The sequence below is a fragment of the Callithrix jacchus genome, chromosome 2 (assembly GCF_049354715.1).
Source record: "Callithrix jacchus isolate 240 chromosome 2, calJac240_pri, whole genome shotgun sequence".
In the NCBI taxonomy this organism is placed as follows: Eukaryota; Metazoa; Chordata; class Mammalia; order Primates; family Cebidae; genus Callithrix; species Callithrix jacchus.
In genome coordinates this window covers 169,743,569-169,809,370 of record NC_133503.1, presented here as the reverse complement: position 1 = coordinate 169,809,370, position 65,802 = coordinate 169,743,569, and the positions used below count along the sequence as shown (strand labels likewise).

General features: G+C 39.7%; 1 protein-coding gene across 2 annotated transcripts; it reads left to right on the top strand.

The window, feature by feature from the left end:
- The first annotated feature begins 18,714 nt into the window (after positions 1-18,714).
- Positions 18,715-38,617, top strand: IL7R (interleukin 7 receptor). Of its 2 annotated transcripts, XM_002745062.6 has the most exons (8): positions 18,715-18,878; positions 22,245-22,383; positions 28,847-29,004; positions 32,508-32,665; positions 35,110-35,278; positions 36,074-36,167; positions 37,144-37,219; positions 37,616-38,617. In XM_002745062.6, the coding sequence occupies exons 1-8, from the start codon at positions 18,797-18,799 to the stop codon at positions 38,117-38,119; spliced, it is 1,380 nt and encodes a 459-aa protein (XP_002745108.1). In that variant the 5' UTR covers positions 18,715-18,796; the 3' UTR covers positions 38,120-38,617. The 2 variants fall into 2 exon arrangements, with proteins under 2 accessions (XP_002745108.1, XP_054108278.1); XM_054252303.2 differs by lacking the exons at positions 36,074-36,167; positions 37,616-38,617 and having other exon boundaries at positions 37,144-37,223.
- Positions 38,618-65,802: the final 27,185 nt, after the last annotated feature.

Genomic DNA, 65,802 nt, shown 5'->3' with positions numbered 1-65,802 from the left:
AGGAGCTGTTCTTAAAATTGTTATAAATAGAAATACATGCACATCAAAAAGTTCAACATTATATAAATGTTTAGTGAAAAACAATTTTCATCCAAGTCTGTCTCTCTGTTCCCATTCTCCTTCCAAAAGTCAACCACTGTTAGTAATTTCATTATCCTTCCAGAGAAGACAGTTGGTAAATATATTCCCAATTTAACAGATTACAGGTGATTGAAAACAGTAATTTTTAAAGGGTAAAGTGCACATGGCTCACCCAAGGGTCTTATTAAAATGCAGATTGTGATTCAGTAGGTCTGGAATGGGGCTGCGGGTATGCATCTCTAACAAGCTCCCAGCTGAGGCTGTTACTTTTGGTCCATGAACCATCCTTTGAATAATAAGTATTTCAAACATTATGTTTACTCTAATACATGCTGGTAGAAATGTGTATTAATACAGGCGTTTGGGATGCAAACTTATAAAATCCCATTAAAATTAAAAAAGTTTGAAGTCTTCAACCCAAAAATCTCATTCTTGAGGATCTAGTCTATAGGAAAACAACAGATAGATAGATAAATAGATAATAGATAGAAGTATATCAGTAAATGTATAGGTAATATATGTTTATCAATGCTTTGTTTCCCAGTAAGTAGAAAACAAAGCCCTACTTAAAGGAAGCAGTTGAATTAATTGTAATATAACAGTACCATGGAACACTGTGCTGCCATTTAAAGGGAGTAAGATGTCAGAGATAACTAGTTTGTTTAGAGATTTCCGCAGTGTATTGTTGTTGTTGTGTATGCAAAGCTAGACTCTGGCAAGTATGTATTATATAATCCTCTTTTTACAAAATAAAAGACAAAAAATCAAATGCATTTGTTTGTGTTTCCATATATGAATGTGTGGAGCGTCTGCTATATGTGATTCCGTGAACATAGAGAAAAATATGTAAGACATACTCTAAGTTAATAGCCTGGATTCGGAGGATAAAAAATAATTTTTCATGAAAGGGCAAACAAAAAAAGAAAATGAGGGGAAAATTGCATTCAAATAGCACGTTAAATGTCATATTCATGTAAAGTTATTAGTGTATGTGTATTTTATACATAAAGAAACTGAGGGCCCAAAGCAGTCGCTCGTGCCTGTAATCCTGACATTTTGGGGGGCTGAAGTAGGCCAATCACTTGATGTCAGGAGTTCAAGATCAGCCTGCCCAACATGGTAAAACCCTGTCTCTACTAAAAATACAAAAATTAGCTAGGTGTGATGGTGTACACCTGTAGTCCCAGCTACTTGGGAGGCTGAGAGGAGAATTGCTTGAGAGCCCAGGAGGCAGAGGCTGTAGTGAGCTGATATCGGGCCACTGCACGCCAGCCTGGGCAACAGAATGAGACTTCACCTCAAAAAAAAAAAAAAAGAGAGAGAAAGAAATTGGAATTGGAAAACTTTTCTTTCTTTTTTTTTTTGAGATGCAGTCTTGCTCTGTTGCCCACTGCAACCTCCGCTTCCTGGGTTCAAGCAATTCTCCTATCTCAGCCTTCCGAGCAGCTGGGATTACAAGTGCATGCAACCACATCTGGCTAATTTTTGTATTTTTAGTAGAGACAGGGTTTCACCATATTGGTCAGGCTGGTGTTGAACTCCTAACCTCAGGATTATAGGTGTGAGCCACCATACCAGGCCACCTTATTTTTTTATTTTTAAAAAAACCTATATATGGCATCAAGCACAATATATATATGTAAATACATTTTAAGGTAAAACATGAGACTTCAATGTCCTCAGAACGTGTCCTCCTTTCTTGACTTATTTCAAATGACTTGGAGATGACGGTTTGAGAATCCCTGCTTAGATCATTGCTGCCTATGTGGTACCTCTCAGTTTGGTTGCTCTGAGTAGAAAAAAGAAATGACAGTGAAGATTAATATTGTAATAATGCCAGGAAGGTGATCATCTGGGATCAGCCCATATCAGTTACTCTTAATAGTAGGCACCATAATAATGATTAAAGCTGCTTGATTTCTGCTTTGAGAGTTAGCACTTGACTGCTCTTCATTGAGCTCGGAAACTGCTGCCTATCTGTGACACCTTCCTCTTTAATGCTTGTTCCCCTCACTTTATTCCCCAACCCCCGCTCCAAAGAAATAAACACCAAATTAGCAGTATCTATATCCCACATCACAGTGCAGAATGTGGGGCAGATTACCAAAGGATGTGAGAGGCACACAATTTGAAGTCTTTTTATCCTCAGAGTTAAGAAACATTATTTTTTCCTCCCTACCACTACCCACATCTGAGCATAATCAGACAGACAGCCAAAATACACACATGGCAGATCAGCTAGAAAAAAGATACCGCCATACTTGCATTTTGTTTTGAAGATTTTCAGATAACATCAAGGTTGTTTCCAACCGACAGTCCCAGTTTTACAGTCCAGGACAATGCTTTAACCATTTCAGAAATGAAAAAGAGTATAGGTTTCCAACTCTTTCTCCTTGGAAGCTCTAGAACAGATCTTAGTTCACTTCAATGACAAAGCTATTAGGCCTAAACAAATATGTAATCTGATACAGTCAGGTGCTGTCACCTTAAAATGTTTATTTTTATGGGAAATTGAAAAGTAGTAAGATAGCTAGACATCCAAAACATCTTCTATGTGCTTCCTTCTCTTCTAAGAAGATTCCTTCCTAAAGAAAGGTTCTAACCATGGATTAGCACAAAGACAATCTTCCTTGTCTCATTTTTCTTGTACCTACATCAATTTTTCTTACAATAATGTTGGTGGATAGTATAATGTTGACCTATAGCTAGCTAAGGAGAGTCTGCTTCAGTTAGCATTCTAAGAGTTTCAGGTGCCAAGGAAATGTACACATTTGTTCTTCCTTGGCAAATAACTTTATGTCATCCTCACCCCATCTTTAGGAATCGAATGTTATCCACCAAGTAGACAGGGAGTCCTCAAGCCATTGCCCCTGAGCCCTAGTAACTTCTCTTTTCAGCAAAATATTGACCTAGAATGAGGCAGTAAGTGTCCAGGCTCACCCTTCCCTTATGAGGCATTAGCTGCTTTGAGCTAAGAAGAGACCAAGGAGATAAAATGTCACTCTGTCTCCTCCACAGCTTCTCAAGAATTTAAGGGTCCACTGGAAACACAGGTTCTAGTCCTGTTGCTGGCTTCTGGAAATGCAGCCAAATAGTACTGGGGACATAGTGTGAGCCACAGATGGGGAGGGACACTCTGTGATAAAAAATCAAATTTGTCACACACAAGACATATGCTTTGCAACATGTATGTCCCTCTGTTATAACTTTACAGCAATGGCATAAACAATATAATAGTCTCTAAGAAGTACAATTCTATTATTATCAAATATTAAACATATATGATAACAAGAACTAGGGTGACAAATGTGATTTCTGATCAAAGGACATTTTTCAGAAGATGATTTTATTCTTTTTACAAGTTAACATCTCTGTGATTGAAATGAACCTTACAATTAATGTCATCATAGGTTAGTGAATTGCAGTAAATAAGAACAAGATTAAATTCACACATCAGTGTTGTTGGCTCTAAAGCAATTACAAATACTTGTGAAATAAATTGCCCTGTTAATCATGTTCTATTAGATTTTTTGTTTATTGGTTGGTTTAACTATTTTTTAACCTTGGAATTGTTTTCTTTATTGCTAGTAGCTAATTAAACTTTCCTCTAAGTTACCTGATTTACTAAACTTCTGAATTATTTGATGTCACAGTAATGATATTTTGCTTTAAAGGTGATTTTTACTATTATTGTAATCATCTATCTGTTTCTATTCTGATTTGAAGCCCAACTGTCTGGTCTTCTCATTGTACCTGATTCCTTTTGAATGGATTGTAACTTATACTTCATCAATATAAAGGGAGGACTACATAGTTCTTTTTTCTCCTTGTTTTCATTCAAATGTTACATAAATTTCTACTGTTGGAGCTGAACACCTTCTTAAACAAATAGACTGTGCTTAGCAGGACACTGATCTGACCTACTTCGATGAGAATGTGTTGAACAATTGCAAATCACTTACCAACAGCGGCTGACCTATTTTCAATCATATAAATTTTCTCTGAAACACTTGTCAAGATGGAACATGAATTAAAATCATTATGGAATTGCCTCTTCAATCAAACAAGAGCAAAATGACAGAAAATGCTACTACGAAATCCTATCCTCTGTTTTTCAGATAGTGTCATCTTTTTCCATGATCCTCTTTTTTGTTCCCTGAATGTTAATGATTCATTATCATCAAGACTCAAATTGCTACCTTGGTCAACTCATCTTTTCTCAAATAACCAATTGAATCCTTTTTACTACAATGATGACTCATATCTAAATGAAATTTTAAACAAATCTTTGAATTAAAAAGCTGTTTGTGGGCCGGGCGCGGTGGCTCACGCCTATAATCCCAGCACTTTGGGAGGCCGAGGCGGGTGGATCACGAGGTCAAGAGATCAAGATCATCCTGGTCAACAAGGTGAAACCCCATCTCTACTAAAAATACAAAAACTAGCTGGGCATGGTGGTGCGCACCTGTAGTCCCAGCTACTCGGGTGGCTGAGGCAGGAGAATTGCTTGAACCCAGGAGGTGGAGGTTGCGGTGAGCTGAGATCGTGCCATTGCACTCCAGTCTGGGTAACAACAGCAAAACTCCATCTCAAATAAAAACAAAAAAAGCTGTTTGTAGGATTTGATCAAATTATCTGGTGTTTTTATGAAGTATCATTGCAGTATTACCTGGATATCATGTTTTTGATACTCAACACTGCGGCACATAAAATGTTCTTTACTTAGGACATAAGGAAATGCAACTCAAAAAGACACTTGGTTAAGCTTTTGAAGGATTTAGTTATTTATAATATCTAACATTATCCAGCTAAACCATAAATCCTTTCATTTTTATTGTACAATTGCCAATGTGCTGATTACATGTATTTTGGGTGTTCCCTTATTGGGAAAATGTTTTTAACACCTGTAAACCACAAGCAGAGTGTCAGATTAAACAAAGCTGTTTGTTCCCGTAATTTGTTCAAGACCAACTTGTATCCATAAGCAACAGTTGCTATCAGCATGGTTCTGGCCCAAACTGCTGACTTAGCACATATGTGGGATCACAGCTCAGAAGGTAGCAGATCTACAGAAACAAAAGGCTGAGGTTGAACTAGACTTCAGAAACCAAGCAGAAGAGGGGTGTAAGAAATCCTTTTGGTTTCAGCGCAAAATTGGCTCAAGACTTTATTGTGTTTTTATTACCTTGGAAAACAAGACTAACTTCAACTTACCCAAAAACTCAGTCTCACAGAGCACCACTACCGCAAAGTGCCTAAAACAAAGTGAACTTCTGGTGCATCACAAAAATAAAAGCTGACATGTCAAGACAGAACTGTTGTCTAAACTATGTAAACAGGAAAACTTAATTTCTCTTAAGCTTCCTACCTGAACATATTTTTGTTGTTATTCAAACAAGCACGTTGATATATTATCAGGAAACATCAAGATGCTGCCTGCAATGGTTAAAATACTGATTCTTTGACAAAGTAACTCACCACAAGATAACCAAGAAAGGAATAGATGTAGCCAACCAGAACTGAGCCAGTTGTGTGTTATCTGCAACGAAAAGGGGAAAGGGGCCAAGGAGGAAGAAAGATGGACAAAAACATGTTTAAGATTATGGCTTCCTTTCATTGATAACTGAAATTAAAAATGTGAGGGTAAATTGAACCAGGATGATTAATTAACACAATCTTTTAAAACTTGAAGTCAACCCATCTTCATATTTGAAAATTTTAAATCAGAAACTACCTTGTTTCTGAAAACCTGAAAGATTACACTTTTCTGATTTGTTCTGCTGAAGTAGCATCAGCATATACATTTGCTCTCCTGGAAGGTACAGGAGTATTTTTCAGATTATAGAAAACATGGCAGGGCTCTGAGAGAGTCAATGCTGAAAAACACATGCTGGCATCCCAAATCCATGATCTTAAACTAAGCCAGGACAGAAAAACAGAGACATGTTAGAGGAGAACCACTCAGAGAGCTAAAAGACTGAGAGATGACACACTAATAAAAACATAGAGGATTTGAGATTATTCTACCTGAAAGAAAGGTGTGTGTCTAATTTAGTAATGTTTTTCACATACGTGAAGATGCCTCTGATAAGCCACGAGTAGCAATTTTGGTATTTACTGACTTCAACAAAAGAACATGAACTTAAACTACGCATAAAGGAATTAGCTCTTCACTTCCAAACTAGCTAGCTAGCTTTCTTTTTCTTTCTTTCTTTCTTTCCCTTCCTTCCTTCCCTCCCTCCCTCCTTTGTTTCTTTCTTTCCGTCCTTCTTTCCTTCCTTCTTTCTTTCTCTCTCTTTCTCTTTCTTTCTTTCTTCTTTTTCTTTCTCTCTCTCTCTCTCTTTCTTTCTTTCTTCCAAGTATACTCTGTCCCACAGGCTAGAGTGAAGTGACACAATCTCAGTTCACTGAAACTCCTGCCTCTCTGATCTTCCTGCCTCAGCCTCCTGAGTAGTTGGGACTACAGATGTATGCCACCACATCCAGCTAATTTTTGTATTTTTAGTAGAGATGAGGTTTCACCGAGTTGGACAGGCTGGTCTCGAACTCCTGACTTCAAGTGATCCACTCGCCTCAGCCTCCCAAAGGGCTAGGATTACAGGCATGAACCACTGTGCCCAATTCAAACTTTATTTAGTAAACTTTTATGAGAGATTGAACTAGAAGACCTTAAATAAAGCTCCAGGCAGTTTTGGACATCAAGCCTCCCTTCAGTGAACTCCCTACTTACTGAAGGACACAGACTAGAATAGGTCATTGCCCACCCATCCCATTGTAGTGAGTCCACAGGAGGCTATGAGAATGCAGCAGAGGGGCAACTAGAACGTGCACCAAAGTGGACTGTGTGGCATTAGAGTAGAATGGCAGGGAGCTGATGGATTCTCTTCCTTGGACACAGGATTGTGGAGATTTCTTTTACTGAGATGGTTTTGGAAGAGTCTTTTCAAGGCTCAGACTAACTTTTAGGGTTTGGCTCCTTCCTACATATCTAAATTCGAAGTTGTATTCTCAGAGACATATCCATGTAGGCATGAAGAGAATGGGTCTAAAATTATATGAACTTACATGTTTCTTAAAATGGCAGTGTGACTCCAGGATGTTATCTAAATCTCAAAACCTCAGTTTTCTTTCCTAGGAAATAAGGTTGTTGTAATAACTAAATGAAATAGAATGAGGATCCCAGCATGTGTTAGCAATGATGATGACAAGGATGACAAGGATGCCAGTGATAGTAAGCCCATGTCCATGCATTTATTCATTCGACTCCTTTAGGGGTTGTTGCCAATTTTAAGCCTATTAAAGAGTCACCTTTCTCTCACTGTAACATAGCCCTTTGGCAATTATTTTTTCACTGATAGCTTTTCTGCCATGAGCTGTTACTTCTCTCTCCTGCCTGGAGTCCTTTCCACTACCATTTAGAACTTTTGATAAACATTCTTACAATTCTTCCTCAATTCCAGCCATAGCAATTCTAAATGATTTGCTGGCATTCACAATTAAAATTCTTATTTAGCATCATAGTTGCTCCTTCAAATGCCTCATAAACAAACATTTCTTGTAATTGCAAAACATCTACCTAGAAAGTTGAGGGAAAGGAGTGATGGCTCCGGTTTCTTTTCTTAGTGTTAATCAGAGAAGACTGAAAGTGATGATACATGACTAAACTTTTAAAGAAATGAAACTATTCAAATTGATGAAGTCTTTGTCTGGAACCTGTGGTTAGCATTAAGCAGATGTTTCCAACATTCTTTTTCATTATCCTGACTAAATTTTTAACATTTAAATATACCAAGTGATGAAATTTGAAATTTCCAAATAATTTTAACTTTAAATATTATAAAATACACACTTGGATCTCATATCCTAGTTCATCTGTGAATGTGAAACACAGAAATGAGTTATGATCTTGATTACCAAAAAGGAGAAAAAGTTCTGAGCAACAGTGAATCAAGATCGATGTGAACACAAAGGGGAGAAAAAAACTACAGCAAAGTACAAGGAAACTGACAATGAAAATCATTTTTTTTTTTTGGCCAAATGAGAGGCACCTAAAAATAAAAAAAGAAAGATCAATGTAATGCAGACCATAGTGAAGACTGCTTACTTTACATACTCCATATGTGAATAAGATGAGTTTTTATAATGAGTCCAGAGAGTGAGCAGCCTTGCTCTCTTCCCTGGCTGCCCCCTCCTCCAGCCTCTGAGGACCATGTTAATTTGGGACACAGTGAAGGTGCTCTATCCATATAACACGAAAACGGGAGGCTTAGAGTGGACAAGTTCAGTGCATTGTACCTCTGACCTCCAACGAAAGAGTGGTTTGACAGTTAGTATTTTGAATTGACTGACTTTGGTGATTGAATAGAAGAGCCCAGATTTGCATGAAATCAAATAAAGGGAGCAAAGTAGAAAAATCAGCCTTTGATGCCAAGGACGACAAACAAAGCAGATATCATGGCCCAGCCAGCAGTAAGAGCCAGCATTTGCTCAATACCTGACACACGCCAAGTTCCTGCTAAATGCTGTAAGGCTCATAACTGTCCTTTATAAAGGCATTATTATCCACATTTTTTTAAATGGGAAAACTGAGACAGAGTGGAGTGGCTTGCACAGCCAGGTTCTTTCTACCACACTGTAAATTTGATCAATAGCTCTCTAATGGTAATTAGCCTTTTCTATGTTGTATTGTGGTTATCTGTTTTAATTGCTTCACCCTCTCATATCAAGAGCAGAAAATCGTTCTACTATAAGGACATATGCACACGAATGTTCATTGCAGCACTGTTTACAATAGTAAAGACCTGGAACCAACCCAAATGCCCATCGATGATAGACTGGGCAGGGAAAATGTGGCACGTATACACCATGGAATATTATGCAGCCATCAAAAACGATGAGTTTGTGTCCTTTGTAGGGACAAGGATGAACCTGGAGACCATCATTCTCAGCAAACTGACACAAGAACAGAAAATGAAATACCGCATGTTCTCACTCGGAGGTGGGTGTTGAACAATGAGAACACATGGACACAGGGAGGGGAGCACTACACACTGGGGTCTGTTGGGGGGAATAGGGGAGGGACAGCAGGGGGTGGGGAGTTGGGAGAGATAGCATGGGGAGAAATGCCAGATAGGTGAAGGGGAGGAAGGCAGCAAATCATACTGTCACGTGTATACCTATGCAACTATCTTGCATGTTCTTCACATGTATCCCAAACCCTAAAATGCAATTTAAAAAAAGAGCAGATGTATTTTTAATATGTTTGCATATCTTTGAAATCTAGTCCCTGTTGCACAGTAATTTTTTTTAAAAATTGTATACTACAGTTTAAGAGTCTTGTCTAGAATTTTTTAAATTTTATTTATTTTTAAAATTTATTTATTTTTATTTAATTGCATACTATATCTGGCATTTCTCCCCATGTTATCCCTCCCCACCCTTCCCTCCCTCCCCACCCACCAATGTCTCTCCCCTACCCCCCGCAACTGCCCCCAGTGTGTGATGCTTCTCTCCCTGATGTTGCATTTTTTTTTTTTTTGAGATGGAGTTTTGCTCTTGTTACCGAGGCTGGAGTGTAATGGCATGATCTCGGCTCACCACAACCTCCACCTCCTGGGTTCAAGCAATTCTCCTGCCTCAGCCTCCCGAGTAGCTGGGATTACAGGCACACGCCACCATGCCCAGCTAATTTTTTGTATTTTTAGTAGAGAGGGGGTTTCACCATGTTGACCAGGATGGTCTCGATCTGTTGACCTCGTGATCCACCCGCCTTGGCCTCCCAAAGTGCTGGGATTACAGGCTTGAGCCACCGCACCCGGCCTGTTGCATTTTTTTAAATGGAATTTTGCTCTTGTCCTCCAGGCTAGAATGCAATGGTATGATCTGGGCTCATTGAAACCTCTGCCTCCTGGGTTCAAGCTATTCTCCTGCCTCAGTCTCCTGACTGTCTGGGATTACAGGCACCCACTACCATGCCCAGCTAGTTCCTATATTTTTAGTAGAGACGGGCTTTCACCATGTTGTCCAGGCTGGTCTCAAACTCCTGACCTCACGTAATCCACCCTCCTCAGCTTCCCAAAGTGCTGGGATTGCAGCCTCCATTTTACTTTTCAAATAATTCAAACCTGTCTTATAGAAATGATAATGTTTATTTTATATTGATAGTTCACCAGTTTATCTAGAACTTAACTTACCTTTATAATTATAATAACAATCACGTGGAAAAAACAAGTTTGCAAACAAACACAATTTGTCTTTGGTAAATAAACAACTCCACTGGTCAGAAGTGTGGCTTGGGTGGTCAGCAGGCCTGAAGTTATGGGAAGATCAGATAAGATAGTTTCTATTATAAATGGTTGTTATTATTGTCTGTTCTCTCTCAACATGCAGCACTAATATAGCTTTTACTGTAGGTTTTTTGAGAATTTGAAGCAAGACTATTATGTGGTACAATACACACAGTAAGATAGCCTAGGACTCTGTGCAAAGATCTATGGCATATCTATGAGTATTGCACAATGTATGTAAAGTAAGAGGTTTTCAATCAATCTCGGGAGTCCCATGAACAACATATAATTCTTCAAATCAAATTATCTGCTCTATGATTTACCTCTTCCTGTATCTATGCTATGATTCTAGTTGACCAGCCTGGACAACATGGTGAAAGCCCATTCTAAAGTATGATTTCTTTATTATTAATGCTTTCTCCAATCAGATATCAGAATGGGCCTGAACCTGAACAGATGCTTTCACCAAGACATTGCCCTCCTTTCTTCTCTCTCTCCTCTTCATAATTATATATGCATATATACACATACACACAGACATACAGTAGGTTAGAAAGACATGCCATTGAAAAGATCAACAAAACTGACACCAACCATTAACTAGACCACCCATGTAAAAAGACGGAAGATTCAAATTGCTAAAATCAGGGGTAAAAGAGGAGACATAACTACATCCTTGTTTTAGAAATTAGTAAATTAATCCTAAAAATTATATGAAAATACAAGAGACCTGTAAAATAATCTTGAAAAAAAAAAGGAAAAAGGAAAAATAAAATGGGAGAACTTAATTTCCTGATTCCCAAAAGTACTACAAAGTTATATTAATAAAGACAGCATGGTGCTGGAACAAGAATAGATATATAGATGAATGGAATAGAATTGAGAATCTAAAATAAATAGGCATGTATAGTTTCATTAATTGATTTCAGACAAGAGTGGCAAGACAGATGAAAGGAGAAAGAACAGTCAACAAGTAGCTTTTTCATCAACTAGATATACATATCTAAAAGAATTAAGTTCTTATGTAATTTTTTTAGATGAAGTCTCACTCTGTAGCCCATGCTGGATTGCAGCGGCATGATCTCAGCTCACTGAAACCTCCACCTCCCTGGTTCAAGCAATTCTCCTGTCTCAGCCTCCTGAGTAGCTGGGACTACAGGTGCCCACCACCACACCTGGCTAATTATTGTATTTTTAGTAGAAAAAGGGTTTCATCTTGTTGGCCAGGCTGGTCTAGAACTCCTGAGCTAAAGTGATCTGCCTGCCTTGGCCTCCCAAACTGCTGGGATTACAGCCGTGAGCCACTATACCCAGCCCAATTCCTATATAATTTGTACATGAGTTATTCTTTCTAGAGAAGTCATGAGGAGAACCTTGGGACTACTTGTGTCCTTTGTGCCTCCAGCAATAAGATTTTTCAGTAAGAAAGCCAAAGGCTGCCACCTGCCAGTCCTTGAGGGAAGGTGTGGCTGGTGAGGAGGTAATAGAAGGGGATGGAGCAGCTGCACAGCCAGAGAGTCGTTCTTAACATCTTTGAGGTCACAGACACATGGAAATTAGGAAAAGCTACAAATCTCTCTAGAAAAACAGAGAGCAAGTTTTGCACACTATTATGAGGGGTTTCCTGCCCCTCCCACCCAATCTATGTTTGGGACCCAAGTTAGAGCACAGATGGATGTGCCAGTAAGAACGATGCTCTGATCTGGTCTGGCTTCCCCAGCAACAGAGCTTCAGGTAATTGCCAAGTCCTGGAGAAGAAATGTATACCTTTGGCTATTCATATGGGGCTGGAAATTTTTTTAAAAAAGAAAGAAAATCTCTTCTCTTATCCTCACACAAATTTGTGCCTGAGGGGCTGAAGGAACCAACATGAGAGTACTGAGTCAGGAGAACAGTAACCTCTCTCTGCTTAAATCTGTTTTATGTTGTGGTTCTCTGCATAGAATTTTGTTTGGAAAGTAAATGAATTCTACTGCTTAAAACTTAAAAAGCTCTGAATTCTAATGAATAGGGCATGAACTTAGAATCGCCCTTGGGTTCCAATTCTGTCCCTGCAAGTGCTTCTCACCCACACTGTCCTAATCTGCAAAATGGGATCGTAACATTTACTTCAGAGAGTTACTCTGTGACTGAAGTACATTGTTCAGCACCTGTCACACAGGTATTTTGTGCATGTGAGTTTTCTTCACAGTCTGCTTTAATCAAGAAGATAGTAAATACGGCAAGTGATGTTAGAAAATATTTTAACCATGTTCCTCCTTCTCCCATTAAATTCATCCCCTGGCTGTGTCCCACCAGTTACCCATTGCTCTGAGCAAAATTTGTCATACTAGCATACAGACTTCAATTCCTGCTCATGGTCTTTGAGATGCATGGGTTTGCAGAACCACTAAACATACAAGTCTTGCAGAGGCTGCTGCTTCTCTCAACATCCATTCTCTCCTTCTTCCTTTAACTAATAGTACCTCCAATTTTAGTTGGGCACATAGCAACCCCCTCTTCGGACTTCATTACCCTTTGTCCCTTACAGCAAAAGTGCCCATGGTGACTACTTTCTGGCCAGCATGTTACAAGCAGAAGTAACTTTCAGATCATGTTCTTAAAAATGAAGCCCATCACTTTTTATCTACTCTCCCAGAGATGAAATGAGATCATGATGCTGGTAAGCTAACCTCAAATATAATACGTAGACAAGGGCGGCCACCTAGGAAATGAAAGATACACCGGGTTCCTAATTGGAGCTGCCTGCCTGCAGTGGAAAATCCACTAATTGAGAGAGCAATGAATTTGCATCCTTGCTAGAGCCACTGTGTTTTTGGGTCTCCTTGTTTTGGCAGCATAGCTCAACTAACAGATATAACAAAAAAATCCTTTATTAAATTCCAAAGTTTCCTAAGACCGATGATAAACTGAAAGCAGAAGTTGGCATTATGTGGCCATTTTCTTGGAAAGTGTCTGGAAAGAACGATTGCATCTTAATGACTTACCCCAGGGGTGTGCAGTGTAGCCTGCTGATTCTCTGTGGCAATTCCATGAGCAGTATCACTCAGGGGAGTCACCTTTCAGGTTGACTTTTTTTTTACTTGAAACAGGGTCTGACTCTGTTACCCAGGCTGGAGTGCAGTGGTGCCATCTCAGCTCATTGTAGCCTCAACCTCCCAGGCTCAGATGATCCTCTCACCTCAGCCTCCTGAGTAACTCATGGGTGCACACCACCACACCTGGTTAATTTTTTTGTATTTTTGGTAGAGGCGGGGTTTCACCATACTGCCCAGGCTGGGACACTGCATATTAAGCTTGGAAAATTATAGGATAGCAGAGCTGTTCTTGGGGACTCAATTTACACAGAGGATTGGGTTCTAAGATTGCAGAGGAAGCTTTGGAATAGAATTAAGGGCTCTTGCTAGTTCTCCCAGTCATCCGGGTTTGGAAACAACCTGCAGGGTATGGCCACTAACTGTGGTCCCTCAAACAGTTCTGCAAGAGAGGAGCTCACCCTGAGGCAAGTACTGTGTGTGGGGACAAAGGCCAGTACCCAGAATGGGGTCGCTTAATCCAGAATTTTCTCAGAAACACACCGGGGTGCTGTGTTGTGTCTGCTGTGTCTGGCACTGCAGTGGGCAGCAGGAGCTGTGTGAACTGTCTGTCTACTGGGAAGGCCTGAGAGGGAGACTCTGAGCTGCAGGGACGCCATGCCAGCTCCCGCTACCCAAAGGGGTGCCGTGACTCAGCCTCTGCCACAAGGCATACCACTCTTCCCAGGGCCAGCCCTCTTGTTCACCGCTTGATCAAAATGTGGGCATGTCCTGAAATTGAAATACCATTCACTTTCTGGCAGAAATGTCTTCAGCAAAGAGTGAAAGGTTGGTACTCCAAGTTTCCATTTTTATTGCATCCAGAGACAGAGGCTAAAATCTCATTAGGTGAAAAAAAGTATGACATTTCAAACTCTGCCCAGAAAGAACACAAATGGCAGCAAGACGTAAAGACATGTAGAGCTGAAGACGTGGGGGAAGGAGGAAAGGGAAATGAAACAAGAGCCACAACAAGGAAAATGTCATGCTCCTGGAAATGAAATTTCAAGATGCTGGGACTCCCCCTCAGAACCCTAGGGACTGACTCAGCACATGTTGATCAAATACTAGAGACTATTCGTTTAGGATTAGAGTGGCATTAGCTTTCCCTACAGCCATCCTCACCTGCTTGACACCCCTGAATGTTTTTATTATTTTGTCCACAGTTCTTGGGGTCCCCAGCCTCTCTCCTGAGCAGGACTGGATTTTTTTTTTTTTTTTTTTTCAGAAGAAATCTGGTGCCCAAGATTTCTGTTTCCCACCTTAAGGATAAAACCTGTTAAGAAAGGTAAGTTTACAGTAGATGGGGCAGTTGATACAGATTTAATAAAATGTGTCATAGAATGTGTTTGGAATATTTTTCAAACATCAGATTTTACCCAGAATATTCCTGTTGCAACATTTACTGCCTGTTATTACTGCTGTTTCACTTTATTGTCCTTCAATATACAGCCCCAAGGTGAGTGACTTTTAGATCATCCTCATTTAGGACAAATCATTCAAGGCTTAAGGACTATTTTATGAGCTTCATCTGAAAACTGAGTCAGAGGACTTTTGTCCTTAAAACAGTTTGTTTCTGAGAGTTCTCATGATACGCTGGTATCTGTCTGGCCAACTAAATTTATAATTTCTGTAGAGAATAGAGACAAAGTTTCTGTTCCTAATAGATGGATCCAGATAGTAAACATTAGCAATAAGACAAGATGCTTAGCCTGAATTTTCCCAGGGAAACCTTTGTCCTTACTAATCAGAAAAAGAAAAACGGACATGAGACTTCCTGGGCTAGGAAGTCCTTCCTTAACTGGCTTTTATCCTGTTAACAAATAACAAACAACCAAATAATTCATACACCCCTCGAACATTTTAGGATTTTGATCTCACTGAAAGATTGGTTCTCTGAACTTGCTAGGGCTCTACCGGTTATATAGGAACACCACATAACTTACTGCAATATGAAGATAAAATAAGTCTTTTTCTTGTGTTTCGCCTGTTGGACAAATGGCCTGAATAATCACCAAAACAAAGAAGAAAGGGAGACTTGCCAACTGGTCTTGGGAGTGTTAACAAGGTCAATGTGTTCTGCTCGTGTAGGCGTTCCCCGCTTCTTTTTTTTCTTGAGGCAGAGTGTTGCTCTGTCACCCAGCCTCGAGTGCAGTGGCGCAATCTCAGTTCACCACAGCCCTTAGTAGCCAGGACTACAGACAGGCACCACCACACCTGGCTAAATTTTCTATTTTCTGTAGAGACAGAGTTGCACTGTGTTTGCCAGGGCTGGTCTTTTAGCTCCTAATATCGGGTGATCTGCCCACCTCAGCTTCCCAAGGCGTTGGGATTACAGGCATGAGCCACTGGGCCCAGCTGGCTTTCCTTTTTAATGATACGCTACATCACAGGAACTCATCAAACTAAAGGACGACAATGTACAAAAGAGAGACGAGAAAATGAAGCAATGAAAGGAAACAAGGATGAAGAGGAGGAGTAGCAATATAATCCAAGCCAGTTGCCACGCCAGACTGCCTGCTTCTACTGCAGTCTAATGCTTGCAACTTGATTTCACATTTGGAGGCTTGAGTGCCGCCAAATAGTCTTCCTCATTCTCTTTTCTTTTTTCTGTGCTTGTCTCTCAAAAGTAATGACAAAGTAATAGAGTAAATGTTTGTTACCTGGGGGATAGAGTGAGCTAGATCGTTCTTCCTTAGCTTTTCTGAGTCTTCAAAGGACTAACAAGACCTGAGTGAGGAAAGCGAGAAGATGCTGCTCTTCCCCCACAATCTCTAGAAGGACTGGTCATGCATCTCATTTTTCTTTGAGCTCCCCACACTTTAGGCTTCTCTCCGAGAGGTCTTTTCAGCATCTCCTGCCCCACCCAGAAAGTAAGCAACCCAGTGGAAATCCCCTGAAGGAACCAGCACATGCTGTACCAAAATATTGTGTCTTGCCTTTGTTCTTTTACATCTTCACAACTAAAGGAAAGAGATACAATCAAAATGATAGTCCACTTAAATGATAAACAAGAGAATTTAAAGAGACATGACCCAGTTACTCACCCATGAAGTGACAATCTGTTAGCAGTTTAGGAGAAGCGTGTTGGTAGATAGATATAATTTGGAATTTCTCCTTGAATACTTGCTTAATTCATGGGAATTTATAATTATAGCTTTCTTGAAAGGATATTTAGCTAATTGCACAAAACATACCAATTTTTGTGAATCAGGCTTACAATTTTCTAACCAAGCTTTCAAAACAAGATTATAAATGAGGACATAAATTATTATATGATGCACAAAATTGTCACTCTGTATTTGGTTTGGAAGATGTTTTGAAATACCCAGAGAAGGCCCCGACGAAATGGAGAAGATGGAATATGTCCCCTGCAGTTGGATTCTTGCTCTGAAGTATTCCTTGAGCCTATAGTCCAAAGTGTGGCATTATAACTGGTGCAGACCGAGTCTGTCTTAAAACTGAAAAGGAGGATCCAGAGACTGGTAGGTATGTGTCACCTCCTTCTTTTCTTCATTATTGTCAAGTAATTCTAATGATGGGACAAGCTAATTCATCATGCGTCTCTTGAAGTCCCTCCAATTTGCTTTACATCTTGGGAGATGTTGTTCATCTCTGCTAATTTTAGCCATTTCCCAGGTACACAGGAGCAATTCTACCCAATGACAGTGAATCCAACAGAAGTTCATAACTCACTGATCACTCAGTTTCTCTGCACTCCTCACCTTGTAATTGCAGTCTTGCAGCATCTTTCCAAAAAAGAGTCACTGCGAATCAGGAGTGGAGTTTTATCGCCTGAATCCAGGTTAGATTATTTATTTCAAGAAAAAGAAAAAAATATCTAGCAGCTAGCAAGAAGCAGTCAGCCTTTACAAACACCACCACTTTAACCATGAGGCCACATTGGGAAGGATTCTGACTGTCCATAGGTTCAGGGGCGTCTGAATTGCCTATCCCACGGTCTCAGACTTCTGCCTTGTATACTTAGGTACTAGTGTAGTTCATATGTACTATATATACCTGAAAAGTTGTGTGGCAATCACATTTTCACAAATAGAGTCCTGTTTTAAATACACCAAGTAAGTACCTTCTGTATCCTTTGAACAAGAGGTCAGCAGACTTCTTCTGCAAAGGGTCAGATAGCAAAGATTTTATACCATTTGTACCGTACAATTTCTATCTCATCTACTGAGCTCTGCCACTGTAGCATAAAAGCAATTGTAGATGATACACAAATGGGTGAGGCTGTATTCCAATGAAATGCTATTTGCAATAATAGGTGATGGACCAAATTTGGTCCCAAGGCTTACTTGGGGGAAATAAAGACCTTTTGAAAAACAACAAATAAATAAATAAATTTTTAAAAATTGGTCCCTAGGTCATAGTTTGCCATCCCCTGCATTAAACAAATCTTGAACCCCTGCTATGATGGGTCAGATCTGAGTAAATACTAGGAATACACAGAGAACAAAAGAGAAACACTGCTATTCTTGTGAAACTTGGAAGTTGGAGGTAAGCTATTTAAAACAGACCTACACATAAGTACTTCACATAATGCAGACTGTTTCTTTAAAGTAAAACTCACTCCAAACAACCAGTTGCTTCACTCTGCAAGTTTGAATTTTTGTCTTCAGAGTCTTTTGAAGTGGGCCCTTAGCCAAGGCAGTGGCTCACACCTGTAATTTCAGCACTTTGGGAGGTCGAGGCAGGCAGATCACTTGAGGTCAGGAGTTTGAGACCAGCCTGGCCAACATGGCGAAACTCTGCCTCCAAAAATTAACCTGGGCATGGTGGCATGCACCTGTTGTCCCAGCTACTCAGGAGGCTGAAGTTGGAGAATCGCTTGAACCTGGGAGGCGAAGGTTGCAGTGAGCCGAGATCACGCCACTGCACTACAGCCTGGGTGACAGAGCAAGACTCTCTCCTGAAAAAATAAAATTAAAAAAAAATTAATTAATTAATTAATTAATTAAGTGAGCCCTAGCCTAAGATAGCTTGAGCCTAGGGGTGAATCTACTGCCTTCCCAGAAGTAAGCACAGTAAGTGTGAGGGCTGCAGGAAATATCCAGGAGATACAGTAATTCCAAAGGCTCTGCCTCATCATGTCATTTACCTCAGCTTATAGCAGTAATACTTTTACTCAGACTTCCTGTTTCTGGAACTTGCCTTCTTTATTGCTGTGTTTATACTTCCTTCTGTCTGTGATTAGATAAGCATAAAGCCCTAGATCTAAGCTTCTCTGTCTTCTCCCTCCCTCCCTTTCTCTTCCTCTCATTCATTTCATACACACTGGCTCACACGTCTGCTCTCTCTCTCTCTCTCTCTCTCTCTCTCTCTCTTTCTCTCTCTCTCAGAATGACAATTCTAGGTACAACTTTTGGTGTGTTTTTTTCTTTACTTCAAGTCGTTTCTGGAGAAAGTGGCTATGCACAGAATGGTGAGTCATTTCTAACTTTTCTTAAGGATTTTTGATTATCTGTAGCACAGTTTCAGGTTACTCAGTTTCCTGAGACCTGAGTTGGGCACTGGGTTGGAATGGAGTTTGAGAATTTACCACATATTCAGTCAGTTTTTTAAATGAGAGATTTATGTGAGATTTTTAGTAAATAACAGACTAGAGAAAGATCTAAATGAGTTTACTAATTGAAATACACTGAATTGCCTTCACACCAACAAAATGACCATATGTAATAATTCTCTTTGGGGTCTAAAAAACTTAGTACTTAGAATCCAATTCTGCCCATACATAAACGCATTGTGATTATAACAAAACTAGGCAGAAGCTCCTAGCAGCAGAAGGCGGCATGCAGGGATTTAGATCATCGACTTGCTCCTGCAAATCAAGCCCTTTCACTTTAAGAGTCAAAAAGTATTTGTCTATAGACAATATCAAATACATCAGCCTAATGACTCAGCCTAGATATTTTGAGTCATGTAATTACAAAGGATGGAAATCCCTAGAATTTTCTCATTAAGGGAATTGTCAGAGAGTTGGACGTTTTTTACAATGTATGACTCACTTTATGGGGGATGATTTTATTCTGTGCTAAAGGTTGCCTTGGATTTGCGCAAAGACTGATGTGTGGCAGGAAACATAAATCTTACTCTCTTTGGTATCATCTATATTCATTATTTCTCCCTGGTGATAATACTATTTTTAAAATATATAAGAATTGTAGCTGAAAACTGCGTTTTCACTTCAACTTTTTAAATTTCCGATTTTTTCAGAAGATCTATAATTACCTGATTCACATGATGACATAAAATACTTCCCAGTTTGGGGTATAAAGAATTCACATTCAGTTGCTTCTTGTTGATAGTTTTCTGAACATCATAAGGATGATCAAGAGAAGAAAGAGATACTTTTTAAAAAATCCAAATCATTTACACTATTAATTAACTCCATTCAGTAGGAAGAAGATTTCTAAATATCACTGGCTTGTCTATAATACATATTCCACAAAATTTAAATTTTGTATGGATAAATATGTCTAGATCCCTATTTAAATATAAATAATAATTATTGAGCATTTAAAGAATAGATTAACTCATTATTCAAAAGCTCTATGTAATTTCACAACAATAGTGGTAATAACACCTTCAATTGACATAAACATTTAAAAGAGAAACTCAAATGTTTCATGTACATTTTCAGAATTAGAATTCTTATTTTACCTTTTCATTACTTATTTCTCAGAAAATATTATACTCATAGTTAACCCTTATTAAATGCTATGTTCTAAGCTACATCTTTGTATATATCCATTCAATGATTGCTCATAACATGAGTTGACATATTAGAATATATGTCTTAGAGAAGTTGCCTACCTGACAGAGAATCACAGCTACAAGGTAGAACATCCAGAATTTAAAGCACAGCTGTCCAACTCTGACACCACAGGTCTTGATCATTGTGTACATTAACTACTCTTAGCCAATAATTTTTCAGCTCATGTCAAGTAGAATATTCTCTTTGTAAAATGCCATAACATTTTGTAAGTTGTTGAAGGGAATTTTTCTTGGTTACAAAGCAACTCTGCCCAGTAATACCTACTGAAGAGCCAGTGAGCTGCTTCCTAAAACACAGCCATTTTAGGTGCAAGAAACTATATAAATGGCTCATTGTATATTGTATGCTTTGCCAAACTGGATGACAGTGGGAGTTTTTTGTTATATGGGCACCAGCATTTGCTAGAGTGTGCTGTTTCTATTGAAGAATCATGAAGACATCCTTCATGAAGGATGTCTGAATCCAAATAGTAATGTATGTTCTATGCATAAGATTGGTGGAAAAGAAAATGTCAGAACAATATGAGGACTGCCATGTAAGGTCAGAGCCACTGCATTTAGAAAGCTGCCAGTACACAGGAGAGAGACCTAAGCCTACAAATTTAAGAATGAACATGTCGTGAAATGTGAGCCCTATATGGTGGGCTGCCTCTCATTATTTCACACCGTCATCAGAAGGAGAGCCATACCTTGCTGAATTACATAAGGAACTTCTGCTGGTGGCAGAACTGTGAGCTGGATAGATTCTGGGAATGGCCATAAAGACAAATGCCTGTGGCTGTGAGCAATGCCCACACCTATGGTCTAGCTAGGGCTGTTTGAGATTTGTTGCATTGACTGAATCAACCTGTCATTCAACTGGTTGGTCCATTTACAATCAGCTTTACTAACTTTCCCATTTTCCCTACTGGGTTATTTAAGTAAAGAAAGTGCTATTCGGACAGCCCTTGGTCTCTGGGACACTTGACTGGGATTCGATTTTAGTATATCTGTCTCCAGTGTAAAGTCTTGCAAGCTAATCTCTAGTACTGATGAACCAAAATAACCTGGAAGCAGTCCTAGGCTTACACCAGAGCACTCTGAGAATGGCTTTGCTTACACTGGATTTTCTCAGGTCCCACTGGGAGTATATTTTCTGACCTATTTATCCAGCTTCACTTTCCTATCATGTAAAACATACATACAAAATGTAGATTTCATTATAGGGTCTACAACTCAGCTTAAGAAACCAAATACTATATGTGACAGATTACACCTTCCAAAAGTAATAGCAAAAAAAAAAAAAAAATCTGGTTCCCCACTTTCTTTGTGTCTATAGAAGAAGCTATAAGAACAGAAGCAGTATGTACATTAACAGGAAGGTTCACCAAATCTGAGTCCTACCAGATCTAATTGTTTTCCTAAGCATGTTTGTCTCAGTTGGTAGCTTAAGACAGTGGAGATAATCAGTGCATTTAAACAGTCACACAATGGAGATAATCAGTGCCACTTTTAGTTGGGATGCCTTTTTACACAAGGGAAAGTGACCTCTTAAGTGAAATTCTAACTGGAAGATAGCTATCATTATCCTTCATTTAAGAAAATTAAAAAAGATACTAGGAGGGAATAAATTATGATTTGTAATGAAGTCAAAAGTGAGATTAGGTAGCATGAGAATAATGGAAATAAAGTATATCTTCTTTGAAATATATGGACAATCAATGTAACAAATGTAGCAGAAGAAATTTCAGTTTAAATACAGAAAAGAATGTGTTCAGTACATCTGGTTCTTTAACTAAGAAATATTTGGAGGTCACTTATTCATTATGTTGGACTTCTTTATTGGAAAACTCTGTTAGCATTGAGCATTTTTGGTTTTTGTTTTTTGATGGTTGGTTGGTTTTGAAATATTTTTCTTGTCTTTGCCTTTCCTTCTTTAGATAAGACATGTCTGCCAATTTATTAAGGTCATGCCATATTTCAAAAGGATACATTCATTTGTTTCCTTAACAGCAGCATATTTATTCCTCCCCAGGAGACTTGGAAGATGCAGAACTGGATGACTACTCGTTCTCATGCTATAGCCAGTTGGAAGTGAACGGATCCCAGCACTCGCTGACCTGTGCTTTTGAGGACCCAGATGTCAACACCACCAATCTGGAATTTGAAATATGGTGAGAAATGGTGGTTTTAATGATTGCTTAGACATCCTCTGTCTCTCTTTTCATGTGCTTCTTTTAATACTTGCAAAAGAAAGAACATGTGGCCTAATTAACAAATGTTAACATCTAAGGAATTCCCAAAAGCCTCCTGAAACTACTTGTCCTTCACCAAAAACACTTATGCAAAGCTCCTCTCACAGTTCAACTTTCAGATCTGGAGGGTGAGTCAAATGACGCTCTGGATCTTGGGGATTCCCACATTCCTCCCAACTTCATAGCAGAATTTAAATCCTGCATCTCCTACAACACCCCTCACCAAAAATCTATTTGCTCAACATCAGACAATCCAGTATCTTCGAGTTGCATGACAGTTAAACTGCCTTGTTTCCAGTCCCAATACCACTGCATACTAGCTTTTTGACCTCGAGAAAGTTATGTAATGTATCTATGTGTCAGTTTCCTCACCTGTAAAGTGAGATAACCTGCCTCACAGGAAGTTTGTGATGGCTAAATAGTTTCATCATGTAAATCATTCCAAATAGTCAGTGAATAACGAGTAATGGGGAAGTAACATTAAAATATAATTCTGTGAATATTGACCTAACTTCTACCCTCTTGACACAATTTGACTTCAGATGATCCTCTCAATGTAAATTTTTTTAGAAATTCATAGGAATGGTGGGGCATGGTGGCTCACACCTGTAATCCCAGCACTTTGGGAGGCCGAGGCGGGTGGATCACGAGGTCAACAGATCGAGACCATCCTGGTCAACATGGTGAAACCCCGTCTCTACTAAAAATACAAAAAATTAGCTGGGCATGGTGGCGCGTGCCTATAATCCCAGCTACTCAGGAGGCTGAGGCAGGAGAATTGCCTGAATCCAGGAGGCGGAGTCTGTGGTGAGCTGAGATCGCGCCATTGCACTCCAGCCTGGGTTACAAGAGCGAAACGTCGTCTCAAAAAAAAAAAAAAAAATTCATAGGAATAAGTTGACATTGTGTTTCACAAGGTCTCAGAGAAAAGGCAAAGAAAAGTCATTGGTTTGAAAGTTTACTTAAGGTCTCAGGGAACTTTATCTTCTCCTTCCTCCACAAGTCTTCTCTTGTTGCCAAGGGTTACTATCTCTTGTGATCTGAGAAACTACTCTAACTTAAAATTCTGACGTGTGGCTATCTCCAAATTTATATCAGAATGACCTAATTTTTAGTTAGTTTCCTAGTGAGCAAAGTAAATCAAGATCCACCAACAGTAATAGAAGGCTTCTCATGTTCCATAGACACTGAGACAATTCTCCATAATATATAGTCCAAACAAGCCCTGAACTCCAACGTATGTTAATTTATGGGAGCTTCCTGCATCTATCATGTAGTGCTTCCTCCTGCAGTGCTTAGATAAACATGCCCTTGGACCTGATTATTGTACTGTGCTTTCCGTCAGCCTCTGTTCACTTCCCTAACATATCTTCCAGGAATAAAATATGTCAAAAGAACTGGAACCAGTTCAATGTCCAGAATCTAGGCTGGAAATGAATTGCACCGAAACAGCCAAACAACTCATTCAAACAATATGCTTATTTTTATGGGCAAAACACCCTCCCACACAGAGGTTTTCACTTTGGCTTCTTTAACCAGCTGTCTGGTGGACTGAGTATTCATCCTGGTTTCTCTTGGCCAAGCTGAGGCTAATCTTTCTGTTCACTTTCATTCACACCGTATTTGACCACTTCCTTGACCACTCAAACACACTTGCCCTTTAACATGTCTCTTGATTTTTTCTGTCATATTGTAATCTGTCCAGAGCCTCCTCTATTTGGGTTTTCCAATTGGATTCAGATATTTCCATTGGAAAGGTACTGCCTTAAGAAAAGTTTTCAGTGGAAAACATTAGTATGAGCTCTTTAGTAGATTAACTCCTGGAGTTCAGAGCCCTTAAAAGGATACCCAGTTTCACAAGACCGCCGTATGGTCATCCTTGATTGCCCATTGTCCATTAATTTCATTCTCAAAAACGCGGGAATGAGCTGAAAATACCATTTTAGATCCCTCTTAAATTCCCAACAGTACTAGAAATTTGCTACTGGTTGGGGACTGTAATTGGCTATTTAACACATACTTTCCTTACAAATATATCTATACTCAAGGGTTGAACTAAAAGCTACTGCCCTAGTTTCTCCACATCCCGTGTTTACCTAAAATTCAGAAATGGGACCCCGCTCCCAGTCTCCTCTTCTATATTTATTTATCAAATTATGACAACATTGTCATCTTCAGATCTTTCCACCTGACGTTTGTCCTAGGCTTATTCCCTGGTATCTGTCTAGCTTACTCACAAAATCTGTTTTTATTTTTATCCTGTTCCAAGTGGAAAAGTCCATGTACCCCAACAAGAAGCACAACTTTCTAGTAACTTTGAGACACACACACATACACACATTTTCTTTAAAGCCTAAACAACTGTATAACCAGTTAACAAAAGTTATTATTTGGGAAAACAGTCTTAAAGAATGTCCCAAAAATAATCACTGTATTTAGCCAGTTAATTCACTTAACATTTCTTCACCAAGCTCTGGTTTTCCTGACTGTAGGAGCTTAACCAGTCACTCACACACCACAATAAACCAAAGGTGAAAGATTCCATATCTAAAGCTGGGGCTCACTCCTCTACCTTTAACCTCCTGGCCAGCTCACCTAAAGCCAGGCAAGCATGTCCCTCTTTCTGTGCAGAGTCCAGGAACCCTTCTAGAAAGGAGTCACTTGGGCATATGCAGAGAAGAGTGTACACACATCCAGTTCACCATAGAAAACCAACACGCATTCTGGGTCGCAGGTCTTTCAAAAGGACTTCCTTGAACATACTCCTTATGATTTAAACAAAATTACATCTGGTCAATGGAAGGAATTCTTTCATGAAAGCAAACTTACCCAGAGGCACTTTTTTCCTGCCTAGATCTTCACTTCCAATTTGACCCGCTTATACTTCCTTAGAGCTATTTGGCTGAGCTTAAAGAGCACATAGGAAAAACAAATTGGTAACTGTGGTTATCACAGAAGAGGAAAATTAAATTTAGGGTTAGGGAAGGAAAAGAGCCCTGTGATTTCACTTTTATTCTATCTTTTTGAATTACCTTACAATGAGAATATACACCTTTGTTCCTTCTTAAATTTTTACATTATTTATTCATTTTTGTTTAGTTTCTTGCTTTATTACAATGCATTTTAGGAGTAAAATTTACATGTGGTAAAATGCACAAAACTTAAGTGAATTTTGAGAAATGTCTATGACATGTAGCCATTCCAACGATAAAGATATAGACCTTTTTTTTCCCCTAGAAGGATGCTTAGTGTTCTGTTCCATTCAACTTTCATACCCCACGAGCAAGCATAGTTCTCAATTATATCACCCTTTGTTATTTGCCAGTTTCTGATGGTTCTTATTAATAGAATAAAGCTTTATTCTTTTCTGCTTTCTTTCGTTTAACACAGTGTTTGTGGGAGCTGGCCATGTTGATGTCCATCTCACAGCTCATCTGTTCAATTGCTGAGTAGTAATTCCACTGTATGAATAGACCACAAATTTTTATTTCTCCTCTTGGTGGACATTTGCATTTTTTCAGGTTTGAGACTATTATTTTTTAAGTTGCTGTTCACATTCTTCTACAAATCAGTTTGTGAATATATATTTTCATTTCTCTGGGGTAAAAAAAAAAAAAGTCCTCAGAATGGAATTGCTGTGTCATAAGGTAAGAGAGTATCTAAGTTTATAAGAAACTGCCCAACAGTTTTTCAAAGTGGTTATACCATTCTACTATCCTCCCAGCAATGTATAAGAGCTATATATCATTTTCAATATTTGGGTTTGGGACAGTATCTCCTTGGGCTTTTTAATTTGCATTTCTCAAATAACAACTGTTGAACACCTTTTCATATACTTGGTCATTCATATGTCTTCTTTTGGCAACCATCTCTTAAAATCACTGAGTTATTTGTCCTTTTATTATTGCTGGATATGCACTCTATATGTATTCTCTATGCAATTCCTTTGTCAGATAGATGTAGTGCATCTATTTTTTGCTAGTCTGAAGCTTGTCATTTTATTTTCTTAATGGTGCATTTTAATAAGCAAGATTTTTTTTATTTTGATGGAGTCTAATATAACATTTTAAAAAAATATTTAATGCTTTTTGTAACCTTGCTAAGATATCTTTGCCTACTCCCAAAGTAGGGAAGATTTCTTCCCATGTTTTCTTTTAAATGTTCTACAGTTTTAGCCTTTATATTTAGGTCTACATCAAATATATAATTAATCCTACATAATTAAGTGGAACTAGGGTTTATATTTTCTATACATTTGCTCAGTTGTTTCAAAGAAATTTGCTGAAAATGATGTGCTACCACCCCATTGAATTTACTGGGTGCCTGCATTTAAAATTTATTAACATTGTATGTGAATATATTTCTGAATTCTTTCTATTTAATCAATTTATTTATCCTTATGCCAGTACTAAATTGTTCTGATTATCATAGCTTTATCTAAGTTTGAAGTCGGGTTTCTGAGTCTTCCATATTTACTCTAATTTTTCCAATGTTGCTTTGACTATTGTGGGTTCCTTGTATTTCCACATAAATTTTAGATTCAGCTTGTCAATTTCTTTAAAAAATCCAGCTGAGACTTTGAGTAATATATGGGCCATTTTGGGGAAATTTTCATTTTATCAATATTGAATTAGCTAGTCTGTGAACATAGCTCTCTATTTACTTAGATTTCTTTTAAAACGTCTCAACAATGTTTCATAATTTCTGGTGCACAGGCCTTGAACATCTTTTATTAATTTTATTTTTAAGTACTTTGTATATTTATTTCTATCAAATTGAACTATCATTTTTAAATTTCATTTTCCAATTGTTCGATGGTAGCCTATAGACATATAAACTGACTTTTGTAAAATGGCCTTGATAATTCACTTTATTCATTTCTGTAGTTGTATTGAATATTCTTTATCATTTTCCACGTGAATAAACATGTTTTCTGCAAGTACTGGAAGTACCTTTTCCTTCCTTCCAATCTGCATACACTTTATTTGTTTCTCTTGTTTTGCACATTGGCTAAAACCTCCTGTACATCACTGCATAGATATGGTGAAAGTGGATATTCCTGTCATTTCCTGGTCTTAGGGAAACAATTTATGTTCACAATTTCAACATTAAATATGATAGTAACTATAGGCTTTTTGTAAATGCTCTTTATCAGACTGAAGAAATGTCTTTCTATTTCTTGTCTGCTGTGAGTTTTTAACATGAATAAATACATTCGTGTTATTAAACAATGCTTTGCATGCACCAATTGACTATAACCAGGTTATTCGTGTCTTCTAGTTTGTTAATGTGGCAAATTATATTGACTGATTTTTGAATGTTTAACCTGCTCTGGTTTCCTAAGATGTGCTCTACTTTGTAATATGAATTAGAATATATATGTTAACATTTTCTTGTGAAATTTTACTGATGGATTTTTAAGGGATATTTATCTATCAAATTCTTTTCTGTAATATTTTTGCCAGGTTTTGGTACCAGGATTAAGCTAGCTTCAAAAAATAGGTTGAGAAGGGTCATTCCTCCTCTAGTTTCTTCAAGAATTTATGTAGATTGGCACTATTTCTTTTCTCATTCATTTACTAGAACTTACCAGAATATAACCATTAGGAATAGAGTTTTCTTTGTGGAAAAGTTTATTGATAGTAAGTTGATTTCTTTGAAAGAAATATAACTACTGAAATAATCAATTTCTATGTCAGATTTACTAATTTCTGTTTGTAAAAACATTTTCATTACATCTCAGTTACTACATACATTAAAATAGCATTTAAACTTTGCTTATTGTACTCTTGACATCTGTGTGATCTGCAGTGTTATCTCCTCTTACATTCCAGATATTGGTAATTTATATCTTTGTTTTCTTACCCAGTCTTGTTAGGGTTTATCAGCCAAAATTACCTAATGAAAATCCCTTTTGTTACCCATCAGGTATATATGATGTTATATGTAGATAACCCTTTATACTCTGTTATCAGTTTCTTTAACTCTTTTTTTATTCAATTTTTTTACAACTCTTATTTCTCATGTACATTCCCATGGAACATTAAAAAGAAATTACTTCTTTACCTAAACAAAGTGTTTGTTTTTCAATGATTGATTATTTTAAAATACAGGAATTTTTCATAATTCTTATAAGCATGTTTTGACTATTTCACGTTCAACTGCTCTAATTCTGAGTAAACCATCTCTAAGTACAATGGCAGCAGAAAGCCACATGATTTCAATTCATTATCTCTCATTCCTGAACATGACTCCACTCACCCACCAACATACCTATGAACAGAGTTAAAGTCAAACATATAGCAATGTGCATATGACACTATTCTGTCATATACAGGAACTCCCACTTGAATCAAGACATATCCCCTTTTCATTCCTACAGTGGGGCCCTCGTGGAGGTAAGGTGCCTGAATTTCAGGAAACTACAAGAGATATATCTCATCGAAACGAAGAAATTCCTATTGATTGGAAATAGCAACATATGTGTGAAGGCTGGAGAAAAGAGTCTAACCTGCAAAAACGTAAACGTAGCCACTATAGGTAAGAAGTTGTACAGGTAAGAAGAAGGGGTATGCTTGTCATTTCTTGGATACCTGAAAACACTGTGTCTGGAAATTCTGTAGGTTAAAAGTAGACAAATAGTGGAAACAATTGGTAATTGATAATAGCTAATTCTCTACTGTAAATTTTTTAATAAATGAAAATTTTGAAATTTTTGCTTTCCTGCCATGAAAGAATTCTGAGGCTCTTCAAACCCAGCTGTGAAAGAGAGTGTGTAAATCTACACGAAGTATCTAACTGGAGCTGGGTTTCCTGTCATCCATCCACAGGTGTCCTTTCTTTCCTCACCTGTCCTCCTGAATTCTTTGTGGTCTTCTCCCCAAATTCCTACAACATTCTGAGTGAGTTTAGCTAACTTATCAAGTTATTTTAAAAAGCATATATATCTTCTCTGTTAGTCAGAGTTTTTCAGAAAAAAAGGGAACCAGTAGGAGGCCAGATAGATAGAGATGATTGACAGGAGAGATTTCTATTAAGAAATTGACTTCTGTCTTTCTGGGGACTGGCAATTGCAAAAATCCATAAGGCAAGCCAGTAGGCTAGAAATTCAGGGAAGAGTGCAGTGTTGAGTCTAAATTCCATATGCCAGGAAACTCAAGCAGATTTTCTGTATTGTACTTTTGAGATACATTTGCTGCTTCTTCAGGGAACCTCAATCTTTGCTCTAGAGGCCTTCTACTGATGGGGTGATACCCAACACGTCATGGAAGGCAATCTGCTTTACTCAAAGTCTATTGATTTGAATGTTAGCCATGTCTAAAAAATACCTTTAGTATTCCCTATTCACACCCCCTTCAATCCTCAAAAAGAAAATTAAAGGTAAGAGAGTGATACTCATTAGAGACAAGAAAGAATGAGGAACCTAGCTCAGCTTTCTCTCAGCTTTGTTTTACTAAGATGGTAAAACAGAGAGTTAAAGCAGAATTTCCGTGTGTGAACAATTAACTTGTGAAAAAGCAAATGTAGTAGAAAAGAGACATTAGGCAGATGGCTGTGCATGTTGGCCACACAGCAGCAGCATTGGGCATGACCAGTGTGGGTACTGGTTACGGGCAGAGGACGAAGTATCTTCGAGGTTATGAAAAAGTCGGGTTTTGTTCATTTGGAGATGAGGCCTCTATGGATGGGGCACCATATCTAAAGGTCCACCACTTACATTGCAAATATACATTCACTTCTCCGAGAATGAGCAGCGAAGGCAGAGATTCTCAGTCTTCTGACAAGGTTCTGGAGCATGAGAGCAGAACCCATTCTCACAAAAACCCACACCAGCATGCAAGCCCTTGGATGCACGTAAACACTCACAATACACCCAGAGTCTCCAGGTGACACCAAAGTCTCCAAATCCCCATATCCCATATACCCAATGCTCTTACAGTTTCCATCCCCCAGCAGACCGCAAATCAGGCATGCCTTTTGAATAGCAAGAGGGAGGGATACGGTACATACACTGCTGGGAGCACAGACCCCATGGAAGAGTGGTGTAAGAAAAGCACTCTGGATAAGCAGGATGAGAGATGGTAAAGGAATGTCTCACACCAGCATCTCCTCTTACGTCCTAATGGGACACTTCATTACTACCATTTAAGTGAGTTTAAACTAGATGCTTCTGATTGAGCCCCAGAGCCAGAGCTCCCCACCCACCATCTGCACACTCACTTCTCCTTGTTTAGGTGTCTCTTGACCCAGTAAAGCTGAAGGGGGAAGCTTCCTGCCTTTCCACGTCTCCTGGCAAAGTAGATTGATATGATTGTTCAGATTCTACAAGAATGTACTACCTCTAAAATACTGCTTGACAAATGAGCCGCCTTTTCTAATTTGCTCAAAGACATCATTGGACTTGAGGCAGAACTGTCCAGAGAGCACCAGGACAAGCCATTATGATGTGCAACAAGAGAGAAACAAAAGCTAAATGAAGAAGAGTGAGCCTCAGAATCAGAGAATCAGATTTAAATCCCTTTAAACCATTTTACAGGGCCCAAACCTAATTAACTTCTCTGAGATTGTTTTCTTATCAATATGGTGGTGACAAGTGAAGACAGTATAAGCAAAGCACGCAGTACTTAGGAGATGTGTTCTTCCTTTAATTCCTCTTTTATTAAAAGATGGGCACGGGGCAGGGGTTTCAGCTCAGAAGGCCTTGCTGAGAACAGAATGAAGGGCAGGAACTGGAGAGAGGGGCGAAAATATTGCCAGCATTATCTGGGGGGCTGTTCTCCACCCTCTGCCTTTCCTCCTGCTTCCCTCTAGGTCTCGGGCATCTTCCCTTTTGATAGACTTCCCCTTTGACAAGATATCCAACAGTGAAAAATGAAGTCACTACCTTTTTTTCAGCACCTCTATGGCAAAGCAGGGAAACAGGCAGTCACCACTATGAACAAGTGACTACAAGAGCTAGGCCAAACTCTGCCACGAGGGTTTCACTTTATTGAGCCGGTAATGCTAAAGTCCAGCTCACACTCTACTGAGTGAAAGTTTGATGAACCCTCATCCTCTAATGAACAACTGGGCCTGAGATCAGTCATGCAAAAAGTAGCACCCCCATCCCCAGACAACTAACTTCCCAGGCTGTGATTAGTGAACAGCCAAGAGGGCAAGTCAGGGAAGTCTCAAGACCTTTCTAGGAAATCAGTACATTTCTCTGGATTTGTTCTGCCTGAAATGATACCTGTCTCCCTCCGACAGCTTAGCATGTGTGGAGCATTTGATCCTAACAGCAACTCTGCAAGGCAGGAAGGCAGTAGGAAGAAGCCCAAGAGGAATACAGTGTTAAGGCAGAGAGACTGACAAAAGGGGTCCCCCTAAGGCCACTCTGGAAGGTCCTAGCCAGGGCCAGGGTGCAGACACTTCAAGTCACTATAACTGAGATGAGGTGCAAGGTTCACAGCATATAATCTAATTTCATTACAAGGATGAAGACTCAATGTTTAAATACTACTGCTATGGGGCTCATTAGTAACAAGTTCTCCAATATTCAGAAGGCAAAGAGGATGTGTTTTAGCATAAAATTAACACTAGCTACTGTAACAAAATAAGCCCCCAAACACATGACATCTTAAACACCATAACTGTATTTCTCACTCACAATCAGAGTCAGAATGGATGTTTCTAATCTACAGGTGGGGCTCCTCTAAGCAGTATTCTGGGCACTTTCCATCCTATGGCTCCACCATCTTTAACACAGGACTCTAAGTGGTGGAAGAGGACGGAGCAAGGAAGTCACACCTGGGTGTGTGTCTGGGCCAGGGCGAGAGTGGGTGTGCATTTCCTCTACTCACCTCACTTGCAAGGCCACACCCAACTGTAAGGGAGGCTGGGGAATCTGGACTGGGTTTGAACCCAAGAAGACGAGATGGTTTTCTGAATAGTTGGCCATTCTCTAACACGAAAGGGTCAGAGTGATTTGCAGAGGAGAATTTTAAATACTATAATTATTTTCTTGGCCACACTTTAGGCAGAATTTATTTCTTTTTCTTTTCCAGTTAAACCTGAGGCTCCTTTTGACCTAAGTGTCATCTATCGTGAAGGAGCCAATGACTTTCTGGTGACATTCAATACATCACACTTGCAAAAGAAGTATGTAAAAGTTTTAATGCATGATGTAGCTTACCGCCATGAAAAAGATGAAAACAACTGGATGGTATGTAGCTCAACTACATTAATAAAATAAAAATGTATAAATGTTTTCTATTTTGCTGTTCTCGTAGTGCATTTCCCCTGGGAGGGCCTGCCTAACAATTTTGCTTTCAAAATGTACCTTCTACTGATAGAAGCTCCCAATACTAGCCCCACCAAAACCTGGATTTTCCCTGGTGCATACTCTCCTAGCTCTAGTTATTTATTTATTTATTTATTTTTTGCTCTAATTTTAGTCCTCAGAGTGTTTCTACATTAGGGAGTTGGAAAACAACATAGATTGAGACCAAATTGATCCTCTGTATTCAGGGGCCTTAAAAACTGCCGTGTCTAGTACCACTTTCATAGGCAAATCAGGCAAAATGTATATCTGAGTATAACCAAGTCATAGGCACATTGTGGCTTATGGGATTTGTGGGACCAGCATGAGATAAGGAATAGAGGCATAATGTTTGTCTTTGTTGTTTTTATTTTAAAGCACAAGGTTGTTGTTTTTGAAGTAACGGCTTAATTTTCATAATTAAGTAACAGCTTAACCCTTCATCATTAGGAGAGTTACTTAGATGCTCTCTCCATGATTTGCTGAGGTTGGAATGATCTGGCAGTACCTAAAAGTTATTTTGGAAAGGAGGTAGCAGAAGATTGGAGTGTACCAAGTTAGGAGATTTCTTTTAACCCACTAGTTTAACTTCTTTCTGCACCTCAGTGATGAAGAGGAGATGATGATTTCTCTTTCTCAAGGCCTTCATATTCTTGCTGTCCCCTTTTTTCAGACCAAGATTGGCCTTGTTTGTTTGCTGTGTGATGCAAGATGCCACTTGCATACATGCAATGCCTGATCCAAACCACCTGCTCCCTCCTTCCACTCACCCACCCTGCCCTGGATGCACACACCAACTAGACTACCTTGATCCTGCCCTCTTCCATTATTCCATCGGTAAACATTGTACCAGGGGAAAAGCTTAGTGGAGAAAGGTGGGATTACAAATAAATGGTGACAGGACAATTAGTTAAATTTTTTAAAAAAAATTTTTTGAGACAGTCTTGCTGGGTCACCTAGGCTGGAGTCCAATGGTGCAATCCCTGCTCACTGCAACCTCCACCTCCTGCGTTCAAGCAATTTTCCCGTCTCAGTTCCCCCAGTAGCTGGGATTACAGGCAACTGCCATCGTGCCCAGCCAATCTTTGTATTTTTGTAAAGATAGGGTTTTGCCATGTTGGCTAGACTGATCTTGAACTTCTGACCTCAGGTGATTCACCCGCCTTGGCCTCCAAAGTGCTGGTATTACAGGTGTGAGCCACCATGCCCGGCCAAAAATTTTTTTAATTAAAAAAAAGTTAAGGTAAATGCCTACCTGCCTTCATAACAACAGCAAAACAACAGATGATTTAAGGAAATTATGTAACAGTGAAACTCTAAACAAACTAGAAAAATATAGGCAAATATTTAGATAATCTTAACATGAAGAAGAACTTTTTTTTTTTCAGCTTTTTCACTTTTTATTTCTTTTTTTTTTTATAATTTTTTATTGGATTTTAGGTTTTGGGGTACATGAGCAGAGCATGCAAGACAGTTGCGTAGGAACACACATGGCAGTGTGCTTTTCTTTCCTTCTCCCCTTCACCCTGAAGAAGAACTTTCTAAGCATCAAAGCTGTAGAAGAAAGGAAAGGATTGAGACATGTGACTACATGAAAAGTAGAGGCTTATGTATGTCAAATCACACAATAACCAAAAATGCAAATTTAAAAGTAGGATTAAATTGCCACATATACAGCTGACAGATGATTAGTATCATTAATATATAAAGAGCTCTTATAAATCATTTTAAAAAAAATCACAATAGAAAAATGAGCAAAAAATTGGGAAAATCTCATAAAATGTGGAATATATAAATTCAATAAATACATGAAAATGAACTAATTATCAAATAAATACATATGTAAATAGCAATAGACTACTTTTTATCCATCAAATGAATAGAGTGTGTTTTTGGTTTTATCTTAATAATACACTGTGTGGGGGAGACCTTTGTCTCTATATTACTATTGACAATGTAAAATGGCATCTTTCTGGAGAGAATTGATTCCTGCCCACTAACCTAACCTAACCTTTTGTCTTCCGTTGATATATGACAGGAGAGAGAGAAAAGAGGAAGATATCGAAGTATGGAAAGGGAGAGGCTGGGCAGTGCCTAACTCACCTGAATAAGACCCATCATTTCCCTCTCCTCCTTGACCACTCACAGCATCCTTTATAAGCTCAGATTCTGTCCCCAATTTTGCTGTTGACTCCTCCACATATCAGAGCTCCTTATTCTAACAAATATGAGATAACCTTAGGAGAATGCTTATGGGACTAAAGGAATTCTACCTGAAATGATTTGGGAGATTTAGGCAACACCTCTTTTCCCATCCTAAGAACGTAACTGCACTCTTTACTCTCCAGCATGTGAATTTATCCAGCACAAAGCTGACACTCTTGCAGAGAAAGCTCCAACCAAAAGCAACGTATGAGATTAAAGTTCGATCCATCCCTGGTGACTATTTTAAAGGCTTCTGGAGTGAATGGAGTCCAAGTTACTATTTCAGAACGCCAGAGATCAATAATCACTCAGGTAAAGAATGGTGGTAGAGCTTTCGTTCCCCCAGAGTGCTTTGCTGGTCAAAGTGAGGGAACAAGTGAGAGAGAGATTATTGAAACTAACCAGCAAAATAGGACCCCCCTGGGGTGCATGTTTACACTTTGGAGAATGACTTGCCTGCTCTCCTTGCCCCTTTTGTGAAGAACAAGGAAGCAGAGGGAGTGGGGTCCTTACTTAGCTGAGAACTAGTGCAGGTGGTCTGTGTTCCTGGAAGCTGACATAAATTTTGAGCAAGATCCCCACCTACTACCTCCAGTTAACCGATTTGGCCTGGGACCCCAATGGCTGGTGACTCTAAGACCTCTCCAAGAAGCACATTTATTGGTGTCAGGTGTGCAGGCAGGTGTGGCTGTCCCATATCTCCTTTTCCAGAAGGATGAAGATATCCTTGGAACTAGAACCGCGAATGTTTAGGAACTGAGACATCCCCTCCCTAGAGTTTGCAATGGGGTGAACATCACTCTCATTATCCCCTGCTCAGACTTCTTTCCCTTGATGGATAGTCAAGAAGGGAAGGAAGCATTGGTACCTTTGATGCCAGACCATGTTTACATTTCAAGTGGCAGATGTTCTGGGCCTCGTCACCTGAGTCAATGCCTTTTAAGCCAAAATCCCTCCATAAAGCTGTCACATCTCTCTGTTAACTGAAAAGCAGCTTTCAAGAAGTAACAACTGGGCCCACATTACTAAGTAAATGTGAAGCATCCTGAGACCCTACCTCACTGTGTGGCTACTGAATGCTTACCACAATCTATTCTTGCTTTCCAGGGGAGACGAATCCTACCTTACTAACCATCAGCATTTTGAGTGTTTTATCTGTGGTTCTGTTGGTCATCTTGGCCTGTGTGTTATGGAAAAAAAGGTGACTTTCTTCAACTAATAAAGAGGCTGATTATGTGGGATCACAGACAGTTAGAACTTCATCCCCATTTATTGATGAGAAAACTGCAAAGGGGAATAAGGCATTTCACAAATTTAGTGCCCAGTATTCCTATCTATCCTCAGTGAATTCCCACAGTGAATTTCATAAGAGGTAAAAATATACAAATTGGACATTGGGCAAACCCTTTAACCGTGTCACCAAAGTAAGAATTCTGTAATGCAATGTTTCCCAAGCTTTTCTTCCAGCAGCCCCTAAAGGTTGCAGAAGCCATCATTCATGGAAATGCACAATGTACTTGAAGTTTTGACTTTCAATATACAAATTCATGGAATTTTGTGTTCTAATCCATGGTAAACCTATGTTTGTTTCATCATAATAATGATGTGTTAGACATGCACTTGTGAAGTCACTTAATATTCTAGAAGGATGCCCTTGGCAGAAGGCTACATACCCCCAGGATTATAAATACCCTAATTTGAAAAGCACTGCCTTGAAAGTACTAAGCAATTTCCCTGGGTAATTTGAAAATATTCCCCACTTCTGCCAAAATTAGCTGACGGAATTGCTGCCAGTAAAGAGAAGGAATATAAAGGCAACACTTAAACTGGGAGTAAACAGTGGGGTCAAATTGTACTTCCATAGCTCCACCAAAACGACTTCCTTGCAAGCCTTGGTGTTCCTTCCCTCTAGGGCTTTTTCCCAGAGGTATATTACTGTCATGCCTGGTTCACAGAATGGATGGATAGCACTGGTCTCTGGTTCAACCCCTCCTTGAATTGATAGGGCCCTGAGGCCGAGAGAAAGCAAGTTCCTTGAGCATGGTCACCCACCTAATTGTGATAGAGCCAAGACTGGAAATCTGTTCTTCTGATTCCGGGCTCAGAATAAGTGGGAAGACTCAGTGTGCCTGTGCCCTCTGCCATTCACCTCATCTATCGATGTCCTCTGATTTCAGGATTAAGCCTATTATATGGCCTAGTCTCCCAGATCATAAGAAGACTCTGGAACATCTGTGTAAGAAACCAAGCAAGGTGAGTGTTTTTAGTGCTTAAAAAATATTGTGTTGGCAACATCCCAGTGGCCAAAAATGACATTCCAGGACAAGGAACAGTTGATGCATCAAATACCTCAGCTTCTGGTATTTGATGCATCCTGTAACTAGGGTCCCTCCCAAAACCCGAGCCGCAGTAGGGAACTGAAACAACATACATATCTCAGAACTTCTGGGCTCCCTGGGGCTGGAGGGCACAGCTACTGGTCACATCAAGTCTTGAAGTGTCTCAGAAGCAAAGAGTCCTTTGAGGAACATGTGGGCAATTCTGTGATGTTTCCTGTCAGAAAACCCTTCAGACCTTTTCCTGAATTGAACCTTTGGTGGTGTGTCTCTCTGGTGCCGTTTTAAGGCCTTCTCTCCTTTTTCTGTGCAGAATTTAATCGTGAGTTTCAATCCCGAAAGTTTCCTGGACTGCCAGATTCATAGGGTGGATGACATTCAAGCTAGAGATGAAGTTGAAGGCTTTCTGCAAGATACGGTTCCTCCACAACTAGAAGAATCTGAGACACAGAGACCTGGAGGGGATGTGCAGAGCCCCAGCTGGCCATCTGAGAATGTAGTCACCACCCCAGAAACTTTTGGAAGAGATTCACCCCTCAGATGCCTGGCTGGGAATGTCAGTGCACATGATGCCCCTATACTCTCCTCTTCCAGGTCCTTAGACTGCAGAGAGAGTGCCACGAATGGGCCTCATGTGAACCAGGACCTCCTCCTTAGCCTTGGAACTACAAACAGCACCCTGCCTCCTTCATTTCCTCCCCAATCCAGAATCCTGACATTGAACCCAGTTGCTCAGGGGCAGCCCATCCTTACTTTCCTGGGATCAAATAAAGAAGAAGCATACGTCACCATGTCCAGCTTCTGCCAAAAGCGGTGAAGTGTAAGAAACCCAGACTGAACTCACCGTGAGCCACAAAGGTGATTTAGAAGGGAAGTCTAGAGTTGCCAGTCTCCCTCACAGCACAAAGAAGACAAAATTAGCAAAACCCCACTACCCAGTCTTGCAGCATTCTGAAACATTGCTTTGACCACGTTTCCTGAGTTCAGTAGCACTCAACATGAGGAAAGAGCACCCTGCTTCTACCATGTGGATTTGGTCACAAGGTTTTTTAGGGGTTTTTTTGTTTGTTTTTTTTGAGATGGAATCTTGCTTTGTCGCCTAGGCTGGAGTGCAGTGTCGCTCAGCTAACTGCAACCTCCACCTCCTGGGTTCAAGCCATTCTCCTGCCTCATCCTCCCCAGTAGCTGGAATTACAGCCATGCCCCACCACCCCTGGCTAATTTTTGTATTTTTAGTAAAGACAGGGTTTCACCATATTGACCAGGCTGGTTTCAAGCTCCTTACATCAGAATCCGCCCACTTCAGCCTCCCAAAGTGCTGGGATTACAGGCGTGAGCCACTGCACCCGGCCTGGTCACAAGGTTTAAGTTGACCTAATGATTCAGCTATTTTTTTAAGAAAGAGGAAAGTATGAAAGAGTAAAGGAAAGAATTTAGGAGTGAGGACAGCAGGAAGAGAGCAAGAGGGGAAATAAAGAAAGAAGAAAAATGATAGTTGCCGGGCCGGGTGCAGTGGCTCAAGCCTGTAATCCCAGCACTTTGGGAGGCCGAGGCGGGTGGATCACGAGGTCAACAGATTGAGACCATCCTGGTCAACATGGTGAAACCCCGTCTCTACTCAAAATACAAAAAATTAGCTGGGCATGGTGGCGCATGCCTGTAATTCCAGCTACTCAGGAGGCTGAGGCAGGAGAATTGCCTGAACCCAGGAAGCGGAGGTTGTGGTGAGCCAAGATCACGCCATTGAACTCCAGCCTGGGTAACAAGAGCGAAACTCTGTCTCAAAAAATAAATAAATAAATAATAGTTGCCATTATTAGGATTTAGTATATATCCAATGCTGTGCAAGTGCTCTGCACGCCTCTATCCTCACAATAATCCTGGGAGCTGTGTGCAATTACTATAACTGCTCTCTTTTTTTTTTTATAGATCATTAGATTCAAGAACTAAGGAGTTAAGTGGCTTGTCCAAGTTGTTCACACAGTGAAAGGTGAGGCCAAGATATGATGGCCGGGAGTCTGATTGCAGTTCCCTGAGCCATGTGCCTTTCTCTTCACTGAGGACTTCCCCATTTTTGAGTGCCAAACCTCACTAGTAACAGGATGTGACTAGATAATTTATGATCCAAACTGGGTCACTTTGGAAAGCGAAAGGGGAACTTATATATAATCCCTCCAGGACAATGAGGAGAAACTAGGACTGCCCCAGACAAATGGGGACATACCTATGGTCACTTAAATTAAAATGGCTATGAGAAAGAAAGTGGGGGAAATTGGTCTTGTGGGTGTGAAGCCCCATGACCAGTCATGTCAAAAGAAGGGAAAGAAGTCAAGAAAAAACCATGAAGCCCATTTGATTTCGTTTTTCTGAAAATAAGCTCAAGAGGGAATAAATTAGAAACTCACAACTCACAATTTCTCTTGTTTGTTACCAAGACTGTGATTCTCTTGCTGCTACCACCCAACTGCATCCATCCATGATCTCAGAGGAACCTGTTGCTGACCCTGGACATGGGTGTGTTTGATGAGTGAGAGGAGGCATAACTCCTCCCATGCATATAGACACTACCCAGACCTAATTCATCCCCAAATTGTCCTGAGTTCTCCAGCAATAGATGCTGCCACAAACTTAGAGGAGAAAGAGTTACAAGCACATGCAATGAGTGAACTGACTGTGGCTACATTCTTGAAGATATACAGAAGAGACGCATTATGAATGTTTGACATTTATCGTCTCGTCTTTCTTGGTCTAGATTAATTTCTAATGACTAGCTCAAAGTCAAGGCAATAGAGTAATGTTAGCTCAGGGAAGTGCAGCAAACCCCTCTCCTGCAGGCCTCCAGACCCTGGCTGTTCACAGAACCACAAAAAGTAAAAGCTGCACAGAAAACTAAAGAAGGGGCCAAAGGTTCAGGGTTTTGTTTGAGGTTTATTGTTATTGATTTTCTGTTTTGAATATTTTTCTTTGTTTGGTTTTTACTTTATTTAGCGGGATTAGGTATTTCAGTTTTCTTGTTTGTTTTGTGTTGTCTGTGAATGGGTTTTAACTGTGGATGAATAGACCTTACCTGTTGGCTTAACAGACTGGTAAAATCGGACCATCTTGTTCTTCAGATGAGTGTTTTCCTTTCCAAAGTTCTCTCCTCTGCATCAGCAGTAATAAATACAACACCGTAATCCCTTAGGTTTACTTAGCACTTTGGCAATTTTCAAAGCATTTCCATAAGCATTCTTTCCACCTACTTGATAGGCATTTATGGAAAGCCTGCTATGAGCCAATCATAGTGTTAGACGCAGGGGATCTAAAGGCAAATAACCTTTAGAAGGGTGTCTAAAGGATGACACCCTTCCTCATAAAGTGCAAAATCTAAAGTGACAGCTTAGTAAACAAATTTTTATTATACTACAAAATGCTACAAAAGAGGCATGTTGAAAGTGCCCTGTTGGCGACAGAGCAAATGCCACGAAAATGATGTAAATTCGTGTGGAGAAAAGGTAGAATCTGCCTGGTTTGTAGGAAGCAGAAAACACTTTTCATCAGGTGGACAGGTGCTGTTTACCTTTTGTAGAAGTGAGAGTCAAGTTTCAAATAGGAGGTTCCACAAAATCTCACGCCCAGCCTAGGTCTCTGATACCTTATTCACAGAGGTTCTTTGAAGTATTTATTGTTTTCTTTGACTTTGGAAAAATTGGGACACAAGAAGACAGGTAAATTACCAAACCTCACACATTAAGTCAGAACTGAGAGCTGTAATGTTGTATCTCTGGTATAAATAGACAATCTCTCGAGGAAATGAGATGAACTGTAGAGAAACATTGAGGCATCTCCAGCTCTAAACTCCTCTGTCTCAGTATTGTTTGGCAGATGTTTTCATTGGAATTTAGTGTCTGAGCATCTGTCTGTTACTGGAGCATTTAAAATGCATGTATTATAATCATATAATCATAACTGCTGTTAATTCTTGATTACATACCTATGTGTAATATAAGATTACTAATTGGTTCTGCCCAATATACTTTCAGATTTTATTAAGGAAAAAAATCCTACTGATCAGAGGCAATGTATTAATCCCAAATGTAAACTGCTAAGTCTATATAGCATGAAATGCAAAGGCAACTAAATTGGTCCAACAACCACATTTAGGGCACCCTGGCTTATGCGGTTGATTTCCTACCAACCTTTGCCTCTTCCTTCAATGTGGTTTCCATGGGAATTTCCTTTAGAAAAGCCAAGTATGGGCTGTTTCAGAGGTGCATACCTGTTTTCTTAGCTCTTCTAGAGGGGCTATGAGACTCGGAAGGGGCCAGGAAGAATATGTGGTAGAGCTCTGAGAAATGATGCAGATTAGGTAGCATTTTTGCCTGGTCCATGATTTATTGTTGGGATTATTCTTTAAAATATCCATTGTTCACTACAGTGAAGATCTCTGATTTGACTGTGTACTTTCCACATGCATTACAAACATTTTGCCGAGCTGCTTAGTATATATGTGTACAATGTATATAACCATATCATATTTAATTAAATGCTATGGAACTCTTTGTGGCTGTGCCTGTCTTCTCTGGAATCTGTGAATAGAGGTATACCCAGAATGGACCACGTGTCTCTTCAGCCCCTGAAAACATTATGATGTCATCTGGTGTCACTTTATGGGTTTGGACTTTCAGAGGAATCTCTTTTTTGTTAAGTAGTTAATCAATTAATAAATCAGTTAACGATTTGTTGAGGATCTGCTCTGTACAGCTTTGCACTGTGCTGGGCACTAGGGTTGCAGAGGTAAAATGGGACACTTCCAGCTCACAATTGCATGAAGGCAAAGACACCTGGGAATAGGCACAATGTAATACCGTTGTTTTAATGCAAAATATCCATTATAATTTTTAGCTATAAGCAAGAAACATCAGTTCTGGCTAATTAAGCAGAAAATGACCTTATTACAGGTTATTATGAGGGCTCACAGACTATCTAGGAGGGTGAAGAACTGGTCTTGGAGGCCACAGAGCCACTTTCTATCTCTGCCACCGACACCTCCAGAAACTGAAAACAGCTACCTCCATTGCTACCACCAGCCCAGAATAGTCTCAGAAGCAGCACCCAGTGGCTTCACATCCCTGGCTGTGGGCTTAAAGGCAGCAGAGCCTGTGGTTGAATAAGCCTAGTTCAGATGCCCGAGATCTAGCAATGGGTAGTGGAGAAGAGAATATCAGATATTTTCATCTTCCAGTAACAGGCAAGAACCATAGCGTGGGGCATTCCCCAAATGTAGGAAGAGCGTTCCACTTCTAAGTAAGGGGGAAAAAAAAGAAGAGCAAAAGGAGGAGAAGGACACACTACAGAATAAATAGCAAAAAAGGGCAACGTGAAGGAGGTCCCACTTGATATGGTAGCACAGGGTAAGTTAGAGCACGGTAGGTAACGGAGCCTGGAGTGTAGGAAGGCTGCTTCCTGGTAAGGGAAAAGCTTGTTCAAAGTCCTGATGTAAGTGCATGTGAAACATCTGCAGGGTTATCAATACAGTGGGTGATGCCTCCTTACCTGTCTTGACTGAGAACAGTAATGTGTTGGTGGCTACTCCAGAAGGTTGTACAAAAAGCGCTTTCATAGAAAATAACATAGATGGGGCGCAGTGGCTCACACCTGTAATCCTAGCTTTGGGAGACCAAGGCTGGTGGATCAGCTGTGGTCAGGAATTCGAGAACAGCTTGGCCAATATGGTGAAACCCTGTGGTCAGGAGTTCGAGACCAGCCTGGCCAATATGGTGAAGCCCTGTCTTTACTAAAAATACAGAAAAAATTCAGCTGGGCATGGCAGCATATGCCTGTAATTCCACCTACTTGGGGAGGCTGAGGCAGGAGAATCGCTTTAACCTGGGAGGCAGAGGTTTCAGTGTGCTGAGCTCATGGCACTGCACTCCAGCTTGGGCAACAGTGAGACTCCATCTCAAAAAAAAAAAAAAAAGAGAGAGAGAGAGAGAGAAGAAAAGAACATATATTTACCTTGGACATTTTACTTTAAAACAGTTGGCTGTATATTCATTCACCACACATTTATTACATCATGGTCCATCCGGGCTGCTATACAAAATGCCGCAGACTGCGTAACTTATAACTGATAACAGAAATCGATTTCTCACAGTTCTGGAGGCTGGGGAGTCCAAGATCTGGGTGTCGGCATGGTTGAGTTCCGGAGACGGCCCTCTTCTGGGTTGCAGACTGCCAACTTCTCACTGTCTTCACAGAGTGGAAGCAACAAACAAGTTCCCCTGGGCCTCTTTCATAAAGGCACTAATCCCAGCCAGGAGGGCTTTGCCCTTACGATCTAATCACCCTAAATGCCCCACTTCCTAAAACCATCATCTTAAAGGTTAGAATTTCAACATATGAATTTTGGGGGAACACAATGTCAAACTATGATACGTTACAAGATTCAGTTCTTTGAGTGTGAAGTTATTAGTTGTAGCTTCACCTTTTTCTTCCTTAGGTAACAGACTCCCATAACACATAATCTACTCTTTCCAGTTTGACTTTTGTTTAAATGAGAAAGGACTTTAAAACTCTTGCAAAGAAAGCTAAGCGTAGGGGACTAGCTTTTTTTAAGATTTTCTACTCCCAGATCTTTCATCATCACTTTTCCATCCCAATTTGCTAGCAACATTTTTTTCAATTTGCTACCAACATATTATTATCAAGTCTTTTCAACTCATTCAAAGTAGTTTTAATAGATCAGCAGCCATTTTTGCATATTTATATGCATTTTTATATGCATATTTTTGCACATTTATATTATAATCTTGCATAATACAATTACAAGTCCTGCTGGCTCAAACAAGTTTAGGAATACACACAACTGACTTGGATGAGTTTTACACAGCAATTGCTGGGATCAGAAGCACGGAGTGCACCAGAACAAGAGTCCTCAATCCCGGGGCCACAGACCAGTACTGGTCCACGGCCTGTTAGGAACCAGGTCACACAGCAGGAGATGGGTGGTGGGTGAGCAAGCATTACCACCTTAGCTCAGCCTCCCGCAGATCAGTGGCAGCATTAGAGTCTCATAGGAGTGTGAATCCTAATGTGAACTGTTCATTTGAAGGATCTAGTTGCATGCTTATGAGACTCTAATGGCTGAAGTTGAAACAGTTTCATTCTGAAATCACATGCACCAGCCCCACCACCAACCCCTTCCCCCGAGTCTGTGGAAAAACTGTCTTCCACGAAACCAGTTCCAGGTGCCAAAAAAGTTGAGGATCACTGCTCTAGATGACAGCAGTTAAATCTCAATGTGAGCGTCAATGTATTTAACAGACAGAACAGAGAGTGCTGCTCCTCTCAACAAGTGGTTCAGTGGAAGCCCTCCATGGACGGTTATTTCACTTGGTTTTCCTAGTCCATACAGAGTAGTGGCTGGAGACCAGGCTTGGCAGAATTGGTGGGGCTGCCAATCAGGCATTTGGCATGCCAGCCTAAGAAGTGTCATTTATTCTGCCGAAAATAGAGGTGCTGGGCAGGATTTTAATCAGGAATGTGATGTGAAATAATGCATTTTCTGTGCATGTGTGTATCAGGTTTTAGGAAGGAATCTTAATTCAGTAGGATATAAATATAAAATAATTCTGACATTTATTTAATTACTCATCTCCAAAGATGCTCTGTTGAATATCCCTTTCTGAAGTAGATTCCTTTAGGTGATCAAAGTTTAATTCTTCTTGTTTTAAGATGCAGTCTCATATTCTAATTAAAGCCACACACACCCTAACATAGGCTTGTGGCAAGGGGAACTTGGAAAGAAAGGAAGATAATAGCTCCTGTTTCTCTACTCCTCCCTTTTCTTGGCCTCTTCCTTCTCCCTTCTTTCTCCTCTTTCCCTTCCCCTCCCCACCTCCTCCTTTTTCTTGTTCTTGTTCTTCCTCCTTCTTTCTTTTAATAACAACTTAAAACACCACATATTTTCTATCTCACAACCTCTGTGGGTCAGGAGTCTGGGCAAGGCTTAGCTGAATCCTCAGAAAGGCCACAATCAAAATGTTGGCTCCAGGCTTCTGGAGGCTCCATTGGCAACTGGTTTGTTTCCAAGCTTACTTAGGTTATGGTAGAATTTATTTTCTTGTGCTTGTAAAACTGAGAGCTCCACCTTCCTGATAGCTCTTACTCTTGGCTCCTAAACGTCCCGCCGCCTCTTGTATGACCCTCTTCCTATGCTTTTTTTCTTTTTTTGAGACAGAGTCTTGCTCTGTTGCCCAGGCTGCTAGAGTGCAGTGGCATGATCCTGGCTCGCTGCAACCTCTGCCTCCCAGGTGCAAGAGATTCTCCTGCCTCTCAAGTAGCTGAGATTACAGGCTACGCCACCATGCCCAGCTAATTTTTGTATTTTTTCATAGTAGAGACAGGGTTTTGTCTTGTTGGCCAGGCTGGTCTCAAACTCCTGACCTCAGGTGATCCACCCACCTCAGCCTCCCAAAGTGCTGGAATTACAGGTGTGAGCCACCACACCCAGCGCATAAGCTCTCTTTCAATAACAGGCTTGCTTCTTCAAAGCCAGAAAAGGAAAGTGAGTCTAGTAGCAAGATGGAGTCTTATATAAGTGATATTAACACAGGCATGACATCCCATCATCTTGCCATATTCTGTTAGAAGCAAGTCAGAGGTCCCACCCATATGCAAGGGGAGGGAATTATACAAAGACATGATTCTCAGGAGTTGGGGATCACAGGGGTCATGTTAAAGCCTGTTTGACACACAAGCTGACTCAGTCATGCCATTTTCAGTTCAGTCTCTTATTAAATCTTCACTCAAATTTGGATTTCTTCTCCTTCCATTTTCCTTAGAGTTTTAGATACGTGTTGTTATGAATTGATTTGTGTCCCCCCAAAATTTATATGTTGAATTCTTAACATATGTCCCCCCAAAATTCATATGTTGAATTTTTAACATGCAGTAGCTCAGAATGTGACTTGAGTTGGAGGTAAGTTCTTTAAACAGGTAATCAATTTAAAATGTCATTAGGGTGCAGCATAATCCAGCATGACTGGTATCCTTATTTTAAAAAAGGAAAACTTAGAGACAGACATGCACATAGGGAAAACATCATATGAAAATGAAGGCAGAGATCAGGGGTGATGTTTTTAAAAGGCAATGAGTATCAAAGATTGATGGAAAATCATCAGTAGCTAAGAAAGTGGCATAAGGCAGATTCTCCCTCACAGCTCTCAGAAGGAACCAAGCCTGCTGGCCCTGGATCTCAACATTCTAGGCTCCAGGACTGTGAGACAATAGATCTCTTGTGTAAGCCACTCAGTCTGTGGTGCTTTGCTATGACAGGCCTAGAAAATTAATGACATGGTACTGGGAGGAGACATCTGGGCCATGTGACTTTTTTAGACTCCCCACAGCTCTAGACTTCCTGTCTTTTCTATGGATGGTGTCCTCTGTGTTGTATCTACTGCTAATGTGTCAAGACCCATCATGTTCCTTCGAACATGGATGATCCACATACTGTTAACTGGGTCTCCATGTGTTGTCCAGGAAGATTTTCTCATCCTCTAGACCTCTCTGTCTCTTCAAGCATGAGAAGCAATTTGATCAGATTTCCTCTTTAGAATGATCCCCCCGTGAAGGTAGAGAATAGGTCATATGACAGCCAGACTAGAGAAGGGACAGATGGGCTTTTGTGACCTCCATACCCACTTAGGGGATGCCACAACCAGGTACAAGGTGAGCCTGAGGCTAAGACCAGGTTGGTCTTTGTGCCACCTTTTTCTCCTTGTCAGAAAAGTTATTCCTTCTTCTCTCCCACCCTTCCATCTACCAGTACTTACTACTTACTAAATATTTGTTTTATTTCAAGAATAATATTGGTAATAGAACTTGAATTTTAGAATTGGAGAGAGGCAATAAGAACAATCAGCCAAAATTAATTAATATTAATAATTAGTAATAAATTAGTGGTTAATAATTGGTAGTTAATATTAAGGAAGGGGTTTTGGAGGAAATAAACAGGGAGGCATGATAGAGACTATCAGGAAGAGTGCCTTGTTTTCATCAGGATGACCACTTTTGTGGCAGTTACACAGAAGCTAGGACCTGGAGAGTAAGAAGGAGCCAGCCACAGAAGGATTCAGAGAAACCATGTTTCAGATGGAGAGAGCAAGAGCAAAGGCCTTGGGACAGGCAGGCTGGCTGATTCCCTATTTAGAATGATCCCCCCGTGAAGGTAGAGAATAGGTCATACCCACTTAGGGGTATTTAGTAAGTACTGGTAGATGGAAGAAAAGGAAGAGCTTTTCTAACAAACAGAGAAAGTTGGCACAAAGACCCACTTGGTCTTAGCCTCAGACTCACCTTTGATCTGGTTGTGGTGTCCCCTAAGTATGTACAGTGGTCACAAAAATCCATCTGACCCTGCCCTAGACTGGCTGTCATATCCCCCACCCTCACTGGGAATATCTTTCTAAAGAGGAAATCTGATCAAGCTACTTCCTGACTAAAATCCTTTAGTGGCTTTCCATCATGACACATGACATAGCTTAGATTCTTGTCCCCATTCAAATCTCATGATAAAATGTAATCCCCAGTATTGGAGGTGGCCCCTGGTGAGAGCACCATCCCTTTGGTGCTGTCCTCTCAGGAGTAAGTGAGGTCTCACAAGATCTGGTTGTCTGAAAGTGTGTGGCCCCTTCCTGCATCCTTGCTCCTGCTTTCACCATATGACTCCCCTTTTGCCTTCCACCATGATTGTTGCCTTCCACCATGATTGTAAGTTTCCTGAGGCTTCCTCATATTACCAGAGTAGTAAAACCTGAGCCAGAGTCCGGCTGTGGCAGTGGCAGCTGAATTCTAACCAGTAGAGGACCAGGGAAGTGCAAGCCAGTGCTGCAGTTTGAGCTTAGGTTCTTGGCCTTCCTAACCTGGAAGAATGGAGAAAGGGCCCCAGAGGTACCATGAGTTTTACAGCTGGAATCAACCTTGTGGACCCAAAGAGTAGGCAAAGTGCGGTTTATTAGGCAGAGTGAAAGGACAGCTCCCAAGCTTGTGTGGGAGGGGATCCAGAGAGAAATCAGTTCAGCCCGGGGTGGCTGGAGTTTTAACTCTTTAAGTTATTCCCGCCCCATTCATGTTCTTGTCCAATGAGAGGAGTTTCTTCAATCTTCCTCTGGATTGATCTTCAACTCCGTTATCGGATTAGCTACTTGTTTTATAACCTTGAGTCACAGAGCCCCCTCCTCCAAGAGCCAGCACGGAAAATTCGGAGACAAAGAGCCCTACCTGGCTTGTGGGCAGCAAACAAGAGTTCTACCTGGCTTGTGGGAGGCAAACACTCTACCTGGTCCCTAGCTGCCTGAGGTGGGAAAACCGGAGATCCCAGGAAGTCCCTCTAAAACAGCCCCACACTCAGAAGCCAAGCAGATGTTAGCACCATGCTTCCTGAAAAGCCTGCAGAACCATGATCCAATTAAGCCTCTTTATAAATTATCCAATCCCAGGTATTTCTTTATAGTAATGTAAGAACGAACACACACAGCATGGAAGGTTCTTGATGACCTCATATATTACTTTCTTGTGGCTACTTTAATAAATTATTGCAAATTTGGTGGCTTACGCAACACAAATTTATTTACTCTCCTGCAGATCAGGCGTCAGAAGTCCAAAATGAGTCTACTCAGGCAAAAATCCAGGTGTCAGCCAGGCTGTGATACCTCTGAAGCCTGTAGGGAGAATCTATTTTCCAGCTTTTCTTGTCTACCGGAGGCCACCTGTATTCCCAATCCCACAGCCCCTAGCCCCTTCCTCTGTCTTTTAAATGGATTATTTCATCCTCTGTTTCTATCATCACAATGCCTTCTCCTTATAAGATTCCTTGTGATTACACTGAGTCCACCTGGATAATCAAGGCCTATCTGTCCATCTGGAGATCTTAACATAATCACATCTACAAAGTCTCTTTGGTTATTGAAGTAACGTATTTATATGTTTTCCTTATTAGGATGTGGGACACTTTTGTGGGAGACAGGGATTGCTCAGCCTACTTTTCTTTCTTTCTTTTTTTTTTTTTTTTTTGACTTTTTAAAGAATACTTTATTTCCTTGTTTTGCAAATGAAGCTGGCTCTTGCCAGCACTCTCAGCCCCTGGTCTCAATTGCCAGCCTTTGCATTTACCACCCCCATTGTCTAGGGAATTCACACCAGTCCCTCAAGACTAGCCACAGGCATTGCCTCTTCTGGGAAAACATCCTTTTACAGGCCAGAATATGACTCCTGTGGGCATTCCTAATAGTACCTTGCTTATTTCTATTGTCACCACACTGATTTGTAATTACTTCATTTGTTTGACTCTTCCATGAGCTTTTAAGCATCTCTTGCTAAACAATATACCTAAAATTTTGTAGGCATTCCCTCATAAATGTTGAATGAATGAATCAAAGAATGAATAAACATTTAGGAAATGATGTTGTATTTGTCAACTTGTTTCCTCATCACTGTTAAAGATAAAAGAATGCCAAGCCACATTGTTTAGACAGAAGCAGGCACCACATCCCTGAGAGAGGAGCACATCTGGGCAGCCATGCGTGAGAAGTCAGTTGCATTCCCCATACACAGTTGTCTCCACAGCTGTCCTTTTAACCACTGTAACCACAGAAGTGGGGGAACAATAGGGTGGGGTGAAGTGAAAAGAAAATTTTCCAAAGCTTCATTTATCTAATAAACATAGATATTTAATTTTGTTTTCTCAGTTATTTAGTTTATTTTAGATTCATATGAAAGTCTACCCTAATTTCTGAATTTTAATGGCTTGTGACATTTATGTGGACATTTGTGTGTAGCGTGCAATGACACAGCTGTTCAGACAAAGAAAGTGTGATGCATAAAACCTATTGGGTTCAAGGAATACATTCACACTCCTCAAGACTCACTGGTAAAAGCAGTGAAGCAAACAATATGCACAGCCCGTGAGGGTTGAAAAATAAAGCTTAAATACTGAATTGCGCTGAAACACTTGCGTTCATCTGGAGGGCCTCTCAATAGTAAATTATTAGAACCAATTTGCCTTTACCCTAAGTAAAGATTTTTCATAAGGAAGGGGTAGAGAACTTATAGAGACTGAAAAGGACTCTCTTTTTTAAGACAAATTAGTACCTGCAAAGTTTTAACTGAACTAGTTGTTAGACAAAAATGCAGAATAATCAGAAAATGTTTTACTATTAAGCTTATCTGCTGATAGACTGAAATATAACTTTTAGAGCCTAAGAAATTATTAATTTAACTAGCGCATCAGTGAATGCTATAGTATAAGACTGTTAAACCTGTTTTTTACATGGTTATAAACTTTCATTAATTTAAGTGTGAAGTTGCCAGTGTAGAATTGAATGATACTTAAAGCTTTATTTTTTCAAATAAAAAAGTTTAATAAAATAGTAAGAGCAGACAAGCTAGGGTCATGCTCAATGGTGAAATTTTAAAAGTACTCCATTATATTGAAGGATAAAACAAAAGAAAGTCTACTGTCACTTCATTTAACATGGTTCTAGAAATTCTAAGAAATGCAATTAAACAAGAAAATGAAGTAAAAACCATAAATATTGAATAGGAGAAAATTAAATCATCATTATTGACAGATAAAATTATTGTATATATGGAAAACACAAGGGAATCAAGTAAAAAAAACTCTACAAGGCACAGATACTTTCTCTGCTTGCAATATTTTCATGTTTGTTTATTTTTTAAAATCTTTGTTGATCTTTACAACTAAACTAATATTTATCTGTGCCTTTAAGTTCAAAAAAGATAGACATGTGATGTAACCAGTTGAAGATGCTACTCTCTAATCACTGTCTTCAGGAATAATCATACTTAATAACTGATATTTAGGCTTCCAGATGCTCTTCTGTGCATACACTATTATTCTAAATATCCTGCAGAGAAATAAATGTTGGAGAATAGTCTGCACAATTCCAGAGAAGAAAAGCACTGTGAAGCAACTAAACATACAAGTGGTTTTAAAATTTGATTCAGCAGGATTTGACAGATCAGTCAATGGTATAAAACAGAGAATCTGTGAGTACGAATCTATGTAATTACAAAAATTTTATCCATTTCTAATCAGTAGGATTAAAGGGGATTATTTAATAAATAAGGTTGGAATAACACACTAGCCATTTGCAAATAAAGAAGAAACATAATTGACTTCTTATTTCAAAATAAATTTCATATGAATCAAAGATATAAATAATTTTTAAAAATAAAAACAAATGCTAGAAGACATGGGTGAATCATTTTGTATTTTTTGGATGTAAAAAGCATTTGTAGATAAAATGTAAAACCTAACAGCCATAAAAGGAAAAGATTGTTGACTAGATACAGTTTAGAATGCTGGTAATTTCTTTACTAAATTTTAAACGTCATGGCAAAAAGGAAAGATAAAAATAAGCTGGAGAAAGACAGTAATATTATGACAAGCAAAGTTGTGTTATCCTTATAAGACCCAGAGTCTTACAAATCAGCAAGCAAAAGATGAAGAGTCCAATAAGGAAACGAACAAAGCACATTAACAGAAGACTCACAGAAGAAATAAAACAAACTTTAAAAATAGGAAAATATTCTCAATCTCATTCAGAATAAACAATGCTGATGAAATTAATAAGATAAATGCTTTGCCCATTAAATTGTAAAAATTATAAAGATCACTAAACTTCAATGCTGAGGAGGGCATAGGAAAATGGGCTTTCTCATATACTGTTAATAAGAATGTAAACTAGTACATACTTTAAGAGGACAATTTGGAAATATATAACAAAAACTTTAATGTGTATACCTGGAAATTCTATGTATAAAATATCTATATATTACTCCTTATAACTAAGAAGAATTGTAAATCTAAATAAATTATAGTATATTCATACTATGGTATAATAACAAAGCCATTTAAAAATTGTTTTAATATTAAAAAAAAACATTAGACTCTTCGTCTTTTGCTCGCTGACTTGCAAGACTCTGGATATTAAGGATAACAGAATTTTGCTTGTCATAATGCTGCTATCTTTTTCCAGTTTATGTTTATCTTTTCTTTGTGTTGTAACTTTTTAAAATTTAGTAAAGAAACTACCAGCATTCTAAAATTAGCATGGTAGTGCTACATATACTGATAAAGAAAAATGTCTATGCTATTTTGTCAAAAGCTTCTAGGAAGAGAAAACTCCCCAAAAGTCTCCACCTTTCTCTTACTCTTTCCCCTATCATTTCCATGAAAATTCCAGGAAGTGCAATGTATCAATCAGCTATTGCTACACAGATCCTCAACAACAAATCACGCCAAAACTCAGCAGCTTTAAGCAACATTTATTCTGATAAATTGTGTGAGAGTTGAATGATCTAAATTGGGATCTGCTGGATGGTTCTAGGTACTACTATAGTTAGGATGACTCCAGAATCTGAAACTGAAGGGAAGTTGTCTGGGTTCAGCTGGGAATGCCTTTGTTCCATAAGTGTCCTGTCTTTCTCCTGAGACAAGCAGGCTAACCTAGCTGCCTCTTTTTACAGAAGGGAAATAAGAGGGAAAGCAGAAAAATGCAAGGCTGGCCCACCCATCAATTCCACTTCATTTTATTGGCGAAGCAGGTCATATGACCAAACCCAGAATCAAGGAGTGAAGAAATATACTTCCACTTGGGTAGAAACTTCAAGTCACATGGCAAAATTGGTGGATACAGGAAGAAGTGAAGAGTCAAGCCATTAATGCAATCTCCTACAGTCATACAAGAGGACAGCTTGGGTTACATTCACAGGAAGACACAAATGTTACCTCCCTATTTGAGGAAGTTCTTCTTATGTCATCCATATTACAGCAAGACCACAGCCACATGCTTTCCATTACTTTGTGAAATAATTTTTGTCTATATGTGTATTGAGAAACTTTAGGGAAGAAAAAGTAGTTGGGTCATGCAAGGACTTCAATGTTCATGGATCTCTTAAGCTAATAGCAAAAAAGTATAATCATTTCTTACTGAAATTGTTAACATTGAAAAAGTACTCCCTAAGCATGAAATGGGAGCTTTTTCCCTTTAATATGATTGATCCAGTTGAAATCATATGCACATCTTTGGGCCAATAAGTCACTAGGAAAATGCCATGAACTTACTGGCTTGAAATGGCTCACCTTTTCCAGAACTGAGAATGAGATGGGTACCTGGTTAAAACAGGGGTGACAAGGAAGAAATTAAGTATGGTAGAATAGAAAACAAGAATGTCTATTATCAGAAGGAAGGTTTTTAAAAATTTAATTAGAGAGAAAAGGAGGAAATATTAGAATGAGAATATGCGTAGAAAAAAGTTTGGAAGGCAGTGCTCCAAAATGTTTTCAGTGGTTAATGGGGAAAAGAATGGGATGGTAGGAAACTTCCAATTATTTCTTTGTCTTCTTTTTTTTAAAGAATAAAATATATATATACACACACACACACAACATATATGTGTACATATGCATATATTTAATATATTTATATATATATATGTGTGTGTGTGTGTGTGTGTGTGTGTGTGTGTCTTAGAAATGGCTCACCTTTTCCAGTATTAAGAATGAGATGATTCCAAGATGGTGCGGTAGGAACAACTCAGGATTGTAGCTCACAGTGAAGGCGCAGAGGGTGAGTCCTAGCCGCATTTCCAGACGGATCTTTGTTGCCCACAGAACGGGGAAATTCCCAGGAGTAGGAGAGACACAGGACGCCAGCGCAGCCCTCTCAGCTTGCGCCGCTGTTTCAGCTGGCACCGCAGAGCAGCGGCACCCCACACAAAACGCGCTGGTCTGGGTGCCCTGTTAAACTGACAATCTGAGATTTGGGAGGGCAGATTAGCATATCCATCTGATTAAACAGGACTTGGTCAGAGAGCCAGACCAGGAGATTCCTGGGAAGTGACATTTGAGCCGCTGCAGTGGGTCGCTGCATAGGAAATCGCACACATCCCGGTGCCCTTTGAGCAGGCAACTAAAACACCTGGGAGAGAGTCAACTGCTCAACTTAAAAAAAAAAGAGAGAGAGAAAGGGCTCTGAGGCAGGGAGCCAGGTGATCAGGCTCGGCGGGTCCCAACCCCACAGGGACAAACAAAACAGCAATTCGAAATGCTTGGGGTTGAGAGTTTCACTGCAGACACAGCTGAATCCAGGATGGTGCAGTTCTGTGGGGGAGGGGCGTCCGCCACTACCGAGATCCCATATTGCTAATGCAGCCTGCCATTGCCGAGGCAACCCACCATAACAGAGAGATTCTGCCAACAGGGAGGAGTCTATGACAGCAGGACGGAGCCCACAGCAACAGGGTGAAGCCCATGACAGTACGGCAGAGTGCACGGCAGCAGGGCAGGGCCCACAGCAGCAGGGCAAAGCCCACGGAAACAAGGCGGACCCCACAGTAGAAGGGTGGAGCCTCGGCAGGCAATTAGGGACTAGACTGCCCCCTAGCTAAGCAGGTCAGTGCAATGGATACTCATAAAGAAAGCCCTAACTCCCTGAGACAGAGCATCTGAGAAAAAAAAGGGGATTTATAAGTTCTGCTGCAGCAGACATAAATGCACCTGCCTAACAGCCCTGAATGACCAACGGAGCTCACAGCTCAGTATTTGAGCTCCTATAAAGTACAGTCCATCTCTTCAAGCAGCTTCCTGACCCCTGTATATCCAAAGAGTCACGTCAAAAAGGACTGATCAGACTGATATTTGGCAGGCATTATTCTGGGACAAAGATAGCAGAAGAAGAAACTGGTAGCATCCCTCACTGTTCTGCAGCTGCTACAGGTGTACCCCAGACAAGCAGGGCCTGGAGTGGACCTCAGCAGTTGTACAGCAGAGGAGCTAGACTGTTAGAAGGAAAACTAAGCAACAGAAATACTTCATCATCAACAACCTGGGCATCCACTCAGAGACCCAGTTGAAAAGTCAGCAACTACTCAGACAACAGGTTGAGAAATCCACAAAGATGGGAAGAAACTAGCACAAAAAGGAGAAAAACACCAAAAACCAAAACACCTTGCCTCCTACAAAGAACCAAAACTCCTCACCAACAAGGGAAAAAAGCTAGAAGGAGAATGAGTGTGAAGAAATGACAGAATCAGACTTCAGAAGGTGAATAATGAGAAACTTCCATGAGCTAAAAGAACATGTTCTAAATCAATGCAAAAAACCTAAAAACCTTGAAAAAAGATTCGAGGAAAGGATAACAAGAATAGACAAATGAAATAAAATGAGAAACCAAGATTAGAGAAAAAAGCGCAAAAAGAAATGAACAAAGTCACCAAGAAATGTGGGACTATGTGAAGAGACCTAACATATGTTTGATAGGTGGACCAGAATGTGACGAAGAGAATGAATCCAAGCTTGAAAATACTCTTCAGGATATTATTCAGGAAAATTTTCCCAACCTAGCAAGGCAGGCCAATACGCAAGTCCAGGAAATATGGAGAACACCACAAAGATATTCCGAAACAAGAGCAACCCCAAGGCACAAAATCGCCAGATTCACCAGGGTTGAAATGAAGGAGAAAATACTAAGGGCAGCCAGAGAGAAACGTCGGGTCACAAACAAAGGGAACCCCATCAGACTCACAGCAGATCTCTTAGCAGAAATGCTACAAGCCAGAAGAGAGTGGGGGCCAATATTCAACATCCTTAAAGAAAAGAACTTTCAACCCAGAATTTCATACCCAGCCAAACTGAGCTTGATAAGTGAAGCAAAAATAAAATCCTTGCAAACAAGCAAGTACTCAGACATTTTGTCAACACCAGGCTTGCTTTACAAGAGCTCCCGAAAGAGGCACTATACATAGAAAAAAAAAACCAGTACCAGCCATTCTAAAAACATACCAAATGCTAAAGAGCATCAACAAAATGAAGAATCTTCATCAACTAACAGGCAAAACAGCCAGCTAGCATCAAAATGGCAGTATGAAATTCACACATAACAATATTAACCCTAAATGTAAATGGGCTAAATGCACCAATCAAAAGACACAGGCTGGCAAATTGGATAAAAAACCAAAACCCATCAGTGTGCTGTATCCAGGAAACCCATCTCACATGCAAGGATACACAAAGGCTCAAAACAAAGGGATGGAGGAAGATTTACCAAGCAAATGGAGAGCAAAAAAAAGCAGGAGTTGCAATTCTCATCTCTGGTAAAATAGACTTTAAAGCAACAGAGATCAACAGAGACAAAGAAGGTCATTACATAATGGTCAAAGGATCGATAAAACAAGAAGAGCTAACGATCCTAAATATATATGGACCCAATACAGGAGCACCCAGATATATAAGGCAAGTTCTTAATGACTTACAAAGAGACTTAGACTCCCACACAATAATAGTGGGAGACTTTAATACTCCACTGTCAATATTAGACAGATCAACCAGACAGAAAATTAACAAGGATATCCAGGGCTTTAACTCAGACCTGGAACAAGCAAATCTGATAGACATCTACAGAACTCTCCACCCAAAATCCACAGAATATACATTCTTCTCAGCACCACATCATACCTACTCTAAAATCGAACACATAATTGGAAGTAAAGCACTCCTCAGCAAATGCAAAACAATGGAAATCATAACAAACAGTCTCTCAGACCATGGTGCAATCAAGGTAGAACTCAGAATTCAGAAACAAACCCAGAAACAGCACAGCTTCATGGAAACTGAACAACTGGCTCTTAAATGCTGACTGGATGAACAATGAAATGAAGGCAGAAATAAAGAAGTTCTTCGAAACCAACTAGAATGAAGACACAACATACCAAAAACTCTGGGACGCATTTAAAGCAGTCTCCAAAGGAAAATATATAGCAATAAATGCCCATATGAGAAGAGTGGAGAGATCCAAAATTGACACCCTATCGTCAAAATTGAAAGAGCTGGAGAAGCAAGATCAAAAAAACTCAAAACCTAGCAGAAGACAAGAAATAACGAAGATCAGAGCAGAACTGAAGGAGATAGAGACATGAAAAACCCTTCAAAAAATCAATAAATCCAAGAGCTGGTTTTTTGAAAAGATCAACAAAATAGACAGACCACTAGCCAGACTGATAAAAAAGAAAAGAGAGAACAACCAAATAGATGCAATAAAAAACGATAAAGGGGAAATCACCACAGATTCCACAGAAATTCAAACCATCATCAGAGAATATTACGAACAACTCTATGCATATGAACTAATAAACCTGGAAGAAATGGATAAATTCGTGGACACCTGTGTCCTACCAAGCCTAAACCAGGAGGAAGCCGAAACTATCAATAGATAGCCATGTGCAGAAGCAGAAACTGGACCCTTCCTGACACCTTACACCAAAATCTACTCCAGATGGATTAAAGACTTAAACATAAGACCTGGCACCATATAAACCCTAGAAGAAAATCTAGGCAAAACCATTCAGGACATAGGAGTAGGCAAGGACTTCATGACCAAAACACCAAAAGCATTGGCAACAAAAGCCAAATAGACAAATAGGACCTAATCAAACTCCATAGCTTCTGCACGGCAATAGAGTGAATCAGCAACCAACAGAATCGGAAAAGATTTTTGCAGTCTACCCATCTGACAAAGGGTTGATATCCAAAATTTCAAACAGATTTACAGGAAAAAAACAAACAAGCCCATTCAAAATTGGGCAAAGGATATAAACAGACACTTTACAAAAGAAGACATACATGAGGCCAACAAACATAAGAAAAAATGCTCATCATCACCGGTCATTAGAGAGATGCAAATCAAAACCACATTGAGATACCATCTCACGCCAGTTAGAATGGCGATTATCAAAAAAAAAAATCTGGAGACAACAGATGCTGGAGAGGATGTGGAGAAATAGGAACACTTTTACACTGTTGGTGGGAGTGTAAATTAGTTCAACCATTGTGGAAGACAGTGTGGCAATTCCTCAAGGCCTTAGAAATAGAAATTTCAATTGACCCAGCAATCCCATTACTGGGTATATATCCAAAGGACTATAAATCATTCTACTATAAGGACACATGCACACGAATGTTCATTGCAGCACTGTTTACAATAGCAAAGACCTGGTACCAACCCAAATGCCCATCGATGATAGACTGGATTGGGAAAATGTGGCACATATACACCATGGAATATTATGCAGCAATAAAAAATGATGAGTTCATGTCATTTGTAGGGACATGGATGAATCTGGAGAACATCATTCTCAGCAAACTGACACATGAAGAGAAAATGAAATACCACATATTTTTACTCATCAGTGGGTGAGGAAAAATGAGAACACATGGACACGGGGAAGGCAGTACTACACACTGGGGTCTATTGGGGGGAATAGGGGAGGGACAGCGGAGGAGTAGCTGGGGAGGGATGACCTGGGGAGAAATGCCAAACGTGGGTGAAGGGGAGGAAGGCAGCAAAACACATTGCCGTGTGTGTACCTATGCAACTATCTTGCATGTTCTTCACATGTACCCCAAAACATAAAATGCAATTAAAAAAAAAAAGAATGAGATGAGTCCCTGGTGAAAATAAGGGTGACAAAGAAGGAAGAAATTAAGAATGTTGGAAAAGAAAACAAGAATGTCTATTATCAGAAGGAGGCTTTTTTTAATTTGAGAGAAAAAGAGGGAATATATACATATATGTATATATTATTATACAAAATAAAAGTATAAAGTATTAATATAACTTACTTAGAATTAACATTCTCATTTTTTTCAATAAAATCTACACTATAATAACCTTGATAGCAACATTTTCTATGCTAGAGTCATAATCTGATTTCTCCCTTGTGATATGGGTAGTACAACAATATATTTAAAGATTTTTTATCCTTCTATATTTTAAGTAATTAATAATTCCATCACAGATTATCAAGCACTTCTTATTATACAAATTGCAGTGACAAGTCCTTTGGAATAAGATGATACAACATGTTCCTACCAGTCATATCTCTGCTTCTGCACTTTATCTGCTAAACCAGCTTAGTGAAAAATCACATAACGCTGGCAAATGGGGTTCATATAAATTGTGTTTTCCTTTATTTGTGCTTGACAGCATTCTTTTCCAATGCTCTCAATGACTATTGCAAATACACTCCACATTTTATTTGAAGTCCTCCATTGAACCTCAGCCTTTCTCATTCTCAGAAAATAATTTGCTTACATTTTGAAAAACATGTGGACCATAACTCATGTTTCTTCTCTATTTCCTATCTCCATCTGCAAACTCCAAAACTGGTTAAATTCCTGTCTGCTATACCCTAGTCTAACAATAAGTTGACCCGTCATCTGTAGAAGACCAAAGCAACCATTCATTCCCTTAACTCTATCAGTCTCTCTTCCTTTAGAGCCTTGCTTCATCAGTCATTTGATCTCTCTTGTTTCTTTCCTCCTACTATTCTGTTTATTGGCTTTTACCTTCAAGGTGTTCCATTTCATCCAGATCTAAACTTCAGAATAATGTCTGCTAGATTGAACTTCCATGAAGAAGTGTGCTATATTTATTTGTTCAAGGCTAGATCCCCAACACTTAAAGAAGTACTCATCAGTAGTATCTAATATTTGATATCCATATAGATATATAGATATAGAGTCAATGATTAAATATCCAATTGCCTATTGGATTTGTCACTTAGAAAAACCACAGATATCTCAAAACTGAGCTCTTCATCTACCCCACTGGCAGCTTTTCAAAGTTGCCATTTCCCAGGTGTGGAAGGGAAGTTTCCAAAATTCAGTAGATTTAAGGGACTCCTTAAGAAGGACAACCTGTGTGAACTGAGGTTACCCACTTCCCACTCCTGCCCTGGCACTGCTTCATATCCAGGAATGACAGCGCATGCTTAAGTGGGAGTTCCAAGAAAGACAGCCTACATTTCTGCAGGCAAGCTTGAATGGGAGAAGACTGCAAAATTTGAATGTCAGCTAGAGAAAATAAAGTAGTATTTCTTATACATCTGACTAATGGAATGTCATATAAAGGTGCATATACACTCAACAAAGGAGGCACAGGAATGAAAGAGCAAGTCAATTTTTATGAAAGGTTTAGGAAAGCTTTGTAAAGGCTTTGTAAAACTTTGTAAAGTTTTAAATAAGACCTTGCAATACGAGCCAGTTTAGAAAAAAGTGACTTAGCTTGTTATTCTGTGTCAGCGCCAGCTAGGTGTACTGCAATTCAGTCCTGGCACTCACCAACCAGAGTTAGGAACACCCGTACACGTTAAAGGAGATAATACCCAACAAGACGATTTTTACTTTAGAAACTTTCCTCTTACTTTGACGGTCCCCAGGTTACCCATACTTCTTCTGCATTAGTCAGTGTTCCATAGAGAAGTAGAACCCATAGTGTGTGTGTAGCAGGAAAAAGAGAGATATTTATTTTAACAAATTGGCACACATGGTTGTGAGGGCTACAAGGCTGAGATCTGTAGAGCAGGTTGGCCAGCTGGAAATTCAGGTAAGAGTTAATGTTGCAGTATTGAGTCCCAATTCTGCAGAGCATGTCAGGCAAGCTGGAAACTCTGGCACGATTTCTGTATAGCAGTCTTAAATTTATTGCCATCTGGTAAGAGGTACAGGTTCTTACAAACTCCTCAGGTTCAATAATTTGCTAGAACAACTCATGGAATTCAGGAAAATGCTATACTTAAAATTATGGTTTTATTTGAAGAATACAAAACAGGAAGATCAAACCAGTAAAAAGTCACATAAGAGAAGTTTAAGAATAAATACCTAGTGTTCTCCCCTCACAGAATCAGGCATGTCACACTCCCAGCACATCAATGTGTTCACCAACCAGGAAGTGATCCTTAGCCTCAATGTTCATAATTTTTATTACAGTTGTATTACATAGTTACAACTGATTAAATGGTTGTCTACATGACTGAACTCAATCTTCAACACCCCCCCTCTCCCCAGAGGTTGGCTGGCCCAGGGTCGTAACCTTCTAATAACATGGTTGGCCTTCCTGGTGGCCTGCCTATATTCTAAACCTATCTAGGTGCTCACCCTAAGTCATCTCATTTGTATAAAAAAGACACTCTTATCACTTAGGAAATAAGAGAGTTTTAGAAGGTCTGCACTAGGAACTCAGGATGAAGACTAGATAGATTATCACATCATTTTCATATAGCTGCAGCAAGGGAATGTGAAGAACGTCATGCAAAATGTGTCTAGAAATAAAGATCAGAAAAAATTGGGAATGACATGAATGCCATACTAATATGTCTGAACATTTTAGTGAGGGTTAGGGAGCAATTGAATGTCCTTAGGAAATGAAATAATATGCACAGACTTGACGCTTAGGAAAAGTCATTCTGGAATTAGAGTGAGGGAGGGATATAAAGGTATGACTGTAGTTAGGGCACATATCCAGGGACTATTTCTGTATTTGAGGTAAGATGAACTGAATCTGTACAATGGGGAAAAGATAAAAAGGTTATTCAAAAATATAATCAGCTGACTCTAGAAAATAGCATTAAATAAAAACAAACACTTCTACAGAGCTTATTTAGTTCTAGGTAAAGTTCTAAAAGCTTTTCATATATTAACTTGTTAAATTCTTATCCTATAATGTACTCACTATTATCTCCACTTAACAGATAAAAAACTGAGATTTAAGAGGCCAAGTAATCTGCCCAAGGTCACAAAAGAAACCAGGCAGACTGGCTTCAGCATCTCTACTCTTTTTTTTTTATTGCATTTTAGGTTTTGGGGTACATGTGCAGAACATGCAAGACCGTTGCATAGGTACACACATGGCAGTGTGCTTTGCTGCCTTCCTCCCCTTCACCCACATTTGGCATTTCTCCCCAGGCTATCCCTCTCCAGCTCTCCCGCCGACTGTCCCTCCCCTCTCCCCCCAAAGAGACCCCAGTGTTTGGTACTCCCTTCCCTGTGTCCATGTGTTCTCATTTTTCATCACCCACCTATGAGTGAGAATATGCGGTATTTCATTTTCTGTTCTTGTGTCAGTTTGCTGAGAATGATGTTCTCCAGATTCATCCATGTCCCTACAAATGACATGAACTCATCATTTTTTATTGCTGCATAATATTCCATGGTGTATATGTGCCACATTTTCCCAATCCAGTCTATCATCGATGGGCATTTGGGTTGGTTCCAGGTCTTTTCTATTGTAAACCATGCTGCAATGAACATTCGTGTACATGTGTCCTTATAGTAGAACGATTTATAGTCCTTTGGATATATACCCAGTAATGGGATTGCTGGGTCAAATGGAATTTCTATTTCTAAGGCCTTGAGGAATCACCACACTGTCTTCCACAATGGTTGGACTAATTTACACTCCCACCAACAGTGTAAAAGTGTTCCTATTTCTCCACATCCTCTCCAGCATCTGTTGTCTCCAGATTGTTTAATGATCACCATTCTAACTGGCGTGAGATGGGATCTCAATGTGGTTTTGATTTGCATCTCTCTAATGACCGGTGATGATGAGCATTTTTTCTTATGTTTGCTGGCCTCTTGTATGTCTTCTTTTGTAAAGTGTCTGTTCATATCCTTTGCCCATTTTTGAATGGGCTTGTTTTTTTCCTGTAAATCTGTTTGAGTTCTTTGTAAATTCTGGATATCAGCCCTTTGTCAGATGGGTAGACAGCAAAAATTTTTTCCCACTTTGTTGGTTGCCGATTCACTCTAGTGACTGTTTCTTTTGCCGTGCAGAAACTGTGGAGTTTGACTAGGTCCCATTTGTCTATATTGGCTTTTGTTGCCAATGCTTTTTGTGTTTTGATCATGAAGTTCTTGCCTACTCCTATGTCCTGAATGGTTTTGCCTAGATTTTCTTCTAGGAGTTTTATGGTGCCAGGTCTTATATTTAAGTTTTTAATCCATCTGGAGTTAATTTTAGTGTAAGGTGTCAGGAAGGGTCCAGTTTCTGCTTCTGCACATGGCTAGCCAGTTTTCCCAACACCATTTATTAAACAGGGAATCCTTTCCCCATTGCTTGTTTTTGTCCAGTTTATCAAAGACTGGATGGTTGTAGACACATTGTGTTGCCTCTAATGCCTCTTTCTTGTTCCATTGGTCTATATCTCTGTTTTGGTACCAGTACCATGCTGTTTTGATTACTGTAGCCTTGTAGTATAGTTTGAAATCCGGTAGTGTGATGCCCCCTGCTGTGTTCTTTTTGCTTAGAATTGACTTGGCTATGTGGGCTCTCTTTTGGTTCCATATGAAGTTCATGGTGTTTTTTTCCAGTTCTGTGAAGAAAGTCAATGGTAGCTTGATGGGGATAGCATTGAGTCTGTAAATTACTTTGGGCAATATAGCCATTTTCACGATATTGATTCTTCCTAACCATGAACATGGAATGTTTCTCCATCTGTTTGTGTCCTTTCTTATTTCGTTGAGCAGTGGTTTGTAGTTCTCCTTGAAGAGGTCCCTCACGTTCCTTGTGAGTTGTATTCCTAGGTATTTTATTCTGTTTGTAGCAATTGTGAATGGCAGTTCGTTCTTGATTTGGCTCTCTTTAAGTCTGTTATTGGTGTATAGGAATGCTTGTGATTTTTGCACATTGATTTTATATCCTGAGACTTTGCTGAAGTTGCTTATCAGTTTCAGGAGTTTTGGGGATGAGGCGATGGGGTCTTCTAGGTATACTATCATGTCGTCTGCTTGGTAAATCTTCCTCCATCCCTTTGTTTTGAGCCTTTTTGTATCCTTGCATGTGAGATGGGTTTCCTGGATACAGCACACCAATGGGTTTTGGTTTTTTATCCAATTTGCCAGCCTGTGTCTTTTGATTGGTGCATTTAGCCCATTTACATTTAGGGTTAATATTGTTATGTGTGAATTTGATACTGCCATTTTGATGCTAGCTGGCTGTTTTTCCCATTAGTTGATGGAGATTCTTCATTTTGTTGCTGCTCTTTAGCATTTAGTGTGTTTTTGGAATTGCTGATACTGGTTGTTTCTTCCTATGTGTAGTGCCTCTTTCAGGAGCTCTTGTAAAGCAGGCCTGATGGTGACAAAATCTCTGAGTACTTGCTTGTTCGCAAAGGATTTTATTTTTCCTTCACTTAACAAGCTCAGTTTGGCTGGATATGTAATTCTGGGTTGAAAGTTCTTTTCTTTAAGGATATTGAGTCTTGGCCCCCACTCTCTTCTGGCTTGTAGAGTTTCTGCCGAGAGATCTGCTGTGAGTCTGATGGGTTTCCCTTTGTGGGTGACCCAGCGTTTCTCTCTGGCTGCCCTTAGTATTTTCTCCTTCATTTCAACCCTGGTGAATCTGGTGATTATGTGCCTTGGGGTTGCTTTTCTTGTGGAATATCTTTGTGGTGTTCCCTGTATTTCCTCATTTTGAGTGTTTGCCTGCCTTGCTAGGTTGGGGAAATTTTCCTGGATAATATCCTGAAGTGTATTTTCCAGCTTGAATTCATTCTTTTTGTCTCCTTCTGGTACACCTATCAAACATAGGTTAGGTCTCTTCACATAGTCCCACATTTCTTGGAGACTTTATTCATTTCTTTTTGCATTTTTTTCTCTAATCTTGGTTTCTCATTTTATTTCATTGAGTTGATCTTCGACTTCTGATATTCTTTCTTCTGCTTGGTCAATTTAGCTATTGAAACTTGTGCATGCTTCACGAAGTTCTCGTGTTGTGTTTTTCAGCCCCTTCAGTTCATTCATATTCCTCTCTAAGTTATCCATTCTTGTTATCATTTCCTCAAATCATTTTTCAAGGTTCTTAGTTTTTCTGCATTGATTTAGAACATGTTCTTTTAGCTCACAGAAGTTTCTCATTACCCACCTTTTGAAGTCTGATTCTGTCATTTCGTCACAGTCATTCTTCGTCCAGCTTTGTTCCCTTGTTGGTGAGGAGTTTTGGTCCTTTGTAGGAGGTGAGGTGTTCTGGTTTTGGGTGTTTTCCTCCTTTTTGTGCTGGTTTCTTCCCATCTTTGTGGATTTATCCACTTGTCGTCTGAGTAGTTACTGACTTTTCAATTGGGTCTCTGAGTGGACACCCAGATTGTTGATGATGAGGTATTTCTGTTTCTTGGTTTTCCTTTTACCAGTCTAGCCCCTCCACTCTATGACTGCTGAAGTCCACTCCGGGCCCTGCTTGTCTGGGGTACACCTGTAGCAGCTGCAGAACAGTGAGGGATGCTACCAGTTTCTTCTTCTGCTGTCTTTGACCCAGAATGATGCCTGCGTAATGTCAGTCTGATCAGTCCTTTTTGAGGTGACTCTGTATATACAGGGGTCAGGGAGCTGCTTGAGGAGACAGTCTGTACTTTATAGGAGCTCAAGTGCTGACCTGTGAGCTCCGTTGTTCATTAGGGAACAACGTTGTTCACGTAGGGTTGTTAGGCTGCTACATTTATGTCTGCTGCAGCAGAACTTATAAATCCCTTTCTTTTCCTCAGATGCTCTGTCTTGGGTAATTAGGGCTTTCTTTATGAGTGTCCGTAACACTATCCTGCCCAGCTATGAGGCAGTCTAGTCACTATTTGCCTGATGAAGCTCCGCCCTGCTGATGTGGGGTC

Excerpts from the sequence above, each read along its gene's own strand:
- IL7R (XM_002745062.6), top strand. The coding sequence starts at position 18,797 with ATGACAATTCTAGGTACAACTTTTGGTGTGTTTTTTTCTTTACTTCAA. Across the intron at positions 22,384-28,846 it reads AATCTGGAATTTGAAATATG|TGGGGCCCTCGTGGAGGTAA; the intron begins GTGAGAAATGGT and ends TCATTCCTACAG. Across the intron at positions 29,005-32,507 it reads CGTAAACGTAGCCACTATAG|TTAAACCTGAGGCTCCTTTT; the intron begins GTAAGAAGTTGT and ends TTTCTTTTCCAG.